Below are 72,089 nucleotides of genomic sequence, written 5' to 3'. Positions count from 1 at the left end.
CACATAAGGAAATTTTATGACCTTTTCTCAGATTGAAATATTGAACATAAGATTTCTTTAAAAAATGTTACTATGTCATAAATCCTATACTATAATTGATCGCTAAAAGTATATTTGAAGTATACCATTGAATAAAGCTTGCTTACAATAAAAAAGAATGTTAAATTGTCTCTTAAGAATCATGATGATATATTTGGAAACATAGGGAGAAGTTGTCATAAGATTACCTGAGCCCAAAATATCAAGTCGTTGAATTAAATAAGCCCACAATTAGCCTAAAAGGATCTAAAGATGATTCTTATAACTTCACTTACTATGGCTCAAAGATATTGAGTTCGAAGGAAAGGGTAGGCCCTTCATCAATCTTAGAATTTCTAAGGCATTCTTGATAAAGTCATTTACAAACCCTACACCATGACAAGTCAAGGACACAAATGACTAAAGGCATTGAAGGTTTTATTGTAGAGAAAGTATTGATGCCAGGATATATATCTTCCATATACTATTTAAGAATGATGACGTTATTCTTTGTACAATGAAATGAAGACCAAGATTTTATGAATACAGTACTACTGCTACAATGAATTAAGAAAGCGAATCATCATTGGAGTCTCGTGATTGATTGTTGACAATGTTGGAAATGTGAAGAGACTGACGACTCTAGGATTATGAAATTTGATTATGAAATTGAACATATAGGGTTTATAAACCCTAACAAGCAACAAAATATTGAATTGGTCATTTCCATTGAAGGTAGAAATCTTAATTCTTGCAAAGAAGATATATGACCTCATGATGACATTATTGATGAATATGATTCAAGAATGCTAATATCAAGAGGGAGCTAACATTCTTGTCAAAAGTTATTCTTCCATGGCCTCTTAGTGACAATTGTAGTTACGTATTAAAGGTTTCAAATGGCTTTGGAAATATAGGGAGAAGAAGTGGAAGAACGAAGCAAAGCTTGTGACAAAAGGATCTATCCTAGAATCAAAATTTGAAGATCTGAGCTTAAGAGGCAGTGGGAAGATAAGAAAATTTTAAATATTCCTGTCCATGACTCGAAATTAGAGAATAAAATATTCTCCAAGTAAGAGTGAGGTCATGATGTTTCTCTAGATTTCAAGATGTTATGTAATCAAATCACAAAAAAGAAGAAAAGATATATCAACAACTTGAAAATAAGCCTCATCGAGGGTCCATACCTCTTCATCATTCTTCCATTCCTCCTTTACTTTCATTATCCAATTAGGTTGGATAATATAAATGGAATAGAGCAATGCTTCCACGTCCTCATCCCTTCTTGAGAGTGCATCTCCAACAACATTTTTCTCCTTTTTTTGTAGATGATTTCAAATTCATAACCCAACATCTTTGTGACCCATTTTTGCGGCTCTTCTGAAGATAATATTTGTTCCAAGAAGTATTTAAGACTACCATGATCTGTTTTTACATAAAGTGTCTTCCCATTACGTAAGGGCACCATTTATTCAATGCATGTAGGATTGACAACATTTCCTTCTCATAAATAAATTTATGTAAATGCTTTCCCTTGATTAGACAACTTTCAAAAGCAACGGGTCTTCCTTGGATTAAAACAACACCAATCCCATTTCCCGAGGCATCACATTCCACATCAATGTTTTTTGTGAAGTATGGTGTAGCTAATATCAGAGATCTACACATTTCCTATCTAAGATTTTCAAAGGCCTTAGTTGCTTATGAGGTTCAAAAAAATGCATCTTTCTTCTTTAATGTTGTTAGAGGTGCTGCTATCTTCCATAATTCTTAACAAACTTGTGATAATACCATATCAACCCGAGAAATCCTCGAATATGCCTTACGTTTGTGGGATTTTCCCTTCCTTGATGGCTTTAATTTTGTTAGGGTCTACCTTAACACCCTCAAGGGATACAATATGACCCAAATATTCCACTTCCTGTACCCCAAAGAAACATTTGGAGAGTTTCGCATACAATTCTTTCTACTCTTATAATTTGAGCACCCTGTCAACATGTTGAATATGGTATTTCCAGACTTTCTATAGATTAGTATATCATAAAAAAATACGAATAAAATTTTTCTAAGGAAGGGTTTGGAATTGGGATTCATCAAAGCCTGAAATGTGGAAGGTGCATTAGTAAGACCACAAGACATGACCAAAAATCCATAATGACCTTCATGAGTTATAAATGTTGTTTTCATAATGTCTTATGTATTCATTCTAATTTGATGATATCCTGAATGAAGATCCAACTTAGTGAAGTAAATTACTCAATGTAGTTCATCCAACAATTCGTCAATGACAACAATGGGAAACCTATATTTAATAGTGAGATTGTAGAGCTCTCTATAATCTGAACACATATGCCATAATCCATCCTTCTTGTGCACCAATACTACTAGAGAAGAAAATGAACTATGACTAGGTTGAATTATACCCGCCTCTAGCATTTCTACAGCCATACATTTAGTTTCACTCTTCTGGGCATAGGGATATATGTAAGAACTAATGTTTGGAGGAAAAATTCCTAGAATCAATTGAATAGCATGATCATGATCACGAATAGGTAGGAGACCTTTGGGGGTCTCAAATACATTGGAATGATTGTTAAGGAAATTTTGGAGATCTAGAGAAATGGAAGACTTAGATGTTTGAACATCTAGTGAACATAATTGTGTAATTACCCCTCATTGTTCATTCTTCAAAAACTTTGTCATGCCATTATATCTTATTATCTTCCTAGGTTTCCATGCAATACCCCTTAATTCAATTTCCTTTCCCTTTGAGAAAAAGTTCAAGAAAATTTCTTGAAAATTAAAAGCTATCGTCCCCAAATATTGTAACCACTGGACTCCTAATACAACATCTGCACAACCCATTGGAATGGAAAGCATTGGACTATTCAATACATATTCCCCCATGGTTAGATTGATATTATGACACTTCCCTGAGCAATTTATAGTTCCTCCATTTGCAACCATCACTTGACACTCTGGTGTTGGATATAGAAAGCAATTCAAATCCTTGGCCACCTTACAATGAATAAAGTTATGAATACTACCTAAATCAATCAACACTATTACCTTTTTCTTCTTGATATATCCATCTATCTTGAGAGTTTGAGGAGTGGCAATTCCCTCCAATATATTACAAGATATGGTAAGATTCATTTCTTCTTCTTTTGATGTTTCTTGTTCCTTTTATTCCTCCTCTTCATAGTCTATGTAAAATAATTTCTTCTCAACACACTTATGACCTTTAGTGTATTTTTTATCACAACTGTAGCACAACGCTTTTGCTATTTTTTCCTCCAGTTGTTGTGGTGTCAATATTGTAGGTATTAGGAAGCTAGGAGTAACAATATTTCCATCTTTATAGTTGTGAGTGGTATACCTCCTTGTTGCCATAATTTTGCTTTTAACTTTTCTTTCCACCCTAAATGCATTCTCCAATGACTTAGGTTCTCAAAGATGAACCTAATGTTGAATATTATCCATTAAAGTCCTTAAGAATACATCAACAAAATGCTCGTTTGGAATATCAGTTACCTTGATATTCTTCGGAATTCCTCAATGTGCTCCCCAACTAAACCCTTTTGTCTGAGATTTATCATTTGGCTGAAAAACGTATTACTCTTTGTATCCTCATAATGTGCTATCAATTCCTTTATAAAAATTATCCAAGTGACTAGTGCTTTATGATAGTAAAGCCATCAATACCATATAAATTGATTGGGTTATAAATATAAAGACACAATGCATATTTTTTTGGGTGTGTTGCACATTGTGTATATCAAAGAACTGCTCCATCTGTAGTATCCATGTTACCAGATCCTTCTTGTCAAACTTCCTCATATCGATCTTTGGAATGTGGCTGGTCTTAAACCCAAATTTAGAGTCTCTAAAATCATGATTCACATTCCTTTTGTTATCATCATGAGTTTCATGGAATACCTTGTTGCCATTAGGAAGCATTTCTTGTAGCAACTTTGTCAAGCCTTCCTTCAAACCTTCCATTTATGCTTTTAAACCATCCTTTTAGCTTTCTATGTCCATTTTTATTTTTGCCGATAAACCATCCATGTTTCCTTTTCACCCATCCATGTTAACGTTCATCATTGCTTCCAATTCATTTTTTTTACTCTTTGCGAGAGCGATATTTGTTGCACTTGGTCTCGTAATTTTGATATATCATGTTGCATTTCTTCCTCTTTTTCATGCGTTATAGAAGAGATTTATGTTGGCTTACTAGGTGTATCAACTTTTTTGTTTCAAGGCATTTTATAATGAAATATTGATATATATGCTTCAGTATGTCCTTTGAATCACTTCAAACTGTTTTTCAAACAAAAGTTATGTAATTAAAAAACAAATACACACATTTTTCTTGCTTTTAGGAGCTTTATGTTGAAACTATTGTATCTATGTAATTTCAGCCTCCTAAGATCTGAAACTTTGTCCTGAGGTAGCTTCATCTGTCCTCTTTCCAACCCCATAAGTTAGACTGAAATTGGATTCTTCAAGATAAAGTTATACCAAATCTCCCACGATGACTTGATTATGGACTAGTTCAATATAACGAACTTATATACACTTCTGCGTGTCACTATTTTAACCTTTTACCCTGAAATTTCTCCTCAAGAAACCATATTTCGTGAAATTTTAGGAACTTTTCACAGAATTCAAATTTGATGCTCGAAGATAAAGTTATGATGATTTTCCCTAGGTCACCTGTTTGAGGCTGAATTCTAGAGCATTGAGAAACCCTAACTTCTTCAAACCATATCTCAGAAAATATAGCGAACCAAGGTCTAAAATGTTTACAAAAATTTCACCAAGACTTTGGCTCAACATGGTCAAAATTTTAGCTTCCAAAGCCTCTTAGAAAAAGAAATTATAGTGAAAATTCCAAGATGACCTATCTGAAGCAGTGAAACCCTAGGACCGAGATCTCTGATACCAAATGTTATGTAACCAATCACAAAACAAAATAAAATATAGATCAACGACTTGAAAATAAGCCTCTTTGAAGGGGAAACCTCCTTTACATCGTATACATGAATAATTCTTGGATGATTCAAATGAAAGGGCCTCCTTAGTATATATAGGAGTCTAAGGGGTCACACTATAACTAGGGCCTACATAAAACTATCAATGTAAAGACACAATAATAAAAAAAGTGGGTTTCTATGGGAACAACAATAAAAATATGGGGGATACATTATTATTATAGAGAGCTAACACAAGACTTTGAAGAAGTCTCATAATTTAAGAAGGCCCTTAAGGACTCATGTGGAGCAACTATGATATGTTGTACCAAAGAAGGGGCAGAGAGAAAAAATTATGTTAGCTTTAGAGGGAGTTTGAAATTATCACAATATAATATATCTCACATTAAGAGGGAGTTTTCCACTATATGTGATCTTGAATTGATGAAGCCTGATAAATTCTTCTTTGCAAAAGTTTGATGATAATCAACTAATTGTTTCTTTAATAAACTTGGGATAAATATTTTTCTTTGAAGTGAATACATTAAATCAGATGAAGCCAAAGTATGATAATTGAATACTCTTGTGGTACCACTAATTATTGTTTGAAGTATGTGGTAAGAAATGAGCTAAGGTTGCTGGGATACACTGACTTTGATTGGGTTGAAAGTGTCGTTGATGGAAAGAGTACATCTGGTGGATGTTTTTGATTGGGCTCAGCAATGGTTTCTTGGATGAGTAGGAAACATTTTTTTGTGGTAATTATTACTACTAAAGTTGAATATATGGAATCCTATGTAGTTTGTTGTGAAGTAGTTGGCTTCAGAAATTTCTTGCTGGAATGTTTGATTAGGCATTGGAATCAACCATGATATTTTGTGATAGTCAAAGTTGCATGATAGGTCAAAGAAAATTGGTATCAAGTACCACTATATTTGTGACATGGTGTAGAAGGGAGCGAGAACGCTTTAATATATCTCCATTGATGAGTAGACAACTAAAATTCTCACAAAGCCTATGTCATAGGTGAAGTTTGTATACTTTAGAGATAAGCTTGGACTAGTGGAGAAATCCTCTATTAGTGAGAGGGAGCATTGATGTGACATCAATAGGGGCATGTCTCAAACTATTTGTAACAACATGATTTTGATCTAGATTGTTGATGGGTGGATAACAACAATATGGCTTAAACTATTGGTGACAACAAGATCATGACCCAGAATATTGGTGAGATAGCATGAGGGATGAACATTCTTGAAAGGATTGGTCTCTGAGGCTCGGAAACTCATGGAGTAGGTGCCTCTTCAACATCATGCTTTGATGTGACATAAAAAGGGGCATGTATCTGACTGTTGGTAATAACAAGAGATTTTCTCAGACTTTTGATGGATGGACAATAGGGGCATGGCTTGGACTATTGGTGACAGTAAGAGCATGACCCAAATTGTTGGTGAGATAACATGAGGGATGGACATTATTGACAGGAATGGTCTCTAAGGCTCGAACACTTATGGAGCAGGTACCTCTTCAACATCATGGCCTAGAGAGAGGCCTTTGGATACATGGGTTTCCCTAGGGTTTGAGCATGGGGGATGACAACCCTAAACTAGTTAGAGTACCATGAGGCGAGGCACCCACTAGATCGTCATGACTGGTTGAGTAAGTTCTATTGGTTAGGACAACTAACCTAGTTTGTGGTATATATAATGAAGATGTTGATGTAGGTCAAGGGTATTGACCTATAAAGATATTATTAATGAGATTTACCTTTCTTTTTAGAAAGATCATGTATATAAAAAACATATACATAGTAATTACAAATACCTCCCTAGCTAAGAGGGATATTTGAAGAATGTAGCTATGGCTGGTCTTCATAATCCTTGATGTATTTATAATACTACGTAAAAATACAAAAGAAAAATGAATTTTAAATTGGAAGAAAGAAAATTAAAAGAAAGCCTAATCAACAAAACCACCTAAAGTTTAGATCCTTAAAAATATATCATATTTACCATAGAGAAAACAGAGACGAAGAGATGGTGCAAAATGGAGCTAGCATTTATCAATGTGAAAAAAAATTATTGGGAGTGGCTGCCAGGTCTTTTTCATAGGTGGGCTTGCAGGATGAACCAAGAACTCTAGGTTAAAGGTAGGTTTGGCTGCCTGGTAAAGAATCAGAAAAGTGTTGCCTACTTTGGCTCCGTATCCAAGAGGCTAGAGATTCAAGTCCAAAACAGTTGGAGGGGTCATAGAGGGCTCCCCGGTGCTCTGTGTTGTGGCCGTGATTGACGTCTCTGCGGTGGGCGACAACATCTCATCGTTCCGCTCATCGATCCCCTACCGCCTGCAACCTTGGGTATTGGAACCTTGCGGCGGCCTCTGCTCAAAGTTCGACTCCGACAACAATCAAGATTAACTCGAATGATGCTCAGGGGGCTCTCTTCTAGTTTGTAGGTGCAGGCGTGGGTGCCGGAAAACTGTTTCTATCTCCCTAGTTTGTCGTGTTTTTAGGCAATGAAATCTTCATTTTGTTCTACTTTCTGAGCCTTCTTTTGGCTCTGCCGGCCCAGGTGTCATTTTTTGTTTTCACTTTGACGGACCTGGCACCGGGTCTTGCTTTCTCTCGCACCATCTGACCCCCCTATGGATCACAAACCCCCTTTTGGCGTGCAGTTTCCAGGAAAACATGAGGAGAATGGCTCCCATAACCTGGGTTTGCCCTGTCGGTTTCAAATTTTTATTAAATCCCTTGTAGGGCATTCATTTTTAATTTGGGTAAATTTAGTAGATGGTTTGCAACCACTGAAACTTAGTATCATGCAACAAGCTGGATACCCTGTTCAAACACAGAATCTGATCTTCGAAGGAAGAGCTTTACAGGACAACGGGGGTTTGCAGGATTACCACATCCAACCAACATCCTCCATAACTCTCAATCTGAGACTAAGGGGCGGTGCAGGATCATCCAACAAAACTTTAAATGCCGGAAGCAACTATGGGGGCAGTTCTTCGAAAAACACAGAAGCCAAACTGAAGCAAATGAATGGAGGACTCTCATTCAAGAACAACCTGTAAGGGAAAAGAACAATCACATAACCAAAAAGCAGGTTGGTACATCCCCTAGCCCATACATTGTGGAGCTCCTGAACTCAATTCCAGAACTTACCATAGATAATTCAGAAACAGATGAGCACTGTGTTTCTTTTGAATCACAAGCAATTATTTGTTGTTTGAATTGTTTCTGACCAAAACCTGTGGAGTTATTTCATTGGATTTTGACCATTTGGTCTCTAAAATGTGAAATTCACCTCTCTTCAAAGGGGTTTTTCATTGTGAAATTCCCTACAACAGAGGCTAGGGACAATATTATACGAGATGGTCCATGGTTCCTTGATTTTGATGCAAACATCATGGTGGTCACCAGAATGCCAGTGTGGATTCGACTTCACAACCTTACTCTCCATTTCTGGGAAGAGCGAGTACTTAGAGGAATCAGGAACATCATTGGGAAATGTATCAAAACTAATACCCAAAGATTGGAAGAAAGGATCTACACACATGCCCGGATATGTGTGGAAGTAGATCTTAGCAAGGGATTATCGGACCGAATTCAATTGATCCATAAGCAGATGAGTTGGACTCAGACACTAGACTATGAGAACACAACCTTCAGATGTAGAATCTGCAAACAAACAGGACATCTACAAAATATGTGCCCTGAAGGCAAGAAAGACACCGGCAGAAAGAAGAAGAATGGGAAGCAGCCCAAAGGATGGAATTTCCCTCCACCCCACCAGGCCGAGGAGGAAGATGAAGTAGAGGAGGAACCTATACAAACCAGGAACAACCAGACAACACGGGTCCCAAAAAACCAAGGGGAAATTCCTCAGGACCTCAATGAAATGTAGGAAAACCAGGAACAAACAACAAATAATCTAGAAGATATGGAAACAAGTGGGTATAAACGTACCCATTCAACAGACAACTCAGACTCACAAAAAGATAATGCAAGACCTAGCTTTCAACTTGCACTTGTCTCTAATACGCCATCTCAAGGGGAATGTCGCAGGGTGGAAAAAAAGAAGGGGAGAAAAGTCTATCTTTTCTCCTTATTGTATATTAGTTTTTTTTTTTTCCGCATAGTTCTACAAATGTAACATGTAATTTTGTTTTAACTAATAAAATTATGCCTTTTTCCTTGGAAAAAACATATTTACCATAAGTTACTACCCACCATAATTTAAGCAAGTGGTTTCATTTAATATGAGATAAGAAACAAGATGTAAATAAATATACTTACCAAGAGTTACTGCCCACCAATATTTACGTGTTCTTCAACCATTTAACATATATGAGTAAAATTTTAAATGTGCAGACTTACAAGAATTAAATTTACAAGGAGATGTGATCTAATTTACAAAGAGACATATCTGTTGGGTGCCTTGAGTATAAAATACACTTGGAACTTTTCATTTTAAATATTCACTTATCACTCACATATCTTTCTCTCTTACACATGCGATTTCACATATCCTAAGTTTTCAATATTGTGATCTCTACTTTCCTTACATGGTTATTGGTTGAATTTCTGAATTGGTTGAAAACCCCCGTTTTTTGAGTGGTGCAATGAGTTTTTGGTCTGACCGACCATAAACCGGCCAGTTTATTTCCAGGCCAGTTATGGACCCCACATAATGCAATTTTGTGAGTTTTGATGTCGTTTTGAGGGAAATGTGGGGTTGTTTCCCTCCAAAAACAACCCCTATAAGAAAAGCATGCCTCCCCTCTCATTTTCCTCACACATATCAAACCTAGAACCATTAGCAATCAATGATAATGTTAAATTCTTAAAATAAAAGTGACAATTCCTTTATTTTTATTTTTCATCCTTTTACTTAAATTTTTAACATTACCATGAAATGATTCAGGATGTTTGAGAGTAGTTTCGACCTCATTGGATTTCATATGGAGAAACTAGAATTTTAGAGTTCACTCAAAATTCAATAGACTTAATGGTTTTCAGGATTTCATGGTTTGGGGGTTTCAATGTTTCCATTTGATTCTATCATGCATGAGGGTATGAGATTGGCATTTGATCAAGAGCATGAAGCCCTTTAAGAACCTTAATGGTGGTGGCATTGATTTTTAAACTTTGTTGATGTTGGTGGTATTGATTGTTGAACTCCTCACCATGGCCTTAACCATAATGCACCCTTCACTCAAAAGAAAATAATTGGTTAGGGATGTTAAGCTTTTTCTACCACATTATAAGTTTGAGGAGATGAACCCTTCACTTAAACCAAAATCACTAGTTAGGCATGTTAAACTTTTTCAATATCTATCATATTATAAGGTTGAGCAATCCAAGTCTGAAGACTTTGAGCGAGATGATATTTATGTATCTCTTGCTGATGATCCCATTTTTAGTAGCACTGAATCAGTGATGAGTTCCATGAGTGATCATGTTGATTGGTGATTTGTAGTTTTGATGTCTATTTCTACTGCTACTACTACCACTACTGCTAAGGCTGCAGAGGAGTTTTAAGAGTCCTCAAACACCCATCCAAATTATTTATGTAGCTCATGCTGATGATCCCTTGTCTAGTAGTGGTTATGAGTTTGATCATGATGAGAAGTGATCATGATGAACACTGATATGCAGAGTTGTCGTAGGCCAGTGACCCCATAGATTATAACAATTTTTTGGACTCTAGAGGCCATTTAGAGCCTAATTGATTATGTATTATGTTGTTGAAATGTATTGCACTTGGTGACAATTTGATATATTCACCTTTACCTAGTATATTAATGAAAAACATTTGCATATTTTATCTCTACTAGTTTGGAATCATGGTTTTAAATCTTAAAAATATTTTTTTTTTCATTAAATTATTTCATGTATTTTTGAAAGACCGTTCCATTGAGATCTTACTAGCCCTAGTTTGAAACCTAGTTTGATAAGTGGACTGGTTCGGTCACCGGTTCTGGGTTTTAAAACTACGATTCTTAAGTAATTACCATATTTCAAAAATAGTGTTTGTATCCATTGTACTCTATTTTTCAACAAGAAGAACTCAAGGCCCTTACCAGTGTTGGTTTATGGATGACCACACACTCTGGAACTAAAGCTCGAAGCAATTCTTGGAACAATTTTGAATCTAGCTAGAAGTCAAAGTCTTTTGTGAAGTGGAAGTGCTCCCTGATGTTGGTTTAAAGATGACCATAAATTGATGTAACATAAACCAAATTATTTTGCTAGTGTTGGTTTAAGGCAAGCCACCAAGAAAAAACATGTTCATGGAGCATCACTGTCTTTGACTACAACTCTGAATTTTCCTATGGCTAACTCTAGCTCTTGTTCAGGTTATGGCTCATGCTTGCTTGATAAATCTTTGAAGTTTGTAGTTGATCATCAATTCCCCCTGTCAGATACGAGGTGAGAAGATGAAGAATTCTCCACTGAAAGAGGCATCAATACTTGAGAACAAATTCTATGTCATGACCGATATATCTTCTTGGCTATTGAAGACCATTCCTAAGAAGTGACCAATCCAAGGTGAATCTTTATTCTTGTAGGAATTCCTCCACACCAACCCTTATGAATTAGGTGTCCAACAATCAAACTAAGTAAGTCTGTTCATTGAGGTTTCACATGTCGACTTGGGTGGGTGGGAAGGATTCCAACAACTACACCCAACCATCCAAGACCTCTCTCTCTCTCTCTCTCTTTCGTGTGCGCTGGTTTGTATGGTTTGTAATCTTTTTGTAATTCTCTCTGTCTCTCTTGTTGGCTTGTAATCTTTTTGTAACTCTCTCCCTCTCTTTCTCTCTTTTTTGTAATCTTTTTGTGATTTCTTAGACTACTTTTTGGTTAAAAAGGAGCCCAACAAGATATATTTATTTAAATAAATAAAAGCAAAAACTTCCCTTCTATAATTTCTTATTTTTAATTATTTAAGTAAATATAAAAGGATTTTATTTTAAATGAAAATTGAAATATTTTATTTATATTAAAATATTTTGCTTATAATTATACATTTCCTTTATATTAAACTAAACTAAACTAAAATAAACACTAAAATGTTTTAATTTAGAAATGTAATTACATTTTCCTTTCGTGTTAAGTTAAAATAAATATATAATTTTTTTATCCATGAGATGTAAATCAGATGATTATGTGGTATTTAGTGTTTAAGGTTCAAATTTTATGAAGAGAGATTGAGGATAGAACACACTTTGGGAGAATTAAAATGATCCCAAAAGATATCCAAACTTAACAATCTAGGTGATAAATATTATATCCCTAACTTAAACTCAACCTAGCCGAAATAAAATATTTATTTTATTCCCAAATAAAAGAAAAAATTTATTAAAAAAAATTAAAATATCCATATCCAAACTTCACTGAGTTACTTGACTAAATTTTACACCATCTTAGTGATAAATATTCTATCCCTAACGTAAACTCAACCTAATCTAAAAAGAATACACCTTATTCCCCAAATAAAAGAAAGAAAATATTTACTTTATACCAAAAACAAAATTCGTCGAATCCTTGGGAAAATAAACCAATTAAATTTTAAAATCAAAAGGGAAAAGAATTATGTTATTCCCAAAACCAGCATTTTTAAAGGAAAGAATATTTACTTTGATTCCAAATAATACTCATTAAGCTAAACGTACCAGACGTGTAAAACACAAGGCATCAACGAAATATGAGTGGATCATAGGCTCCCTGTCCTGCTCGACTCGTGGGTGCGGAAAGAAGATAAAAAGAAAAAGAAGCATACTCATTAAGCTAAAGGCTCCCTCGACTGTTAGAAAATACAGAGTTAACACAACAGAATATATTATTAATTCAACTCTAATTTTGCACACTCACTTTTTCCACATCCATTATAACGTGTCCCATTATATAATGATGGGATCACTAGATTCAATCAATATAACAACTTTGAAGATAGAATCTATGATTATGATACAACTCACTTACACTGGAAATCAATGACTTCTAGAACATCTCGTAACTCACATAAGACAATTTAACAAATCTATCACATTGTTAGACACTTCTATTTCTACATTATTCTAACATCTCCCTTAATGGAGAAATGGATTTTCAACAATGCATGTTGGTCTCAGTCTCAGCTAGGCTTACAAATATGACTTCATTTTAACTTTCTTTGCATCAACATATTGATGAAATTTCTTCTTTGACTTGCTGCTCCAAACTCTGACACTTTCAACCTGTTTAGTCTTCTTCTTACTCCAGATCATGAAGTATGGATATTGCTTCTTATTCCAACTAGGATGATACCAATCCATCTCAACTCCTTTCTCAACAAGTTCATTTTCATCATCACTAGTTTCCTGTTTACTTGGTTGTTGCCTCATCAATCCATAATAATGTTTTATTTCCTCTGGGCTCCAATATATTAAAATACCAGGAACTTCTTCAAATGTGTCCACCACTGGTTCCAGTTCCATATCATATGAATCATTCATTGATTTACCATTGTGCTCATTTTCAAGAGCCTTCACTATTCTGTCTGCTGCTTTGAGACCTGCATCAATTTGTTCAAAAGGTTTCTCAACCCATTCTTCAATAAACTTTATCTCGACATCATAATCAGTTTTGGCATCTTCAAAATTTCTTGTCCCTTTAATTGCAGCTACAATTTCCTCTTCATATTCTTCCACTTTATCAACAACAAACAATAGTTTATCAATCAAATTCTTTTCAAATATAACCTGCAATTCATTTTCATAAAACAAACATCCATCATCAAATTTTGCAAATTCCTCTTTAACATTAGTAACCATCGTTGTTGAATTCACCACCTCTACTTCAAAGAGGCTATTCACTTTCTTCAACTCATCTGCTACTGCTAAGTCCTCCAAAACTTTTCTCTTAGCAATCTCAGAATTTTTTTGTAGATTTGCTACTAAAGCTCTGTCTTCATCTTTGTAAGCTTTCTCACCCCATTGCATATTGTACTTCATTTCAAGAATATCCCAAAATATTTTTGCATTATGTATTTCACCATATTCATGCAAAATACTAGACAAGATATTATCGTCGAGTGCTGATATAATAAGAAACAATGCTACTGCACCTCTACTCTTATCTTGAGAATTTATAGAAGTTTCTTGAACAAATTCCCATAAATCTACTGAACCAAGCAAACCCTCCATTTTAATTGCCTAGAGCTCAAAATTTTTACCTGAGAAAGATGGCAAAACTGGCATTAATCGTTTCAATATTGCATCAGTTTCTTCAAATTCTTCATTGATTTGGCCCAATTCTGCATTTTGATCCTCATGTATAGGTTCTTCTGCTGGAAACATTCCAATTTTTTCTGCAACTTCTTCCCTTTGATTCTTTTGCCTCAATCGCTTCAGTTCTCTTTGGAACTGTTTAATTCTCCTTTGGTGACCCATGACTGATATGCATGCTCCTTTTCACTTTTACATTTTCTTTGCCCACAATCAGCTACAAATTCATGGGCAACTCACCAATCAATTATTTGCACTTTTTCACCACACTTCCACAACTCTGATTTACACAATATTGCCAGATCATACACATAAATTTTACCACATCTACAATACCCAAATAGTTTTGCTCCACCAGGCTTCCCCTTTGCTACTCTTCACCTTTTTTTAATCAAATACACCTTTTTATTTTAATTTACCTCATAGAAATACTTCCACCAAAAAAATACGAGAGATAACAATTTATTTTTAACTCTCTTCACCCAAATAAAAAATTGATAAACATACTTTTAACCAATTAAGAAAAAAATTCACCAAATTAACTCCTTATGTCTCCTTTAACCCATGCGCACAAAAAAACTCAATTTTACTCCATAAAAACAACTTGGAACGTTTGGCTTGGCTTCCTTTAAAAATCAAATCATACCTTTGAGCAACACCGAGGCAAGAATAGTGGTGAATAAATATTCACTTTCACATGAATTGTAATGCAGGACCTCCAATGAAAATGATTACTCTGAAGGTGCTTGTTTAAAAACAATGACGCAACCAATCGACTGATTCAATTCTTTCACACCCCAAAAAAAATCCTCGGCTTGCGCCAAATTTTGAAATGGGTGTCGTACAGAGCCGATACATCATGCTCTTCATCATTATTCAGCTGCTGGGCGGTTTGGGGTTGTTGTGCGATATTGCATTAGCGCAACTGGAATTGGGTGAGACCGTCACGAGTTCCAGTACTTCTCTCGATATCTTAATCGCCTCCATCACGAATTTAGCTGTATTCGTTACAAGCTTGATGAGACGACGACTTGATCTGGAAATTGGTGCCAGGGATGTGCTGGCTACCATCAGAGTCCCAGGACAGAAAATGAATGAGATATATGCTGGGTTTGGACTAACAACATGCGACAAAAATCGATTAGAGGAGGCTTCTGTTGTAATGCTGTCATTTGATGCGCCAGTATCTTCTATGGTGCATTTCATGAAGTACTTCTCCGAGGTCTATAAGGTGCACTCTATTCTCCTTCAATGTTTTCCTTTCAAATCTCGATCTGCTGAACTCCTTCCTGGGATCTGTAATTGCAAATATGAATGCAAATGCATTGTATTCTGGAATGTGGAAGAGATCATAAGTGTGCTTGCTCATCGGATGCCTGGAGGACTTAGACGACTGTCTGATTCCCTATGCCTATTGCCATGTCCAAAGTGCCTAAAAAATGGTTGCCATGGTTGCATCAAGGACCAGTTCAATTTGGAGGAGATTGATGAATTTGGAAGGAAGAAAGGAAAGCAGGCAGGGGATACATGAACAAAGAGCATTCTTGCATCTGCATTCCACAGCTGGTGACCAGATCTTTGGGAGGCACAGATATTGCCTTTTCAACAGATCCCTCTTTCACAGCGCCAAGGTTAACAGAAATGCTACTCAATGTTCTGCTCATTGGTTGGTTCAGAGTGGATGGCTTCTCCAGCGCTTTCGTGGCAAGATGGGCCATCAGAGATTCTGTTGCCCAAGGAGGTGGCTTTGCTGCCAATGCTTTTCTATCCAGAGCTACTTTTATAGGTTATGGTCGGTGCTCTAGCATGACCTTTAGAGGTACTGTTTCTGGCGTTAAAACCTTCTCATATATCATAGGGTGTGTCAACTTGATTTGTTTTATAAGTTGGGTTGTGCTGGTTTCTTTTCAAGGATGGTTTGATACACGTTCCAATCCACCTTCTAAACCTAGTGGGACTATCTATAAAGTTTCCAATAAGTGATTGTATCAAGGAGTGTCTTAACAATGCACTCACTCATCAACTATTCTATACCTAATGAGTTATTTGAAGAAATTATTATAGTAATAAGTAGTCACTTATTAAATTAGTTACTAGCGGTTTAATAACGTATGAGGGTCAAGTGTATCTATTCCTTGTAGTATATTTATAGGTGTATGTTAAAGGCGCCTTAATGAAGATGATATATTGTTGGTGTAGTTAGAGTGGGTTTAATAGTTAAAAACATGTGCTTTCTCCGTGGAGGTCACAAGTTCAAAATCGGTTGGGGGTAGAGGTTGTACACATTGAATGATTAATATTGGTCCTCTGTGATGAGGCTTAAGGAGTAAGAATCCGCTGGGCATGGGGACCTCTTTATGGGACTATACGATGGGAGTGTCTCTAGATGTCTCGATCCTTGCCAAGGCATAAGTTCCTGCTAGTACTTGCTTGCAAGTTGTTGATGCTAACTACATCCACATTTTGTGAAAGAAGTGAAAATGATAAGTTATTGAGCCAATATTTCATATTAGTAGAATTGGCTTAGAGTTTTATTTGTTTATTTATTCGAAATTGAAATAGTATCTCTTATTTGGATCCTAGTGAGTGAGTTTATGAAACTAGTGTGAGAAAGTTTGAAAAAAAAGAGATTAAATTATGTAAAAGTTGGTGTGACAATTTTTGTAGCAAAAGAGCTTCAATCAGGTAGAGATTTGTTGTGTAAGAGTTCCTCGAGTATAAATGTTGATCTAGGGGATAAACAATATGCTCAAAAATTAAAGTACTCAAAATATTTCGAAACTAGTGTCAAAATTATAGAGCTCGTCGTTCTAATTTCAACGACGCTTGAATCACTTCAATCCGACATTGTATGAGGAAGTTATCGCGTTCTGAACTTTTGACTAAACAAAAAAAGTTAAAGTGTAGGGTTGACTGTTGGGTAGCGGAAGCCCCACGCAACGGTTAGGAGGCTCGAAGCTGGACATTTTGGGTAAAGTTAGGGTAAAGACTCCGCTGAAAGCGCGAAGCGCGAATTATAATGGGTTGAGTCAAAGGGTAGTCCGCCCGAAAATAATGTAAAGAAATGTAAATAGAGTCGGCTCGCGCAAGGATCGCGGGCCAGGGAAGGGTATAAATAGAGCGAGGCTCTATGGGTAGAAGCAAGATAGTTTTTGATAATTAATCTGGAATATGGAATGTAATGGGTTCTTGAAGAAGATAGTCTGAAAGCGTCTGTAAGTTCGAGTCAAGGGTTGGGGTAGTAGATAGAGGCTCTGTAGCTGTGTGCGCAAAGGCCTGGAAAGTCCGCAGCTGTGTGCGCGAACCCCTGTAGCTGAGTGCGTAGGGCGGATCTGAATGTATTGAGGATAAGTGGAAATAAAAATAAGTTTCTTCTGAAATTATATACTCCTTCTGCACTGTCGTGAATATGACTTTCATAATATCTGTTTAATTTAAATTGCTTATTGCATGAATGAATGTAAATCTGGGTTCGTTTTAATGTGCGAATCAGTTGTGTTGGTTAAATGTTTGCTTAAAGATCCTGTTAAGTTGTAACTGCATCCTCCCATAGAATAGCGCACTAATAATTATAATCAATCTGGATCTGTGCGAATACCAAGCAGCACAGAGCTTTAAACCAATGCGCGAAACCTCTAGACCACACCAAGACATCCCTAGGGTGCGGAAACCTGGTTCCAGCACCCTCTCTTGCTACCTCGGGTGAGACTTCAGTCCGCGCTCTGCAGGCTGTTGCCGAAAGGGCCGGTAGCTGCGGATTTGTTTAGCTAAATAATTCTTCCGAACCTGGGTCAGGTCCATATAAGCCAACAAATGGTTCTGTTGCTGGGACCGGGATCTGCCTAAGGGGTGTCTAATGTGGGAACACTGGAATCCTACGAAGAAAGAGCTTGAATATTGGTGGGCTCTGAAGCTTCACGAGTTCGCGGTTCAGGAAAACAGAAACTCGCGGATATTGGAGTAACAATGGTTGGATTGCTATATATTCACGGATATACACAAGATCTTCTTCGTAACATTTCCAATAGAATTGTACGAGTGGATTGTGAAGTTAGCTGATAGCGTGGGGAGGTGCAGATTAGACCAGCTGATAGTGTGGACTCCAGAACTGGTGCATAGGCTGGAAGCCACCGAGGATAGACTTGTGTGCGTGGTGGACCACTGGTTAGATCGGATCATAGGGATTTATCACTGAATTCGCGATAGATACAACCATAAGTTATAGCGAAGCAGAAAGGCAATTTCTCCAAGGACTGTGGGGTAGGTACATCAAATCATTGAATACTTGGATTAAGATGTTGTTGTGCAAAAAACAGATCCTGCGCGTATATTGATGTCTGGAGTAACGCGGAGCGGAAAGGGTTATTGGAGAGTAGGAGAAGTAAAGAACAACTCTTTGATTTCTATGTCGCAGGAAAGCGAGGAGGATCTTGCCAAGTTCTCAACTGGAAGTGCGGTCTAGTTGATTAAAGAATGCTTCCCACTGATACCACCTTCATCTACACCGCCACCCGCTTCACCCACATCAAGTCCATCCACACCAACACCACCTCCACCCCCTCCACCACCAAAAGCTGGGATGGCAACTGTAGTCAAGTTACCGACATTTCAGGGTGTAGGGAATGAAGAGCCAAGTCGGTTCTGGTTTGTGATAAAATTTGTATGGGACGCGCAAGGCATAACAGATGAAAACATTAAAAAGGCCATGCTAGTTAGTGCACTACAGGACCGTGTGCTGACATGGTACATAAAATACTCAACCAACCATCCGAATGAGGGAATAGTGGCGATCCAGGATGCGCTTAATAAAGAGTTTGGCCGACCAAAGTCTGAAGCCCAGTCGGTCATTGGGTTCAAGGAGATAGCAATGTTTCCTGGTGAAACTCCGTGGGATCTGGACCAAAGGTTAAAGAGTACTATTCGTGAAGCTAACATGACTTTGACAGATGGGTAGCATTGTGCGTGGTTTGTGGTGTCATTAACACCCCATCTGAGGACGGCTTTGTCACAACATAAGATCTCAACCCAAGCCGAGGCACTGGAAATAGCAATGAGGTTACACGTGACCCCAATACTAGACCTAGGGTTGGGAGTTCAGCAAATCCACACACAACTTCAAAACTTGAGTCTGGAAGTGCAAATCTTGAAGCAAGGAAGAGTGTCCCGACCATAGGTACGCCCGGAGGTGGGCTGTATTAAATGTAAGAGCCAAGCGCACGATAAGGACCATTGTCTTGTCTTCGCGAACTATTTGGCGGGAGGAGGTCCGATGCCGTTAAAAGTAGAAGTACAAGCAGGACCAAGTGCCACACCTGCGCTCTGGTGCACGATTTTCCAGGAGGGAGGGAAGCATGCGACAGATAACTGCCACCTCTTACAAAAGTATACCCAGACCTCACAGCAGTTGTATTGTAACTTTTGTCGATTGGTAGGACACGATGAGCGAACATGTCGAAGTTATGACTTAATGCTAGAAAGAACCCTAGCTTACGGGTGCAGACTGAAGTACGGGGAGGATTTCAAGGATGCGGTTGGGGAAGAGGATTGGGGCCCGGACGGGGCTGCAGACAACTAATTTGTTATAATTGTGGTGGACAGGGACACTACGCTCGCGACTGCATGAACCCAACCAGGATCTCATGCCCCTACTGTGAGCAGTTTGATCACGAATTGGTAGACTGTCCAACCTTAATTGCCCAATTGAGCGAAAAAGGAGTACTCCAATCTCCACCAACCCAGAATGTCCAGATGATGCACACGGAACCTCGCGAAGAGGACCCCAGTATAAATATGGTACTAAGAAGCGGCGCAACTGTAGGAGGGAATGAAGACGGGAAGAGGTGCGACCTACCCATGCAGGAACATAACACTGAGCCAAAACAGGGGAAGACGGGGCCAAGAGAAGCTCAGTGGGGCTTTGTAAAAGCTTCTACCCCAGGAAGGAGGGATCAAATGGAGGCAGGAGTGGACCCCTCCATGATCACTACCTTTCTTGAAACCTGCATGAAATTGCTGTGCGATCGTGAGGCTGTTCAAGGATTGCAAGAACTGATCACCAGGTGCGCCGGATCTAGTGAACTCCAGGTCGTCCGGAAGATAGGAAGACATGCTATGCGCACCAGACGAGAGATGAGACTGACCGTGCAAATCGGTGACTATGAAATGGAACAAGTCATCCTGGATCTAGGCTCGGATGCAAACGTACTGCCTAAACAAACCTGGGAGCGTATGGGCAAGCCCACACTGCAATGGTCCCCAATTCAATTACGAATGGCCAACCAACAAAAGATCTTACCAATGGGCCGATTGCAAGGAGTAACGGTGGATATCGACGGCGTAAGTACCCAAACCGATTTCGAAGTTATAGAGATTGTTGATGACAACAATCCTTACCCTGCACTACTCGGAATTGATTGGGCCATAGACATGAAGGGGATCATTAACTTAAAAAGACGCAAGATGACATTCGAAAAGAAGTCACTACGGGTAGTAGTTCCGCTGGACCCAGCGGAAGGAGAACGCTACACCGAACCTGTACACGACGAGGAAAGTGACAATGAACTGGATTGCATTTATCAAATAACAACGCAAGACCTAGATCGAATGCAGTCCGCCGATAATAGAAGAACCTCATGGGAATGTGATAGCATCTGCACCATGGATTCCGAGGAGGAGGCAGAGCGATGGAAGAATCGACTACAGGTCGTTACGACACTCAACTGCAATATGGTGACCCGGTCGGTACGACGCGTAATGACAGAAGAAAGACCACAATCGGAGAAGAACGACGCGACAGCTGAAGCACAGCTCGCCTTGCTCAGTACATTATGTGTAATCCAGGAGCAGCCTAATGTGCCGAAAGACGGGTTGCGCGCACCTGGAGGGGAGCCGCAGAAGCTGGGATGTAGGCGACGATTTCAAGTCCAGATTAGAGGACGTGCGTGGCTGCCACGATGGCATAAAGTGGTAGTTCGAAAGATACGGATGCCCATCGGACGACTGACAATTCACCCGGACCTGCGTGGAACACAGGGTCACAAAGCTGGGAGGGACCATCCCTCTACAGCCCAACCAACCACTACAGGTGCAACTCACTCCACCAGTAACGACGTCAGTGATAGAGTTCAACGGTTTGGGAACCCATTCTGCATAGAAAACTATGACTCGATGAGTTAGAAGAAACTGGGGCTCAACTCTGCGCACGAAGTATGAAGCTGGACAGAGCAATTGCGGAATTGCAGTTAGAAGTTGCCTACCTAGATTACGGGAAGGAATTGCCAAAGGAAACTGATGTGGCTGGCTCTCCTACCCTGTTACAAGCATTGACCCTGCTAGCGTGGTTGCGACTGCACCTGAGAGAACAGGGATGTGCGTGCCATAATTCAGTAGTAGAATCGAAGGAACGTATAGGGTGCTCGCGACCCGGGCTAGTCGGGAAATGGAAGACCCGTACTAGGGGTTCGCCCACCTGACTATCCATAGGAGACCCAGTCCTAGCGCCCCATGCAGTTGAAAGAGGGTGCGGGATGATAAACCAGGCTGTTGTAGAGTTGCGCGACAGAACCACCACATACATACAAAAACCGCATCTGCGTCCCTGGGGATTCGCTGCCGCGAAGGAAAGATGGAAAGCGACCGTTGCAGGTACTATTCATGATATGATGACCCATTTAAAGCACTACGAAGCCGGCGGCGGGAAATTAAGGCAGAGGAATAACTGCCAAAATTGCATTTATGAACTATTGCAAGGGCAAGCAGTCAATTTTGAATGTCGAACCATATATAATTGGAGTTAGGATCATGCCACCACGTCTTACCACTCTGCAAGAAAACTGCCTTGCATCAATAGCATGATGAGTGATGAGCAATTCAAAAATAGTCCATGGTTTCAGGCATTGCCCAAGTATTACCAAGACGCAATCTTGAAGGCACAAGATCCTACTGTGGACAGGCTGCAAACAACCACGCCGCAGACCACCGAGCTCCCCAAATCTCCCCGGACGCCGCGACCAAGAAAGATCCCCAGAGCCCAGACCCAGTAAGAAGGTCACCCCGACACCTGCAATCTGGAAAATTCACAATGGAGGAGAAGGCTAAAACTGTTATAATTGAAAGTGAGGACGAAGATGAGGGTCCTCCCACATACGTCGAAGAAGTCCTCCCTGAAGAAGATCCCATACAGCCAGTACGACGACCCAAGTATGTGCCACCAAGCAAAGGGAAGGCCAAGGTACCTGCAAACCTGGATGAAGTCACCTCTGTAATCGTCACCCCGTCGCTACCAAAAGATGTGCCAATGGAAAACTCGGTGGTTGGCCATGTTGCGACAATGAAGTTCGAAGATTGGGACCTTGCAGATATAGTAAAATTTCCCCATCTGGCGATGGACGAACTAATGGACCAGAAGATAGAAGGGACGGTGACAACCCTACAGCCAAAGGAGTGGCTACAGGAGGTGGACAAAGCTAGATTGCTCTGTCTCTTGTCGATTCCTCACTTCCTCCGACCCCCTATCACCATGTTGGTCATAAAATAACTGCTCTGTTTAGTTCATGAGGACATATTATGGGTTGGTAAACCCGTCCGTATAACAACGAAACTTGTTCATCGGGTTTCGCACCTCCCCTGTGATGGGAGAGACCCTCGGGAGATTACTGATAAAGGTAATGATGTCGCAATGATAGAACGACTGAAAAAGAAGTACCAGCTCACCAAGGGACAACGAGGGTATATCATTAATAGTATCTCCGACAATGCAGTCTGCGTTGCCACCTAGTTGTTGGCAGGGAAAGTCATGAGGAAATGCCGTGGCACTGAGGTCCCCATCGTCGTTATCGCTCTTGCTGAGGAATGCGCAACCGGCGTACGGTTCAATTGGTCACAGTTCCTTTGTGAAGAGTTTCAGACCAATTGCCGCGAGGTGTAGGAGGAAGGCATGAGATTCCATTATGCATGGCTGCTCCTGTCCATCATGCTGGTCGCCACTGATTTACCCAAGGAAAGCCAGTTTCCAGTCTTGGATCCGGAATGGCCTGAAGTCGCTCGCTATGCTTCCCTTTGGGCGACAAGGGACGCGGGATGAATTCGCAATATCAAAATCTTTTGGGTATTAATGGATGCGACTGTGCGTCAGTGGATTAATCAGTTACCCCGCTTAACTGACGAGATCTATGAAAGCATGAAGCACATTGCCGAATTTAAAGCAGACATGCATCATGTCTACATCAGGGCGCGCAAGGACCCGACCCAGGCATGGAAATCACTCCGGTTTATTGCTATTAATGACGTTATTGACGGGATTGTGGATACTTGGCTAGCAGCCTGGCGCAGACCCTTGGCGGAAGAGCGTGACGAGGCTGCCATTCGGAAAAAAAAGGAGGAAGCCAAGCGCACCGCACAACAAAAGCGGAATGCACAGTTGGCCGTGCAAGTTAAAGCAGCTCGGGAGGCGGCACTCGCAGCAGCAGGAAAGACACAACCAGGCGAGGAGACATCGACAAAGAACAAAGGTAGTCAGAAGGAAACCACTCAGCCGGTTACGACAGGCACTACTACGGGGGCCCCTTTAAAGTGCTTAGCAACACCAGAGCGGCCGAAGCCATGGAAGAAGGTGAAGGCATCTAAGACAGACAACGAGGTGACCACCCTAACCAAGGGTGACCTGAATGACATCGAAAATGCCATTCGCGAGGCCACACGTGATGCAGTTGACGAAGCCATGTCCGAGCAGCAGATTGTGTTGGGGGAGCTCTGTACACAGTTACAGACATTAGGAATCCACGTCGCAAGTGAAAGTACTGCTACAAAGGGTTCCGGTATGGTAGCTACGGAACCATTACTGAAGACCCAAGTCGCCTATTCTGTTGCAATTCCAGCAGGCGCGTTGATCATCGACAACGCGGAGGACAGAGCTGTGTTGGGACGGCTTATAGGACTGGGACTCAACATAGCCACTTTGCCACGAGAAAGCTTGCAGCAGCTCCAGGACAGCGCCACGATAGAGCTCCGCAACCGGGAAGGCCGTACCGAACAAATCCTCCAGGAGTAGAAAATAAATCTCGAACAGTTGCGCCTCCAACGGGACGAAGCCATCACACAGAACCATCAAGTGCAACAGATTATCGCAGAAGCTTGCTCAAGTGCCCTTGAGCTGGAGATTACGACTGATCTCCCTATTGAGACCCAAATTCAGAAGCTGGCTACTGGGTTTCGTAATGCTAAGGAGGAGGCTGCGCGGATCCATCAGGAGCTTAGTGTGCATATTGCAGAGTTAAAATTGCAGACTCAGCCGACGACACCCCCTGAGATTATGGAGCAGTGCAAGAACATCATCACCACCGCCCGCACAATGCTTATAAGGACGCTAAAGGAATGTATGGACTTGTTCACACAGTCGATTGTCACACTCATGACACTTCAAGAGGATCCAACCCTTCAGCGCTTGGAAACCGAAGCTTGGGAGCTTCAAGAAGCCTATGATAGGATCAAAGGAACCGTGTCGACTATCATTATTACGCAACGCCTGGCTAAGATAAGGGAGGCCCAAGACCTAAAGATCCAAGTTGATGCAGCCCGACAGAAGGCAGCCGTGATTAAAGCCTGTCTCCAGCCATGGCTGGACGAGGCATTTGCAGTTTTGACCACCATAGAGCGCAGGGTATCTCATATGCAAAGCGAGTATGCCACCATTGAGACAACACCGCTAGAGACTGAGTTGACGGCCACACGCGTGGAAATGATGCAACGAATGACGGAAGAATTTGCTGCTAGAACAAGTGAAGCATAGAGGATGCTAACCGCCCTACGCGAGAAGATTACTGTGCCAGCCGAGTGACTCGGGACGAGTCACGATGATTGTGTTGGGGGACTATTGGGTAGCAGAAGCCCCGTGCAACGGTTAGGAGGCTCGAAGCCGGACATTTTGGGTAAAGTTAGGGTAAAGACTTCGCTGAAAGTGTGGAGCATGAATTATAATGGGTTGAATCAAAGGGTAGTCCGCCCAAAAATAATGTAAAGAAATGTAAATAGAGTCGGCCCGCGCAAGGATCGCGGGCCAGGGAAGGGTATAAATAGAGTGAGGCTCTATGGGTAGAAGCAAGAGAGTTTTGGATAATTAATTTGGAATATGGAATGTAATGGGTTCTTGAGGAAGATAGTCTGAAAGTGTCTGTAAGTCCGAGTCAAGGGTTGGGGTAGTAGATAGAGGCTCTGCAACTGTGTGCACAAAGGCCTGGAAAGTCCGCAACTGTGTGCGCGGACCCCTGCAGTTGAGTGCGCAGGGCGGATCTGAATGTATTGAGGATAAGTGGAAATAAAGATAAGTTTATTATGAAATTATGTACTCCTTCTGAGCTGTCACGATTCTGACTTTCATAATATTTGTTTAATTTAAACTGCTTATTGCATGAATGAATGTAAATCTAGGTTCATTTTAATGCGCGAATTAGTTGTGTTGGTTAAATGTTTGCTTAAAGATCTTGTTAAGTTGTAACTGCATCCTCCCATAGAATAGCGCACTAATAAATATAATCAATCTAGATCTGTGCGAATACCGAGCAGTGCGGAGCTTTAAACTAGTGCGCGAAACCTCTAGACCACACCAAGACATCCCTAGGGTGCAGAAACCTGGTTACAACACCCTCCCCTGCTACCTCGGGTGAGACTTCAGTCCGCGCTCTGCGGGCTGTTGCTGAAAGGGCCGGTAGTTGCGGGATTTGTTTGGCTAAATAATTCTTTCGAACCTGGGTCCGGCCCATATAAGCCAACATTGACTGTGCAATCTGTATGTTGACATGGCAGTCTGTATGCAGATGTGGTGCTGACATCATTACATGACTAGAAAGTATAGATGTTAGGAGAGAGCCAATCAGAAGTTGACATTTGGGCCAATCATGTGAGGACACATGACCCACTATTATTGGTTTAAAGGTTTTGGAGATGGGCCAATCACAGAGTGACACATGGCCCAATCCTAGGGAGTCAGGTGGCACTTTAGATGGCTTGCTTGAAAACCCAACGAGCCTCTGGTAGATTTGAACTCCAACGTGGCACTCTGGATGGTGCCAAAATTTGTTTGAACAACCGCCAAGCCTCCGAGAATTTCAACCTCCCAACCTCTGATTCACGAAACAGTCGTCCGACCAACCGGGCTATAACACCTCTTACTAAACCATGGGTGCAATATTATATTTAATTTCATATGCATTGGCGGTTGGGGTTAATGGGCATGCTGGTAAGCGCCCCCGACTAGATTGACCCATGGTTTGTGGCATATGTCATGACTGTCGACATAACAGGTGGGGGCGGGGTGCATGGCACATTACCCGCGCCCAAGGCCTAAAGGTTCAAGGCCATATGTATGACGTGGGGAAATGGGAGTGGGTGATTTGGGCAAGGGCAAAGGCCTATTAATTTTTTTCAATATATAACAAACCAATGCAATCAATGATGGGAGGTGCGGGTTGAACATATGACCTCCACCATACTATTCCTATACCCTACCAATTGGGATATTATCATTTTTATTACCAAATTTGTAGAGCGTTCTGGTTCTATTGCCAAGTTTACATGAAGCTTTGAAGAAAGAGGCACAACTTGCTCATCTTTTAGCCTTTTTGAGCTTAAGAAGAGCCTAGATAGGGGTTTTTGAGCATTTTGGACACAATGTCAGTGTTATTTTTGTAGGTTGAACCTTGTGTGTTTATGTATTGATCATTTGAGAATATAATAAAGTAGTCACCACCAAAAGCTGGACCCAGAGACATAGCCCAAGATGGGTGAACTCCGTTATCAATTTGATTTTGTTTGACGTTGCATGTTTGTCCACTTTTAACTATTAAAATTCTGCAAATTTACTTAAGTTTGTGTACTTTTGCAATCACAATCCATTTCCTAAAAGACAGGAACTATTTTGAAAATTATTTAATGAAACATTCACTTTTCATTTTGGATAAGCTTGGTATAAGAGCATGGTTTTTGTGAAGGTTTGACAAAATTCATAAGGTTTTTGAATGCTTACAAGGTCTAGATTGAGAAGAGGAGAAGGAGCACTTAAAGAATGTAACCCTCAAATTGGCTCAAGAATACCACATACTCCACAAGTCATGACACATGAAGAAGGAAAAGGACAAAAACTGATGTCTAAGGATAAGAAAGTTTTTAGAAAATCTTTCTTTGATATGATTGAGATGGTGAAAATGTTGTGTAGTGAAAGAACAACAGGTTGCAAGGAGAAAGTTCTAATCAACCAAAAGGTGATGGCGGTAATGGGAGAAAGCCTCCAACACCTCCTCCTCCTCCTTCACCTCCATCCTCACCTCCTTATTCACATAGACCTACTCCTCCTACATCTCCAAGAGGACATGTTAAGTTTGCTTTGCTTAAGCTTGATGTAAAGTTTGAATCTCCAATGTATAATGGGGAAGTAAATGCTGAAAAATTAGATAATTGGGTTCGTTAAATTGAAGCTTATTGTAGGATCCAAAAGATTGATGATGATGTCACAAAGATCCAACTTGCTTCTCTTCACTTGGAAGGTGTAGCTCTCATCTGGTGGGAGGCTAGAACCTAAGATCATTTGAAGAAAAGTGGTAAAATGATCTCTTCTTGGAATGATTTTATAGTTCCATTAAAGAGGAAATTTTATCCATTAGCTTATATGCAAAAAAAAATAATGGATTGGAAATTTTTTAGACAAGCTAAAGGTGAGAGTGTCCAAATTTACACACAAGAATTTAGAAAAAGAGCATTAATCTTGGGTGTTGATTTGACATCACAAGATACCCTCCTTAAATATATAGGTGGATTGCATAATTATTTGAGACACACTATACTTATGTTTAATCCAACCAATCTAGATGAAGTATGTGTTCAAGATACTCATTTAAAATCAAGAGGCAAGAATTTTCCTCAAGAGTCGAACAAGAAACCTTTTAAATCTAGAGACAAAGGAAAGGGTAAATTTAAAGGCAACGGTAAGAAGAATGTTACAGTCAAGAAAGAGGGAGAAAAACTTACATGTAGATAGTGTACAAAATATGGCCATGATGAAGACCATTGTTGGAAATTACATCTAGAATTGAGACCAAAGAAGTTCAATAACAAGGGGAAACAAAAGACCACTGCTACAACTCAACAAGATTTAGGTTTTGATTTAGGTGATTAAACCAAAATCACAATCATGGGGATGAAAGGTATAACTTCTAACACAAGTACTAGTTCGTAACAACCTCGAGTTAAAATTTTATGTAATAATTTAATAAAGAAAAAATAAGACCAAGGTCATGAGACACATATTCCAAGCTGAATGTTGGGAAAAACATCCTAGTGGATGCTCATTTGGTTTATTATGGCTAAGTGGGAATTGACAAAGTTAATGAAAAAGGATTTGAAAAGGCAAAGATGCATTATCTGTCATTTTATTTATGAAAATAATATAAAATCGGAGAAAAGGAAGGTGTAAGGTCACATGTTGCGTGTGAGGAGGAAATTGATGGAAAATAGAGGAAATTGAAGAAAATAGAAGCCTCAATGATAAAAAGGCTTCTTAGGATCAGTTCATAACCTTTTCACACTTTTGGGTTAGATTTGTCTCTCGATTCTCTCTCTCTCTCATTCTCTTGCACACTTGGAGCATTCTTGGAGAACTATAGCATTAGAGAAAGGAAGGAAAAAGAAGGACAAGGAAGCAAAGAAAATCAAGGATCAAGCAAGTAAGTGTTGGATCAAGCGGCTACAATGAGATTACTTTCCAGGTATTGAGTTGCATTTATGATTTCCTTGTTAGTTTTGGGCATTCATGGTACATGCATGTGCCTATTTGGTTCTCTTGTTGTAATTGGCATGGGTTTTTCTAGGTGTGACAATGGTTTCTTCCTTGCCTTTCCATTTCCAGATAGCCATGGTGTGATGGGGTTCTTAATTTGGTTGAGCTTGGATTTCCATTGTTTTGGAATCGGGTGAGGTGGTCTCAAGAAAATTCCCAAGGGCCTAGGAATCCCTTGACTAGCAATGACGAGATTGTGGTAAAGCCTAAGGGTGGAGACGAGAAAATTCCTCAAGGTATTAGTGAAGAAATTTAGAGGTATCCAGATTGTTTAGGGCCTAGTGATCCCTTGATCGGTTTTGGCGGGATTGCGGTACAACCAGGTAGTGTATGTTTTTTGTTTGGGCCTAGGAATCCCTTGATCAGTAATGGCAGGATTCCAATAAATCTTGGTTGTGTAGGTGAGGGTTTCAGGTCTAATATTCCCTTAACTAGTTTTGGCAGGATTTGGGTAAAGTATGAGGAATCCTTGGTTATTTCGTGGTGAGTCCTACATTCATTATTGGAATATGGCATGAGGGTTATTGGATAAAAGAAAGACTTGTTTCAACTCGATGTATGGTCGGGTGGTACATGGAAGTACCTGACTTGGTTAGCTTTTTCATATGTTAATAAGATCTCTTTACCTCTTATATTTTAAGAGTAAGTGTACTTGTTATTATGTGGATTTGATGGCTGTTCTATCATTATTAATATTATGGTTATATGTTGGTTATAAGCATGGTTTCACGACATATTCTAGTTATGGCTCTTAACATGTTTTGATTGGTAAATGAATGGTTATTCAATGCATGACCTAATAGATGTTATTTCAGATATTATGAGAGGGAATTATACCTTCTTGGTGATTCTCAGATAAGTATGAGACCCCTATGTTTAAATATGCATTTATGACCTGCAGATTGCATGTTCACAATGTGTTTGACGAAATTTCTATCATGGTTAGGCTTAGTTAGGTCAGGTTCTCGACTAAGTTTTTCGTTAATGGATTTTTCCTTTTGTCATTCATCATTTTGTAAATTATATGAAGTTCTCAGCAGAGGTTTGAATACTAGCCCTGAAAAAGTGGCTCAGATTCTGAGGTTGCATGCACAAAACTTTGGATTTTAGATTGCAGTCACTGGGAGGCAGGGTTATCCATGCCAATGGAGGGTTACAGTCAATGGATTTCTTTTTTATGCAAGTGAATGGGAGTATAGATCACTAAAAAACAAGTTAACTTAGGGTTATGGTACCCGAAGTGGTTGTTTGGCTCCTGGGGGTCCTGCAGCTCCGAAGGAAGGCCAGAAAAGTTTTAGGTTGCCGATTCCACTTCCTTAACTCTACTTAGGAGGTTGAGTCATGTCACAGTAAACATCAGCTCATGTTTACCCTGGAAGGCCAGTGAAAGTGGGTAAATGTGGGAGGGGTGGTTATAAATTGGTATCAGAGCACGGTTCAATGCTTGGACTAGATGGGTGGAATGTGTTGTCATGCATGCATGTTAGTTTTCTATGTGGTTGTTATGCATGCATTGTCATGGATATTGTTATCGTGCATGAGGTCATGGTATGCAGTTGTTATTTTCATGCATGATGTCGGTATATTGATGCGATTATGATTATACATGTATCATGCTAATCTAGATTGATTTTGCATACAAGGTAGCCTCCCCTGAGCCTCACTGAGGTATGTTAATTATGTTTATATTTTGGTTTAGCTGACATGGTATATTTGTAGGAATAAGAAGATCAAAGATGACTAGAAAAATGATGGATTACAGTTCACGAGACTCCCCTTATAGATAAGATGAGAAACCAAGAGATGTGTACTCTCCAGACATAACAACCACTTTGAGAAGTTTGAAGGCAGAGATAAGAAGTTGAAAGGAAGATAATGACAGGATCATTTAGACACAAGAGAGATTTTCCAATGCACAAGAGAAATAAGCAGAGGTCAATGCAGTCATCCTTTAGAGATTATCACACTTGCAGAGACATGGACATGCACAGATCAATTATGGATAGGAGGACAGGACTAATGGAGCATATGGTAGCACGTCTCATGGTGGACACAGGTCAGATAGGGATGGCATGGTTAGAGATGGAAGGTTCTTGGATACACCTGATAGGAGAGGTAGTGGGCAATGGGTTATACTCTAGTTTTGGCTCAGACATGCATCATGGTCATCATTGCTATCATCCTTACAGGAGGAGTGATAGGGGATATTTTCCAGACAAGTTCAAGAAAGGCAAGGAACTTACATTTGATGGAGATTTGAAGAAACAAAAATATGTAGAGGCATGATTTCTTGGGATGAAGAAATTATTTGAGTTTCATGATTACATAGAGAACATGAAGTCCATAATAGCTATTTTCAGTCTCAAAGGGAAAACATACATTTGGTGGGAAGATGTGAAGCGGGTCAGAGACATCAAGACAAAGGAGTTAAGTTGGCATGAATTCAAGAGACTTCTCCAGAAGAAATACTTATAAGAGAGGTAATATGACAGTAAAGCCAAGGATTTCTATGAGACGAAGATGGGATCAATGAAATATGAGGAGTACACAATTGAGTTCCTGGAGTTATTGAGGTATGTACCATATCTTAAGGATGAGAAGGCTAAAGTTCAGACATTTTTCAGTGGATTAGCATTAGCATTTAAGGATCGTATTGAGTATGATGAGACTCAGTTGCTGGAAAAAGTAATTGGGAAGTTGAAGCACTATTATGAGCAATGAAAGTGTAAGACTGAATTTAAGCAAGGTTGGAAAGGGAATCACAAGACTAAAGGTCAATGGCCACCGAAGTGAACAAGAACTCAAGATGCAGGTGAAAAAGAGAAAGGTGTTCCTTATAAGAAGTTTCATGTCGTTGAGAAGGGACATGGGTCTCATCTTGAAGAGCAACACAATAAAGGTGATGGTAGGAGACAATTGCAATGTTGGATAGGTGGAAAGGATCATCTCAATAAGGATTGTGCATCATATCATAGTGGTAGGCCTCAGATCTACAATGCACAGGAAGCACAAATGTTTGGGGATGTTGGATAGAGCATTCCTCAAACCTATGCATCATTGGATAACAGATAGGTGGATCACTAGGTATCTATTATTGAGATGGAAGGTAAGCTTAGTGATCATGTTATTTCTATTTTTATTGACCCTAGATATAATTATAGTTATGTTAACCCTGACTTGGTGGATAAGTGTGGTTTGAGAAAAGAAGTGCATGCAGAGTCTTGGTTAGTGAATTTGGATACATGTACTAAGAAATGAGTTCATCATTAGGTAAGATCTTGTGCATTTGAGTTGAATGGTATGCCTATATCAGTGCATCTGAATGTGCTTCCATTGGGTTCGTACATTATGCTTCTGGGTATAGATTGGTTGTATCTTCATAGGGCTAAGGTGGATTGTTATGGAAATTCTATTGAGTGCTTGGATGAAAATGGATAATAGAGAATCTTACAAGGTAAGAATAAGGCAACCTCATTTAGAATGGTTACAACTATGCAGATAAAGCGTAGTCACTGAAAGGGTGTGTATTATTTGTAGTGCATATTTCCAGTGATAAAGGTAAGCATGTTGAGGATATAGAAGTCTTGAAGAAGTACTCGGTCTTGCAACAGTTTCAGGATGTATTTCCCGTAGATATTTCAAATTTTCCGCCTCATAGGGAAGTGGAATTTTCTATTGAGTTGGTACCAGGAGTAGCACTAATATCAAAGGAACCTTACAGGATGAGCACTCCAGAGCTACTCAAAAAAGTTGCAATTGAAGGAAATGCTTGTCAAGGGATACATTACGCCAAGTGTGTCACCTTGGGGTGCATCAATATTGTTTGTGAAGAAGAAGGATGGTACTCTCAAGTTGTGTATTGATTACAAGTAGTGGAACAAGGTAAATGTCAAGAAAAAGAAATTGTTCCTGAGGATTGATGACTTGTTTTTATCAATTGAAGGGAGAAACAAGTTTTCAAAGATTGATTCGAGATTAGGATACCATCAGGTATGTATCAAAGAAGAGGATATATACAAGACTACTTTCTGGACTAGGTATGAGAATTATGAGTTTCTTTTGGTTCCTTTTGGTTTGATTAATACTCTAGCTACTTTCATGTGTTTGATGAATAGTGTGTTGCATCCTTATTTGGACAAATTGTGATTGTATTTATTGATGATATATTGATATATTCTAAGAATGTGGAAGAGCATGCCAAACAATTAGCATTAGTGTTCAGATTGCTAAGAGAGTATCAGTTGTATTCCACACTTAGTAAATGCAGTTTCTTTCAAACAGAGGTATTACTTGGGGCATGTTATCTCCAAGGAAGGCATAATAGTGGATACACAAATATAAGAGCTATCATGGAATGAGAAAGCCCTAGTAATGTGGATGGGGTTAGATCATTCATGGGGTTGACAATTTACTACAGTTGGTTCATCAGGAACTTCTCACGAATTGTGTATCCTATTACATCATTGTAGAGGAAAGGAAAGAAATTTGAATGGACAAAGGAATGCGAAACTAGTTTTCAGTAGTTGAAGCAATTACTTACACATGCTCTAGTTATAAAGATTGCAGATCCTGAAAAAGAGTTCATGGTGTGTACAAAATATTGCAAAAGAGGACTTGGTGGAGTCCTCATGCAGGAGGGACAAGTGGTATGCTACAAATCAAGGAAACTAAATGAACATGAGAAGAACTATGTGACACATGATCTTGAGTCGGCAACGATCATTAGAACAATATCATCGTCATCAGTGTAGCAGAACATGAACGAACAGTATAAGAAAATCATTCAAACATAGAGACACCAGGATTGGTCGGAGACCAGGAAAAAACCCACTATGGGGAAAACCCTTTCAAATTATTATTCTTATTATATTGTCATTAAATGATTCAGTAAAAGCGAGTACAATGATACATATTTTCATCCATACAAACATTCATCAAAAATCAACTAAACAATATCCATGAGATGAACCCAACAATGCTCATACTCAAAACCTTGTATCAGAAGCTTGAAAACAATTGTCATTGTCTGCAGTCAACTACCAAACACTACGGTCAATGAGCGAAAAATTTGGAGAAATGAAAACCCAATTTTTAAGTCCGAGGCGCATGGAGGAGGAGTCATTCATGCAAATGAGAGGTTCCAGTCACTCCCTTGAGTATGTAATCTAGTGACTACAACTGAAAGTATCCTTTGTCAAGACAACGACTCTAACCTAGAACCCTAGTTTCTAGTCGCATGGAGGACGAGTTGTGCATACGAATGAAAAGATTCAGTCACACTGATGATCTGACTAGTGAGCGAATGCAGTCGATATCTCTCTGCGTCATGCCTACGATTAAGGCCCAAAACTGTAAAACATAAATGTGAGCTTCACACCCTACAATTTCTCCTTCGTGGGAACCAATCTTCATGGACGTGCTTCAGACCTGTGTGAGCCGAAAAAAAGAAGAGAATAGAACAATGTTTCATGATGATGTCCAAATGAGGTAGAGGTCACTTGTATTTATAGCCTTCTAAGGGTACCAAATTTTCTTTAGGGTCGATCTGATCAAATATGCACATGTGCCCTTATGATTCAAAAATACACATTCCCTTGTCCAAATGTGATGATATTTAAGTTAATTTTGGTCCTCCTCAAAAGAGGAATTCAATGAAATCATCATATCGATCAAATAAGTTGTCTAAAGTGGAATTTAGCCCTAGCTTCCAATTTTAACACTCTCTCTCAACTAGGGATAATTCCATGTGCATCATGTCATGTGTATCCTATCATCACATCATATCCAATCTTATGTATATCATCATCACGTATCGTCACTGTTCATCTCGATTCATCTCTTGCTTATTCTTTCTTATCTCTTGATTGTCGCTACTCATATGCTAAACATTCTTGAATCTAAAAGAAGAAGAATTTGACATTGGAAGGGAGCCTAAGCTACCACCCTCTATTCATCAGGGAGCCACTTCTACCACCTGGAGTCACTACCAGCGGGGATCCCAATGCTACCACCCAAGAAACATCAGTGGGGAGACAAATCTATGACCCGCATAAACATTAGAGAGTCTAGCTCAATCCGTAACAACATTGGGGAGCTTAATCTCACCCCATAATCTCATGATGGAGCTAAACATCTACAACCCCATATCGAGAAATAGGTGATATAGGGGAGCACATCTCAACCCATTCGGTTGCCTATCGATATTCCCATTAATGACCCTCAAAAGTCATGTGGTAGAGCACCTACATCATAATCCGAGTTTGAGTTAGATACACAAATTACTTGTGGGTATGATGCCAACTGGGGTGTACTATGAAAATACTAATATAGGGGAGAAATATATCCAACCCTATGTGTAGCATATAGGGGATAAAAATTTGTGACTCTACTTTCCAAATATCCTCAACCCTAGGAGCCATCCATCTCAATTCCACACCCTGGGAGCTCAAACAAGAGGGAAGGGTTGGCTCAGTGTCACCGATTAACGATTCTCTCTCTAGATCAACAATCATATCATCTTGCTCATATTTGGTAATCATTAGTCTCAACGGAAGTTGTCTCTTGGTCACACGGGACATCAAATCAAATATCATATTAGAACAAAAAATATATATTTCACAGAAAGGATACCATAGTCAGCCTCCCTCTCATGGAGGTTCCAACCACAAGCCTAAGCTTGTTTCGTACATTAGAATTGTCTTAATATATGAAGGTATCTGAGTCCCAACTATATATGAAATTCTCTACCAACCTGATCCACTCATTAATATCGCAATGTATCCTTTTCATATTCAGAACTTTCCCAAACAACTTTGATTTTTCTTCTTGCTTCACATTTGGTCATGATAGCAACATCATTCTCAACCTCGGTGGTTTTTAAAGCTACAGACTTCTAATCCAAAACATCATGGAAAATATCATACTAAGGCAACACCCAAATGTGCTTATCTCATCAACAATGAAACAACATCAATACATCCATGCAATCACATAGCACAGGAATAATGTCTTCGACCAAAAAATGATCATCTTATGCCAATATCTTGAAGGGTGCTTGGTGGTAACTCAATGTGTATGAAGCAGCTCAATCATGAATTTACTTAGGTTCTATTCACAACATCTATATGGACAGGTGTTCAAATGGAACATAAATGCTTCAATCAACTATCGGTTGCCAACTCAAGCTCAACAATATCTCTTCACAACTTCTTGAAATTCAATTCGAGTATCTAAGGATTTACATGATTTCCACTTTCTAATAGCTTCACAATATATATATATTTTTTCCAAAATTCAGAAATTGATTCATCCTGCCATGATTCACTATTTCAAGGTCCAAAATCCAACTCCCTCTTACTTTGATCATGAGAGGCTCTTTTTCTGTCAAGAAAATATCATCAGTATATAAAAACCAAAATCAAAGTCATACCTTGGACCCATTTTGAAATAGAGGCCTGGATGTGTTAGAAAATTATATATTACAGAGCAATGGAACACATAAAATATATTGCAGAAATATAAACACAGAAAATAGATAAAACAAGAGAGACACAGATATACATGGTTCACCCAATTTGGGATACGTCCACGGGAAACATCCAGTCCTTCCTTTTATATTATCCAACAAACTAAAGAGATACAACCTACAACAGATCCGTTGTAATTCCCTCTTCGCTCTCACATAATCTCCTCTCTCTTTCTCACTCAGAATATAGATCTACATAGATGTAATACAATTCCCTCATATATAGTGAGGGTTTCCTTCTAGGGCAAAAGAACCCTAATCATAACTTCTACCGTCAAATCTCCGCCTAATGAACGACCCAGTTTGACTATGAAATTACAACATTTTACAAGGAAAATTTTCATCTAATTTTTAAATTCGGGTGCGCTACTCCCGATCCCCCGCCGAGGGGGGGCTCCTAAATATCATTTCTACCCCCCCTTGGACCCCCCTTGCACCGCAAATATTACGGCCGGCGTTGCCACCACATTACGAACTGGGGTCCAATGCGGTGATACCTCTGAATAAAGAAGATAATAAGGCTCCACACCCAACAATCTCCCACTTGGAGACTGATTATAGCAACTCCACCGCTGCTTCATTTACTAGACAATGATTCCACTTTGGACCTGGCTGTTTCTCATCTTCATCATCATACTTGAAGACCAATTGAAACCAAGCAAAATCTCAGTTTCTCCATGGTTACAACTTTTGTTAACATATCTGTAAGATTTTGGCTAGTGTGTATCTTTTCCAGCTTCAACTTTCCATCTTCCAACATTGACTGTATGAAATGATATATGTTTTGTCTTGGAATGAAATGCAGAGTTCTTTGCAAGATATATGGCACTCTGGCTGACACTGTATAACTTGCCCAACTCCTGCTTCTTACCCAATTCATCCAGAAACCTTTGTAACCAAATCATTTCTTTACTAGCCTCTGTAGCAGCAACATACTCTTCTTCTGTTGTTGAGAGTGCAACAACACTTTGTAGTTTTGAGACCGAACCGACAACTGTTCCACCTATGGTAAACACATACCCTGTGGTGCTTGTAGAGCCTTGAACCTGTACCTCCTTACACACCCTCTCAGCCTTCTTTTCCCATTCATTTCCTCCTTTTCCCACTCATTTCATCCACCAAGTTGATTAAATCATTGTATTTTAGGACTTTTTACATGATTTTCTAACTATGCTAAGTGACTGTTGTTTGGTTTAGAATTTTGGTTCAACGTGCTACGTTTCCGCAGCCAACACAGGTTTCCGCAGCTGATCCAAGTTTCTGCAGCCAACACAGGATTCCGCAGCTGTTTTATTAAACGATATGTTACAAGTGTCCTCCGAGAAGATGAGCCACATGGGCAAGTTCCAGGGGTCAAGGACATGGTACGTGTCCCTCCAGATCACCCAGAACAGCCATAAAAGCCCGTGGTCAACGAGGAGGCAAATACCGGTCAACAGAGGTGTTCAGCGGTGGCACGGCTCTGCGTTGCTCTGTTTTTGGGCACGTGAAGCTAGGTGGCATCATCCTCAGCCACGAAGACAATCTAGAAGCACGAATCAAACAACCATATTCCCCAGATTGAATGAACACGATGACAGTTACCTAGATCCGGGGACGCAGAAGATTCACGTGTTTTTAAACAGCTGGTTGAATAGCATAGATCTCGTTAAAGTAGTTTGCTTTTCTCCTTATAAATAAAGCGTCCTTGAACGCTGTAGAGTTAGTCGTTGATGTAATCATTTTGTATGTAATTTTGAACTCCCCACTGTACTTTACATTTGTTGTCAATACATGAGAAGACTGTTTTGCATTTAAGCGTATAACTGTTCCTTGAACCGGCTGAAGTAGGCAGAGGGCCCCTGTTTGCTGAAGTCCTGTACAGTAACCTTTAATTTCCTGCATTTCTTTTCTTGTTTCATGTATATTAGCTGTACAAATGTCTTTTAATTGTTGCGTTTTTATTTCTTTTCAACATGTATATTAGCTGTACATAAACTTTGATTTCTGTTGATTTACATTTCTGCACTTTTATGTTCATGACTGATCAGTGCGTTATGCAGGTTTCTTAGGCAAGCCCGGGACAGTTTTCCTTCTTTTCTTTTCATAACTAGTGGCATGCGTGATCATCTTGTCTATGTTGCTGACCTTCATTGTTTTGCAGTTTTGATTTTCCTTACTGTCATTTCTTTAACTTGCATATTTACTTTCTGCTCTTAGACATCAAGTTGTTCATCTATTGATGGTTCCTTTTCCATAATCAAATAACTTTATTAGGAGCCAAAATATCATTTAGTATAGCTTGATTTAGTTTGCTTAGAACTCACATTACTTGACTTATCCATAACTGTTTCTCACATGATAAATTCAGCTGAAAGGCAAAAGGTTAAGAGAAAGTTAAAGTATTGTGACTAGTCTCTTTTATGTAGTTTCACTTAGATTTCACATTGCTTAACATTTCATGTTATCTTTTCATAGAGAAGATTAAGTTGAAGAGTTGAAATAGTGTGAAATAGTTGTTCTTCCTTTTAGTTGGATTTAATATAGATTTCATTTTCATTTGCATTCAGCAGCAGAGATACTGGGCCGATGTCATTAGTCTTTTATTTGATGTCTTTATTTTCCTTTAAGAGTTGATTTTATTGCAGTTGTTGTTCAAGCTTTCTTGTAGAATACTCTTTAAGTTTTGAGAAATCATTTAGAGCTCACCACAATCATCCACATTTCACTTGCTTTATTACATTTCCATCACATCACAGTAGGAAAGATATATTCGAAAACAAACTTAAAAAAAACTAAAAACGACAAAAGACTAAGAAAACAGTTATCTAAGTACATATAGTACACATCACTTCATCAGCTTACGAGCCCCGGGTTGACATTTAAAAGTTGCAATTTAGACCTCACTAAATTGACCAAACAGTGCTCCTCCTGTTATCTCTATCACCCGCCATATCTGCATGAACATATCCTTGTAGAGTTATGTTTGAACCACCAAAGCATAATGTTTGATTTGTGGTACCTCTCAAATACCTGAGAATCCACTTCACTACCATCCCATGTTCTTTTCCTAGATTTTTCATGTACCTTCTTACAACTCCCACTGCATGTGCAATATCAGGTCTTGTGTAAACCATTGCATATATTAAGCTTCCAACTGCTGATGCATATGGAACTTTAGACATATAATCCATTTCTTCCTGAGTCTTGGGACACATTTCCTTACTTAGTTTGAAATGGCTAGCCAAAGGTATACTAACTGGTTTTGCATTATCCATATTAAACCTTTTCAACACCTTGTGTATGTACTCACTCCGAGACAATGTTAATTTTCGATTCTTCCTGTCTCTACTTATTCTCATACCAAGGTTTTTTTTGTAGTACTCATTAATATCGCAATGTGTCCTTTTCATATTCAGAACTTTCCCAAACAACTTTGATTTTTCATCTTGCTTCACAGTTGGTCATGATAGCAACATCGTTCTCAACCTCGGTGGTTCTTAAAGCTACAGACTTCTAATCCAAAACATCATGGAAAATCTCATACTAAGGCAACACCCAAATGTGCTTATCTCATCAACAATGATCCCGAACAACATCAATACATCCATGCAATCACATAGCACAGGAATAATGTCTTAGACCAAAAAATGATCATCGTATGCCAATATCTTGAAGGGTGCTTGGTGGAAACTCAATGTGTATGAAGTAACACAATCATGAATTTACTTAGGTTCTATTCACAACATGTATATGGACGGATGTTCAAATGGAACATCAATGCTTCAATCAACTATTGGTTGCCAACTCAAGGTCAACAATATCTCTTCACAACTTCTTGAAATTCAATTTGAGTGTCCAAGGATTTGCATGATTTCCACTTTCTGATAGCTTCGCGATATAGATTTTCTTTTCCAAAATTCAGAAATTGATTCATCCTACCATGATTCACTATTTCGAGGTTCAAAAGCCAACTCCCTCTTACTTTGATCATGAGAGGTTCTTTTTCTGTCAAGAACATATCATCAGTATATAAAAACCAAAATCAAAGTCATACCTTGGACCCATTTTGAAATAGAGGCTTGGATGTGTTAGAAAATTATATAATACAAAGCAATGGAACACATAAAATATATTACAGAAATATAAACAAAGAAAATAGATAAAACAAGAGAGACATAGATATACGTGGTTCACCCAATTTGGGCTACGTCCATGGGAAACATCCAGTCCTTCCTTTTATATTATCCAGCAAACTGAAGAGATACAACCTACAGCAGATCCGTTGTAATTCCCTCTTCACTCTAACATAATATACTCTCTCTTTATCACTTAGAATACAGATCTACATAGATGTAATACAATTCCCTCATATATAGCGAGGGGTTGCCTTCTAGAGCAAAAAAAACCCTAATCATAACTTTTAACGTCAAATCTCCGCCTAATGAATGACCCAGATTGACTATGAAATTACAACATTTTACAAGGAAATTTTACATATATTTTTAACTTCGGGGGCGCTGCTCCCGATCCCCCACCGGGGGGCTCATAAATATTGTTTCTGCCCCCCCTTGGACTCCCCTTGCAGCGCAAATATTACAGGCGACGTTGCCGGCACATTACGAACTGGGGTCCAATGCAGTGATACCTCTAAATAAATAAGGTAATCAGGCTCCACACCCAACAATCTCCCACTTGGAGACTGATTATAGCAACTCCACCGCTGCTTCATTTTCTGGACAATGATTCCACTTTGGACCTGGTTGTTTCTCATCTTCATCATCATACTTGAAGACTAATTGAAACCAAGCAAAATCTCAGCTTCTCCCTCGTTACAACTTTTGTTAACATATCTGCAAGATTTTGGCTAGTGTGTATCTTTTCCAGCTTCAACTGTCCATCTTCCAACATTGACTGCATGAAATGATACTTGATCTGTATATGTTTTGTCTTGGAATGAAATGTAGAGTTCTTTGCAAGATGTATGGCACTCTGGCTATCACTGTATAACTTGCCCAACTCTTGCTTCTTACCCAATCCATCTAGAAACCTTTGTAACCAAATCATTTCTTTACTAGCTTCTGTAGCAGCAACATACTCTGCTTCTGTTGTTGAGAGTGCAACAACACTTTGTAGTTTTGAGACCCAACTGACAATTGTTCCACCTACAGTGAACACATACCCTATGGTGCTCCTCCTGTTATCTCTATCACCCGCCATATTTGCATGAACATATCCCTGTAGAGCAATGTTTGAACCACCAAAGCATAATGCTTGATTTGTGGTACCTCTAAAATACTTGAGAATCCACTTCACTACCATCCAATGTTCTTTTCTTGGATTTTTCATGTACCCTCTTACAACTCCCACTACATGTGCAATATCAGGCCTTGTGTAGACCATTGCATATATTAAGCTTTCAACTGCTGATGCATATGGAACTTTAGACATATAATCCATTTCTTCCTGAGTCTTGGGACACATTTCCTTACTTAGTTTGAAATGGCTAGCCAAAGGTATACTAATTGGTTTTTCATTCTCCATATTAAACCTTTTCAACACCTTTTGTATGTACTCACTCTGAGACAATGTTAATTTACGAGAGATTTTGTGGCGTAAATCACAAGATCTATCATTTGTTGACGTGTTTCAAACCAACTAGTGTGGTTCATCGTCAGGACAAGTTGAAGAACTAGATCCAACTTTGCATGTTAAATAGCTTGAGCAGAGCCTCCAACGGCTAAATAATCTAAATTAACCGTTGGCCTAGTTAGCCATTGGAGGCTCTGCTCAAGCTATTTAACATGCAAAGCTGGATCTAGTTCTTTAACTTGTCTTGACGATGAACCACACTAGTTGGTTCGAAACGTGTCGACAAATGATAGATCTTGTGATTTACGCCGAAAAATCTCTCGTAAACCTCATATGGATCACAGAAGCCTCAATTCGACAATGTTAATTTTTTATTCTTCTTGTCTCTAGTTATTCTCATACCAAGGATTTTTTTTGTAGCACCCAAATCCGTCATTGCAAATGAGTTTGCCAATTTTATTTTGAGCACATTTATTTCATGCATGTTAGAACTTGCAATAAGCATGTCATCCACATACAATAATATAATATAGCTACCATCATTTTTCCTTTTGATATAAACACAATGATCAAAGTGACATCTAGTATAACCTTGTTCAGACATAAGCCTGTCAAATTTTAGATACCACTACCTTGGAGCATGTTTTAAGCCATACAAGCTCTTCTTCAACTTGCACACTAGTTTCTCCTTCCCTTTTACCTCATATCCTTGTGGTTGTTGCATATATATCTCTTCCTCCAAATCCCCGTGGAGAAAGGTTGTCTTTACATCTAACTGCTCAAGATGCAAATCTTCAGTTTCTACTAGACTTAAAATAGTTCTGATTGAAGTCATTTTAACAACAGGAAAAAATATATCATCAAAGTCTATACCCTTTTTCTGTGCAAACCCCTTCACCACAAGTCTAGCTTTATACCTTTTTCTACCTCCATCTTCTTCCTTCAACCTATAAACCCATTTATTTTGCAATGTCGTTTTACCTGCAAGGAACCTGACTAAGTCCCAAGTCTGGTTATGTGCTGAGGATTCCATCTCTTCTTTCATGGCTTGCTCCTACTTCTTCCTGGTTTCTACCTACACTGCTTCTTCATAACATTCTGGTTCACTAGAATCAGTCAACAATACATAATATAATGATGGAGAGTATCGTTCAAGGGGTCTACTTATCCTGGTAGATCTTCTAACACCACTTTCAGGTGTTTGAGGTGCTTGTTGCTATTGTGGTTGTTCTATTTGTTCTTGCTGTTGATCATTATGATTTTCAGGCACCTTCACTTTTTCTGTGATCTCATCAAGCACTGTGTATTCTCTGTTTTCCTTTTCCTGTTTATTTTCCTACAACTAATCCTTATACAAAACCTTTTCATTGAATATGACATCTTTGCTCCTAATGATTTTTTGTTTTTCATAATCATAAAAGTGGTAACTAAAATCATTAACACCATATCCAATAAAGGTACATTTCATTGATTTTTCCTCAATCTTTGTTCTATTTTCTTTATTGATGTGGACAAAGGCTTCACAACCAAAAGTATTTAAAAATGAGTAGTTTACCTTTTTACCTGGCCATGCCTCCTCTGGAATACCACCATCCAAGGAAATTGAAGGTCCTTTGTTTATTAGATAGACAACAGTATCTACAGCATTTGCCCAAAGTTGTAAAGGCAATCCTGCATGCAATCTCATGCACCTTGCACACTCCATGATTGTCCTATTCATCCTTTCTGACACACCATTTTCTTGTGGTGTTCCTAGAACTGTCTTCTCTCTGCGAATTCCATTCTCTGAACAGTACCTATCAAACTCTTTGCTACAATATTCACCTCCATTGTCTGATCTAAGACACTTCAACCTTTTTCCTATCTCATTTTCAACCAAAGCTTTCCATTTCTTGAAAGTATCAAATACATCAGATTTATTTCGAATACAATAAATCCAGGTTTCTAGTTGCATCATGAATAAAAGTAACATAATAACGAGACCCACTGCGAGATGATACTTGATCAGGTCCCCATATATCTGTATGCACAAGCTCCAATTTTTCACTCTTCTTTCTTTCCCAACACTGAGGAATCTGAATCTCTTCTATTTCCCATAAACACAATTCTCACAGAATTTTAAATCAATAAGCTTCAAACCTGGCAACAAATTTCTTGAGTGAAGAATCTGCATCCCCTTCTCACTCATGTGCCCGAGCCTATGATGCCACAATGTTGTATCTTCTCTTGTATAGGTTAAAGAATTAACAGAATTTTAAATACCATTGCATAAATACAATGTACCAACCTTTTCTCCTTTTGCTATTACCAGGGCTCCTTTAGTGACCTTATAGGTTTTATCTGTAAAAGTAGTTACACAGCCTTAACCTCCCAACTACCCTGTTGAAATTAGATTTTTCTTCAGATATGGAACAAGCCTTACCTCCTTCAAAAGCCATTGATTTCCATTCTGCTGTTTTATGAAAACTGTACCCGTTCCAATGATTTTATAGGGTTTATCATCACCCAATCGAAGCTATCCAAAATCTCCTTGAACATAATCATGAAAATGTTTCCTATCAGGTGTGGCATGGAATGAGGCCCCTGAATCTACCACCCAAGCATCAATAATCTTTTCTAATGAAAGAATAAAAGCATCTTGCAACACATCACCTGTCACATTCGATTCATGATTGTTTTCTTACTACACGTCTCCTTCTTTTCCTTTCCGGGACTTGCAGTATTTCTTCAGGTGTCCTTTCTTCCCACATTTCTAGCACACTATCCCCGATCTGGACTTGGATCTGCCTTTCCTTGACTTACTATGATATCCTGGGCTCTTTCCTCTTTCCATTTTTCTTCCCCTAGTCTCTGCAGTCAAAGCATTACCTGATGTCTCATCAAAGCTTTTCCGTCGCATTTCCTTGCTAAGGATTGCACCGACAACATCATCAAACTTTAAAGTACTAGATCCAGAGACAGAGTTACTAATGGCCATAACTAAACCATTCCAACTTTCTGGTAATGACCATAGAAATAACAGAGCCCTAACTTCATCATCAAAAGTTACCCCACAAAACTTAACTGACTGGTAATTGTATTAAATTCATTTAAATGATCAGAAATAGATCCACCTTCTGACATATTCATATTAAATAAACGCGTAATAATAAATATCGTATTTTAGTCCGAGGTTTTTTCATATAGTTTGGACAATGCCTTCATTAAACCCTCTGTTGTCGTTTCTGTTGAATTATTAAAGGCTACCGACGCTACTAGGCACAATCGTATTGTTCCAAGTGCCTTTCTGTCGAGAATATCCCATTCTGTGTCTATCATACTCGTTGGCTTCTTTGTCTTTCCTCTCAATGGTAGGTACAGATCTTTCTGGTACAAATAATCTTCCATCTACATCTTCCACAACTCGTAGTTTTGGCCGTTAAATTTTTCAACCCTAAACCTACCATCTTCTACCATTACTCCCACTCGAACCAGGAACCCTTCTCTCCTGCGAGTTTATCAACCAAATAGACCTTCAACTCTGATACCAGTTGTTAGAAAATTATATATTATAGAGCAATGGAACACATAAAATATATTGCAGAAATATAAACACAGAAAACACATAAAACAAGAGAGACACAGATATACGTGGTTCACCCAATTTGGGCTACATCCACAGGAAACAACCAGTCCTTCCTTTTATATTATCCAGCAAACTGAAGAGATACAACCTACAGCAGATTCGATGTAATTACCTCTTCGCTCTCACACAATCTCCACTCTCTTTCTCACTCAGAAAACAGATCTACATAGACGCAATACAATTCCCTCATATATAGCAAGGGGTTGCCTTCTAGGGCAAAAAACCCTAATCATAACTTCTACTGTCAGATCTCTGCCTAATGAACGGCCCAGATTGACTACGAAATTACAATATTTTACAAGGAAATTTTACATCTATTTTTAGCTTCAAGGGCGCTGCCCCCAATTCCCTACCAGGGGGAGGCTCCTAAAGATCGCTTCCACCCCCCTTAGATCCCCCTTACAACGTAAATATTACGAGCGGCATTGCACCACATTACGAACTGGGGTCCAATGCGATGATACCTCTGAATAAAGAATATAATCAGGCTCCACACCCAACAAGATGGGCACATCTTCTTAGCTTCATCAAATGATTGAACATATCAGGCTTCGAGAGCTTGCTTCATACAATGATTTCTGCAAACATAACACTTTACCAAACCAATATGCTCAACTTTACATAGATCAATATTGTGAAATTAAATCAACTAATTTATCTTATCAAACTTTTAGATGGCAGATCAAAAACTAATATCAAAATCATCAATATCATTGTAACATGTTCTTTTGGACCAGGTGACAGGTAGAGCTTACATCCAAATATCAAGTTATCGCTTTATATATTTCCATGTCAACAAAATTTCATTTTCCAAGCAACGTCAAACCAAACTTCATCAAGTCATCCTCATGATCATAATATAAACCATTTCTGTCACAAGATGCAAATTCATACACCAAGGATAAATCATGTAGGTTCCATTGTGAGATCACTTCATACTGAATCACAATTGTTTATACTTCAACCATTGTGCCAAGGATAATGAGGTCAATACAAAACCAATATTGAATACCAATATTAGTCACTGAAGGTTCCTATGCTCAAATAACATTTTCAATAAGGAAACTCATCATATATCATGTAAAAACCCTAATTGTTTTATCACAGTGAGATCTATAGCCCAAAACATATTTCAACATCAAATCAAAGTTTTAAATCATTATCAAGCATCATGTATGTTATCACTGGGCTAGAAAGAATTAGGTTGCTCCAACCTTTAACCTAGTGTAACAGTTTCAGACCACTTGAATTGGAAGTTAGTCCTTCCAATCTGAGAGGTCTCTCTCAAATATTTATCAAATCTTCTTGAAACAATTGAAACAGTCAAATGACTAACTCTGATCTCTTTTTGTGATTTTGTAGGTGAAGAAAAATATGATGACTACTACCGTTGGCCATGGAGTAAAATTACAGAAATGGAAAACAACAAATTTTAATGGAAGCTAAGGCATCTATAGATTTTAAAATGTCACAAATGAACATCTACAGACAGACATAGTAAATGAAGGAAATTGGAGCAGTTTGATAAGATTTCCAAGTAATCAAGATACTATGTAAAACTGGAAACAACACGATAAAAATCCATAAAAGCCATGGCATGAATCTCAGGTACATAAACAAGGCAGCTGCAAATTTTCTATTAAAGGATCAAAATATTACAAAGGTAAGTTATTCAAATTCTTCATCAACCCTTCTCAAAGTCGAAAACCTACTTATTTATAGAGAAAATATCTCTTTACATATCTTGCCAACTGGGCCAAATTCGATCCACTAATCTAGAGACCTATTTCTACTTTTCTTCTAACTAACACTGTGGTCTTCCCCCAATTGTTCACACAACTTGGTTAGGGCATGTAATGCTTGTGATATTTTGTTCATTTTGTCTTTAATGGATGTCTGGAATTCACTAAATTTTTTCTTGAGGGCTTCAACTTTTTACGACGCCATAACTTGAGTCGAGTACCAGAAATATGCTAGCTCGAGTCAAATTTTGAGTTTATTTAAGAGTAGTATGGTTGGAAAGAGGGCAAGCTCAAGAGTCCAGTGATGTGGGTCACTTGCAGCCACGTCAGGAAAAATTGGGGACCGCATGAAAATTAGGGGCTTACATGTGAATGGTACCACTGTGATCAGCTTGTCGTCCTGAATATTATGGGATAGGCCTCTTACAATTGTCCCATGATGTCCCCAAACTTTTTTTCTCACCCGGAATGGAGTTTTACTCCCAGCTAATCAATACTGCGGTGGTCAAAATCTAAAATGTGCGCTACTGCCAAATATCTTGAGAAAATTGGGGTTGGACTATAATAGCAGAAACCCCATAGCCTTGGCACTATAAAATGTGTTGTTACCATATGATTTGGACTATGGTGGCCAAAACCCTCACTACACAAAGAGTCTGATTTGTGCTATGAAAAACCCCAACTATTGAAGCTGATTTGTATGGCAACAACAAAACCCCAATTGTTGGATCTAATTTGTATAGTGGTAGTCGAACCCCAATTGTTGAATTTGATTTAGAAAAAAAGGTAGGGGGTGATATTGAGGAAACTATGGTCATAACGGAATTTCAGGTGATCTAGATCGTAATATACGCAAGGGTCCAACAATTGTACTTGACCCAATCTTTCATAGCGTTAACTAAGAAGGATCGACCGTGCCCTTAGTCGTACTACCTGACTACCCTATTGTATGTGTGAGTAATCTCTTCGAGTGTTGTTCTCAGTGTAATATAGTAGCAAGATGGTCAATGGCTTACCTAAGGTTAGGTTTCAAGTTACCCTAGGGGGTCTTCCGATATACCCAAGGGTATGAGGAAGTGCAACCCGTGTGCGGTTTTGTCTAATTTGCTACTACTCGAAGGGGTACCCACAGGGGTTACAAGGGAGTCCAACAAGCATGACCACCTCTTGTAGTTCCTACATGCATGCCTCCCAAAATCCACATGTTTATGTTCTTAACAACATATGCCATGGTTTAAAGATGTCGGAAAACGTCTATAGCCTATTTTTTGTTGTTGTTGCCAAAATTGGAGGTACAACTAACCCCAGAAAGTGCTTTTATACCACTTGTTATGCACTTGTCTTGCGATAAAACCAAGATTTCAAAAATACGAAACAATATAGACGAACATAGAAATATGACATGAATTGAGACATGTTGCAAAATAGATTTTATTATTCAGAAGAAGAATACAATGTTCACTTTCCTCTTTGAGGGGGAAACCTACACTAGAGCAGAGCTCGATTAAAAATAAATTCGATGATTATTCCCTTTCTATATAAGACTATTTATAACTTTATGACATCCAAAACCCTAATTACTAATGGTCCTTTGCATACTATAACCACTTTATTTATTAACTATGGCTTGTTTATAACTAATTGTGGTCACTTTTCTATAATGCAGGTCAACCACTTACAATTATTATTAATGTGGATAACACGCTTACATGTTTTATTGAATCAACTAACTATGACTCTGACTAGGCCCCTCAGACTTATTACATAAGTAAAGGGGTTAGGATTAGACTCTAACAACTGCCAACATGCAAGTGGTATCCCTGATGAAAAGTCCCAGTTAGACTTCACAACATTTGGTGTGGGAGCCCTTCCGAAAATAAGGCATTTCTGCCATATGTTATTAGATATTTTCCTTAGCTATGATGGTGGTGTGGCCACCAACAACCCCCCTCCTTATTTAGTATTAGCAATAATACTAGGTAAGAGGGGACCCTTAGAAAAAATTCAAAAAATCAATTAAGGCTCATGTATTTTACTCCTTAAAGAAACATCGCATCGCGCAAAGAAGGATAGGACATTTCCTTATGAGTAAAAATGATAAACTGTGAGATTGTGACGCGAACTCCATCGCATCGCATGCATTAATAGACACTCACATTGGAAAACCTTAAAAAATCGCCGATATGCGATATCGCATACCGCAAAATTGCAGGAAAGACACATAACGATTATAACGATACTGCGACCCGCGATACTGCGATACCGCGATCCGCGATCTTGCGATAGCACGATCAAGCAACCTTGCGATAGCACAACACGATGAAATTGCGATAATGCGATACAGCGAAATGCGATACTGCGATACAGATCGCAGAAACATTCCATCGCAAATTTTCCCGGCTCAATATTCAAGAAAAGTTTTTCATAAACCAAGAACTGGATACGCGCTTTAATGATAATTAATGAATTATATGACAGTTGTTAATGAAAGATGGTTTTGTGTTTTTCGAAGAGTCAGGTTACGTCAGGTGGCATGTTTTTGTACATCCGTAGAGTTTAAAGCTTTCCTGTCGATTTTTATTGTCATTACTCTTTCCTCACTTGTGAACTGCAGGAGCGAAAAACAGAAGTTACACAAAACGATGTGCAGGAAGCTATGAGGAAAAAGGGTAACGCTCCAATGATCAAAGACAGAGAAAAGACGCCCGCATGCAACAGAGCCGCAGATTCACAGAACGCTGCTGAGCCATCCATTACAGATCTTTCATTTACAACCATGGTTGAATGAGTATTGAATGATGTTGATATCAACAGGCAGTTTAATGACTCAAGGTCAAGAGCTCACGAAAGCATTATTTTTGCAAATTTTGAAGCTTTATACCCAGTGAAGAAAAAGGCGCAAAAGGCGAAAAACGCATCAGAGAAGCCCGGATCAAAGAACGGAGGCAGTTTCCGATGCGCGATTAGCGCCATCGCTGAGAAAATTGCTCAAAAAGCAAAGCCTCTAACTGCTCAGTCATTTGTAAGCTCGAAAAATGCAAGAAAGCAATGGTAAAGAACAAACTGGAAACAGAAAGCTAGAGAAAAAGGCAGAAGCAATTCAAGGGTTAACCAAGTTGAACTTGGATTATTACTGAGTATACGCAGTAATTCCACATAGTCAGAGGATGACTCTCGAGTATATCATCGATTTTGCTGAAAAAATGGTGCCAGCTCTTACCATTTCTGTTTTCTTAGCTCAACCAAAAGCGGAAGACAGTCAGCCGACTCTACCCAGGCAAAATACTGAATGCTTGCAACATTAAGGAGCAAATGCAGAAATAGTTAGATATTAGAGTTAATTTTTAGAAATAGTTTTGCTTAGAAAAAGGGCGGTCATTTAAACCGTATCCTGAATCTGTGTAATTAAGTTATTTAGTTAGTAGTATTTAAACCCTTCTCATGCATTTAGAGAAGGGTCCAGAAATTTATCAAAAACTTGTCCTCAGAACATGCACTTTTGCACCCTCAGAGGAGGTTTTGGTGAATGAATGGATCAAGATTTGTTGATGTTTGCATTTGATATCTGCTACTGATGTTGCACTTCTGTACTCTTAGTGGATGTTAGAGCAAGGAGAGATAAATCATTGTTGCTTGAAGCTTATGAGTAGGACTAGTCATAAATGGTACTTTTATCTCTTGACCATTTCTGCTTATATGTTAAAATGATATACAGTTTTTAGTTGTTTACATATTACTGCGTGAATGCCTGAGTTATCATTTGGAACTTTTGTATGGTGATAGCTATTTACTTATGCTTAATGTATGAATAGCTCATTATGCGATATGTTGTTCACAACTGTTTCGTCTAACTTTTTATGCGAAGTGGTTCATCTTTATTGATTTCCTTTCTTATAATCGCTGAATGATCTTTATTACCAGTTGTTATTTGAAATCTCTTTAGATCACATAATAGAATAATTACATCCCGGGTTAGTATAGACTTAGATGTTACTGCTTTTAGATTACAATAGCATAGAATTAGATTAAAGATAGAATTAGAATATCTTAAATAGGAACTATTAGATCAACAACATCAAATTCTACACACACACACTCATAGATTGGGAAATTGGTCCCATTATCCCCAGTCGGACCCACTATACCAAACGGATAAGGAGCTACCAACCAAGGTCCGGACCAGGCGGGTATCCCCCTTGTTTTCGACCCAATTTCGGGGCTTCAACAGATGGTCAACACAAGAGGGGAATGTACATGCACTTTCAGAAGAAAAAGTGAGTATGCCTTGTGGAATTCTGAGCTGCAAAATGTATCAAGGTTCTTCTACTGAAGGGGAGATAAAAGTGATCCTTTAAAAGAAAAGTAATAGTACTAATCTAGCAAAGAGACACAAGCATATACATATAAATTAATTTTTGATAAACTAGAGAAAGGGTTCACATATCAGCAATGATTGTTAAAACACATACAACACACCTTCAACAAGGTAAGTACGAAATACACCAAAATATTTCAATTTCCTTAGTACATGTGAAAACAACATACAACATAGACATTCAAAGAATAATATTACAATATTTATGACATACGCATGAAAGTGTGTTGGCTCAATGAGCTTCGAAAATTATGCAAAAGTTATAAGATACATCAATATAGTGAACACCACTATCTCCAATAGTGGAGTGTTAGAGGAACCACTTGCTCCTCCAAAAGAACTATCTTCCTCTCTAATGCGTGGTAGGAGGAGCCAAGGTGAAAATTCCTTTGCATGAACTACGAGGGTGTATATATAACAAATGGGGTGACCATTCACCTCCCTTATGACTCTTGAACTACCCTCATGATTGTTTGACTTCTCTACAACCTTTTGAATCCATGAAGTTTCACATTCTATAGATCATTGTTGGACTTCCACTTTACATTACATTTCTCATATATTGAAAATTACATAATCTACAAATGATGTGGAAATTGATGACTCATATACATCTTGACATGACACCTTAAGAATACATGACTTGACATTGATGACATGGATTGCATAATTATATGGGAATTCCAAGCCATTCTTACTACTGCTATATTTGTGTCTTCTTGAAAGATGGTACATGTTCATATTCCTCCTCCATAAGGCTTGAAGATAGCCAGTCTTCGTCTCCAATTGTTGTCACAATTTGGTGTCCCTTCTCCTTCTTAGTTCAAATATCATCTTGTCTTTGCAGCTACGAAGGTGTCTTCCAGTGGGGTCTCTCCCTTCATCTCCTTCATCATCATCCTATCATAACAATATATAATACCTGGAAATAAAATCCACTCATGACAAGATGACATCATTCTGAAAACCACTAGTCTAACACGCTTCATGACAACCACTAATTGAGTTGGAACCGAGTGCTGGGTTGCGATATTGGCACAAGGATTCCACAAGTATGCAACTCAGGAGGTCAGGGGCGAGGAGTGAGTCTTGAGACTACATAGTGCACAGTTCAGGCAGGCCAGGGAAAAGTGACTACATATTTGAGGGGCTCAAGGAGGCAGGATTGATGCTTGAGGATGGAGGTTGCCCATTGCATAATTATGGAGGGACAAAGGCCCAGGGCTTGCACAATTACGTAGTTGAAGGGGTTAGACTAGAGGATTGATGCCTGAGAATACACAATGCATAGAAGAAGGTGACTGGGATGCAGGGTTGTGTAGTTCTGGAGCTTAAGAGTCAGAGTTGAGCATTGAGACTGCACAGTTCATAATTCTAGTAGGAAAGATATGTGCATTGCACAGTTCCCTGAGGTAAGATCTGAGCTTGAGGGATGATACTATACAATGCACAGTTCAGGAAGACTGAGTGAGGTCAGGTGCTCACAAAGGAGCTTTTCCAGATTTGGCTAAGTGAGAAATCAATGAAGTCAATGTGAATAAGTACAAAACTTTAACATTATCACCCACTTAGAGCAATTGGTGACAAAAAATTGATCACTCATAACACATGAACAACATAATTCCCCAATGTGACGACAATGTGACAACTTTCCCCAAGTGCAACACTAAAGCTACACTTTGCAACAATAGTGACGACACTCATGTGACAGTGATTGAAACTTTGGGGATGAGTATAATACATGTCTAAATGATAAATAAAACTCATTAAAACTAAAGTTACCCCTTGAAATGAACAAAAACTATGTTTATGTGATATGTGATGCGTGTCATGCCAAAAGATGAAACTTTGGTTTTATTCCAGAAGGGACTTGAACACTTAGAGAAAACACATGGAATGACTCTTAATACTAGAAATGATAGCATGTAAAGTCAAAGTAGGCTCTGAAATTTCAATGTAGGCCAAAATTTCGGAGGGTGTTGTAGTAGTGACAACAAGCTATTAATATCATTTATATTAAACACATTGTGTATCTAATAAGATAGTGGATGTTGAGATGCCAAGATTGACTAAGTTAATGTATTTCTCTATTTCGAGGAACACTATTACTAATATTAATATCAATAATAATATTATTAATATTGACAATATTAATATCAATACTAGTAATAATAATCATGATATTGAGGAACATCTTCTACAGAATCCTAAGACTCCATAGTAAAGTTACTCTTAAATGATGCCTCTATAAAAAATTTAGGTCTATTATAAACATGGTAGTTTGTTGCAAGTTCCATCCCATTTCTTTCTCTTATGTTTCTCTTAGTTATTTTGGTATTGTTGTGAAGAGTTTGGTGTGGTATGTTATCATATGTTATGCCTTTTTTTATTTCTTCTCCTTGGATGGTCATCATCTTGGATCAGTGGTAATTGTTCAGAGGACTCTATATCAGTTGTTCAACTAGTAAGAGGCCTCTATGTTGCTAACCAAGCTCCTTCTCTTAGCTTAATGAGCTTAGTCTCTTTAAGTTTTATTGTTGTTATGGCAAGTAGTCTAGTGTATATATATATTTTGTTATGTGGTGAAGGTTTTGTTGGATTGATGGTATTAGAGTGCACATTTCATGCCTCAATTACAAGGTCCTTTCAGCTCACCTTTCAGGCTAATCTTTCCTTAGCGGACTGCCATTTTCATCTAGTCTCTAGCTCATTAGAAGGGCTTAAGAATATGACTAGATCTAGCCCTTTATGAAATTAGGAGATGATCTAAGTAACATTCAACAAAAATTAGCCTCTTTAGTGCCAATATCAACCAGTTGTCAACAAGTATAATGATGATCAAGTAATTATTGGTAGAACAACAAGAGAGATTTTTGCTTAGAGGATGAGCTGGAATATCTCATAAGAAAATTAGAGGATTTGGCTTAGAGTAGAAGCAAGAAATAAGAATAATATCATATGCAATTGAAACTAGGAAGCTAAATAATTGAAAACAACCAAGGGAAGTGTCTCCTTCCAATCAGTAAAATACAACCTTTTGATGGATTGCAAATTTTGGTTTCTTTTAGGATCTTTTCTTGCATGTGCACCTATGGAGAGTTATCAAATGGAGAACATTTGTAAGTAAATGGTATAAGATTGAAATATTATTTATCTCTAATTCTTGTCTATTAGAGAAACACTATTAGATGTAATATCTTATATTCATTATATCGTTTGCATAGTGACTTTAAATTAATACAAATATTTTGGGTTAAGCTCAAAATAAAAAAGTGCATAAACTATGATAGGTGGTATACAATATATCATTTACTTTACATACTCTATAGCCTTTACATTTGTACTTTCTAGTAAAATAATATTGTCATGCTTATACATTTCTTCTTTTAACATCTTTAACTCTTTACTTAGGCTATTTTTTTTTTCAAGTTTCCACATTATATTTTCAAATGTTGATTGTTTGGAATATAATATTTTTCATGTAAAAAAAAAAGATTACTTGATTATAGTCAGCCATGAACATAACCTTTTTTCATTTGACTCTAGAATTAATTTCCTATACTTGGTAGCCTCTTTCTATGATATTTTGAGTTGCCTAAGAAACTCCTCAACTTCCGTTGTTGACATAATAGTAGGTTCAATGCCCTTTCTAGCTTCATGAAGATATGATATGAGACTTATTAATTCTCTCTTCAACAATCATTCCCTAGTTATTTCAAAGATGTTATAATCTCATGTTTCCTTCTCTATTGAACGGAGTTTAGTTTTAACATGAATTTAAAGCTCAATTGAACTACAAAATCTAGTATTTGAATTGATACTTCAACGATATGTTTAGTAGATGGTTTCATTTCCTAAATTTGTGGTATCTTCACCCTTGTTTATTTCTCCTATAAAATCTAACGTATCTTTGAAATCCTAACCCTCTATGGTATTTGAGCTTTCTGTTGGCATTATGGCTAAAGTGTTGTCCTTGATGGCAACTCTTACAGGTGATGGATCACTGTACATCCGTTCAGTAGCAGAGATTGATGATTAGCTCACAAATAATGAAGAAAACAAGAGGTACGTAGGTACACCATACAAAAGCTGCGGACCCGCAGGCATGTCATAGATAAAGTGCGTACATACCAGCAGGTACACCATGTAAAAGGTGCGGAACCCAGTTCACTCACTTCAAGGCAGAGAAGCGCGCTCACGTGGGGTTTCTTATGTTTGGCCCGTGGTATAGGATCTAATTTAGCCCCGGTTTGGATCCCTTGTATTGGTTATCTATGGTATTGATCCATGATTTTAGGAAGAGCCTGCCTATATAAAGCAAAGGAGATCATTTGGCTAGATGTGTGTGAAATTAGAAGATCTTAAGAGAAGCTAGATCTGAAATTCTTGTAATCGGTTTGTGAGAGAGAGTTGAATCAATATCAAGGAGAAACATGAGAATTACAAGTCGGATCTACTAATGGGTTGATATCTCCTCGGCGCATGTTCAGATCTGTAGATCTGACAGTCTGGGTTATTCTTGAAGTCTTGAAATTATCTATACCCGCAGGAACGCAAGTACAGTAAAGGAAAAGTGCGTAGGTACGCAGGCCCAGAAGCGTTGCAGGTGCGTAGGTTCGCAGGCCCAGAATTGCAGAAGGTGTGGAGGGGCGCAGGCATCCCATTGGACACAGAGCGGAGGTGCATAGGAAGTCCGTGAGACACAGTGCGTGGGTGCGCAGGAAGGCAGTTGGAAACAGTGCGGATGTACGCATGTGTTCTATGGGTGAAGCTGCAGACTTTTCATGAAATCTATTTAGTTGCCCCTGTTTATTATTGTTGTGTTCTGGGTTTTGAAGTGATGTCTGGTATTATGTTCTGATAACAGTAGTGATTGATTGAATGATTATGATTAGCTTCCATATTGATAGATGAATGGATCAGGTTCATAATGACTTATCCTTATATGATCTGGTGGACTAGATCTGGTTGATAACTCTCATTGTATATGTATTGATCTGGTGATTGGGTGATTCAGAAGGTTGGTTGATTATGAGCTTCAATGTTGTTGTTGGGTCCAGTCTGAAAATTGATGAAACGTGGTACCTGGAGGAGAGAAGATTGTAGGCCAGCACCTACGTACTAGTATCTAAGCTAGTACAAGACCTAAAGGAAATCTTTGGAGCATTGTAGTAGGTAGCAGCCTGCGTACTAGTAAATGGATTGGCTAGTACAAAAGCAAAGGGGGTTGTAGCTCCCGTACTGGTATAAGATTGCACCATTACAAAATATTGTAAAAGGATTTTCTTATTAAGAAGAAGATTGAGATGACTTGCAGCAGGTGGTTTTCTCCCGCATTGGGTTTCCACCTTATATCATGGTGTTCATGTGTGTGCCTTATGTGTGATGATCTATTCTATGTTACTGCATCTGTTAACTGATAATATGGTTGATAATGTTCTAATGCACTCATTGAAGATCAATTAACTTAATCATAAGAAGTTGTGGAAGTAGCATATATGAATCTGATTATGGAAATGAATTTTTTTTATTAATGTGATAATACTGATTCACCCCCTCCTCTCAGTATTATTTCCAACAATTGGTATCAAAGCCAGGTTCTTTGGTAGAAGCTTGATCGCTTGAAGGAGATCCGTGGAACAATGGGAAAGAAGCTTAAGAAGAAAGCTCATAAGAAGAAGAAGACATCTCAGAAGAACTATGACAGTGGGAGAATCGATTGGGGATTAGGTATAAGAAGCTCTTCAGATTCAGAATCAGTTCAGAATGAAGATGACCATTCAGGTATGAATTTGCTATCCTCTGATGTTCCAGCTATCTTTCCTTTTGGAAAAGATGAAAGTGATAGTGAGACTACTGAATTTGCTCTTATGGGTGAGCAAGAAAGATATCAAATAGAGGTAGAATTTAACAGGCTGACAAACAAAATTAGTGAACAAGAAAAACTTCTGAACATAAAGAGTGGTGCCCTCAAAGAAGCTGTTACTAGACAAAAAGCTCATCGAGAGTTATGCAAGGAAAAGTATCAAAAGTTGCAGGTTGAAGCAACATCTCTAAGAAATGAAGTCATTGAAAAGAACACAACAATCAAGGAGCTCAGAGATCGATCCAGTTATTATGAAAGTCTTGAAGCCACGATCCTCTCACTAAAGGAAGATCTTGAAGAATCAAAGAAGCAGAATGAAGATCTACACCAAGCAATTGAAAAACAAGACAACGAAGTCATCAGCTTAAAATCCCAGCTGGAATGTGCCTTCAGAGTTCGTCAAATGCAGCAGGATCTGAATGAAGAACAAGAAAAGGAGATTCTCAAACTAAGGGAACAAATGGAAGAAGGAAGGAAAGCTGAAGAAGATTTGAAAAAGCAATCTCTTGAAAAGGAAGAACAACTTCAGGTTGAGGTAAATATCTTGAAAGGTAAATTAGAAGAAAAGGATAAGCTTTTACGATTTCAAGATAGTTCTAAAGTCTTGGATGATATTCTTAGTAGTCAAAGGTCTCCTGCTATAAAGACTGGTCTTGGTTTCCATGAATCTGTTGAAGGTGAATCTAGTTCACAAGGTGAGGCAAGGAACTCTAAAGAGAAATCTAAAGTGATCAACGAAGAAATGAAAGATCAATCTCATCATCAACCAAGGAAAGAGATTCCTCAAAGAAAATCCTTTACTCCTCCTATGAATAATGTTGAATGTTATGTATGTCATAATCTTGGACATGTTGCAGCTAGATGTAGAAGAAGAAGGGTTCAAGACCATTATGCAGAAAGATCATCACATTCAAGGTACTTTAATGGATATTGCTTTGCTTGCAATATGTATGGTCACAAAGCTGCTGATTGCTACAAAAGGAATATGAAACATGTAAGATGTTATGCATGTAACAAGCTTGGACATATAGCAAAGGAATGCAGGAACAAAGCACGGACATCACACCAAAAGGAGAAAACATCATCACGCTTGAAGATATGGAAGAAAAAGGAAGTTCAGTCAGAAAGTGGCGGCACAGCACAACATACAGACATACCAGAATCAGAGGGAGCTGAAAGTACAAAACTTCAGTGTCCTGAATCTCATATGCAAACTCCATAAAGGAAAGTCGCGTATATACGCGAGTTGGATACTGCACAATCGCGTATATGATTGTTTGAAGAAAGGCAGTAGGGAAAGTGAAGTTGGAAGTGAATCTATGAAGTATGATCTCTCGAGCACAAGATCAGATCTGGGAATCTGACTGTCAGTGGCACAGAGGAGGAATGTTAATTGGGTTCTAATCAGAGGTACGCAGACCATTCACTGTGAAAGTGCGGGCGTACGCAGCAGAGCGGAAGTTCCGGTGCGGAGGAACGCAGGTGATACACAGAGAATGTGCGAGGGTACGCAGCGAAGCAAAAGTGCCAGTGCGGAGGTACGCAGCGCGATAGAGGTTCAGGTGCGGAAGAACAGTAAAGGTACGCGGCGTGGCAGAGGCTCAGGTGCGGAGGCACAGTGAAAGTACGCGGCGCTACAGAAGCCGCAGGTGCGTAGATACGCGGCGCGATTGATGGCACAGGTGCGTGGGTACGCGCTGTAGTAGAAGGCTCTCTGCGTGAATACGCAGAAACACAGAAAGTCAAGTGCGGGGATACGCAGAAGAGCGGAAGGTGAAGTGCGGAGCCACGCAGGCCATATAATGAGAAACTGCGGATCTGTCTTAAGGCATTTATTGGCTGACTTTTCTTGTTGATAAGATCTGACAGATGGCACAAGTTTAGGGGGAGCATATGCTCTTAATGCATTGTTGGCATTATGGTCCTTGGTGACGATGCTTATGATTCATCTTGCTATGGTTATGAGTTGTTCACATGGTTCTTGGATCAGATTTGTGGTTGATTCTCTAATGGTGCTTGCATGGAGTCTTTATTGTTCTTGGCACATATATGGATGAGGATTGTTGGCTGGATTCATGGTTGACTATTCAAAGTTGCATTAATGCAGATATTCCAAATTGATGATACTTGGTTCATAATGGCTATGAATGAGTTGATGCAGACATACCTTGATGATTCATGCACTAATGCAAGTTGCTGATCTAGTTGCTGTTGACAGATACTATGGAGCAGATCATACAGTGTTGTTGCTGATGTTTATCTTAGGTGATTGGTCTCTGTTATAAATGTCATATCACGACTCATGATGTAATAGTATGTCTCTATCTATTGTAGTCATCTCTTCAGGTCATGTAACGACCTATGTTGGTTTCCCCACTATGCCTGGGATGAAGATGTAATGTATTTAGTTCCTGATGTATCCCCACTTGGTTGGGTGATGGATGTATGTATTGAGTCTTTTGGTGATAGGAAGGTCAGTTATGATCTTCTTGAACATCTTTTTGCAGACCTTTCTTACAGTCAGGGGGAGCTTGAGCATGAACAACACTATATAGCAGAGCAGACATTTCAGCTTGTTCTCAGAAAGAGCATTATCAAATTGGTGCACCATGGCATATACAAAGGGGGAGCTCATTCAGAGACTTCAGCAGATCTGGTTTATAGTCAAGGGGAGCATGTTCTTAGGGGGAGCAAAACCCTTTGCCCTTGATGTCAAAGGGGGAGAGTGATTTGGTGTTGTTGCCATCAAGTCCAAAGGGGGAGATTGTTGGCATTATGATGCATGTGTTGTACTTGATGGCAACCCACTCATAGAAGAACATCTCACTTATATACATTCAGATGAATCTACAGAAGAGATATCAGATGTGACATAATACATAGATGCAGGACAGTTCAAAGGAATCAAATGGCAAGTTCTTAGTAAGCTTTTCCATCAAGTCCAAAGGGGGAGATTGTTGGCATTATGGCTAAAGTGTTGTCCTTGATGGCAACTCTTACAGGTGATGGATCACTGTACATCCGTTCAGTAGCAGAGATTGATGATTAGCTCACAAATAATGAAGAAAACAAGAGGTACGCAGGTACACCGTACAAAAGCTGCGGACCTGCAGGCATGTCATAGATAAAGTGCGTACATACCCGTAGGTACACCATGTAAAAGGTGCGGAACCCAGTTCACTCACTTCAAGGCAGAGAAGCGCACTCACGTGGGGTTTCTTATGTTTGGCCCGTGGTATTTAGCCCGCCGTTCTTGATTCTATGGTTTTGGCCCGTGGTATAGGATCTAATTTAGCCCCAGTTTGGATCCCTTGTATTGGTTATCTATGGTATTGATCCATGATTTTAGGAAGAGCCTGCCTATATAAAGCAAAGGAGATCATTTGGCTAGATGTGTGTGAAATTAGAAGATCTTAAGAGAAGCTAGATCTGAAATTCTTGTAATCGGTTTGTGAGAGAGAGTTGAATCAATATCAAGGAGAAACATGAGAATTACAAGTCGGATCTACTAATGGGTTGATATCTCCTCGGCGCATGTTCAGATCTGTAGATCTGACAGTCTGGGTTATTCTTGAAGTCTTGAAATTATCTATACCCACAGGAACGCAAGTACAGTAAAGGAAAAGTGCGTAGGTACGCAGGCCCAGAAGCGTTGCAGGTGCGCAGGTTCGCAGGCCCAGAATTGCAGAAGGTGCGGAGGGGCGCAGGCATCCCATTGGACACAGAGCGGAGGTGCGCAGGAAGTCCGTGAGACACAGTGCGTGGGTGCGCAGGAAGGCAGTTGGAAACAGTGCGGATGTACGCAGGTGTTCTATGGGTGAAGCTGCGGACTTTTCATGAAATCTATTTAGCTGCCCCTGTTTATTATTGTTGTGTTCTGGGTTTTGAAGTGATGTCTGGTATTATGTTCTGATAACAGTAGTGATTGATTGAATGATTATGATTAGCTTCCGTATTGATAGATGAATGGATCATATTCATAATGACTTATCCTTATATGATCTGGTGGACTAGATCTGGTTGATAACTCTCATTGTATATGTATTGATCTGGTGATTGGGTGATTTAGAAGGTTGGTTGATTATGAGCTTCAATGTTGTTGTTGGGTCCAGTCTGAAAATTGATGAAACGTGGTACCTGGAGGAGAGAAAATTGTAGGCCAGCACCTACGTACTAGTATCTAAGCTAGTACAAGACCTAAAGGAAATCTTTGGAGCATTGTAGCAGGTAGCAGCCTGCGTACTAGTAAATGGATCGGCTAGTACAAAAGCAAAGGGGGTTGTAGCTCCCGTACTGGTATAAGACTGCACCAGTACAAAATATTGTAAAAGGATTTTCTTATTAAGAAGAAGATTGAGATGACTTGCAGCAGGTGGTTTTCTCTCGCATTGGGTTTCCACCTTATATCATGGTGTTCATGTGTGTGCCTTATGTGTGATGATCTATTCTATGTTACTGCATCTGTTAACTGATAATATGGTTGATAATGTTCTAATGCACTCATTGAAGATCAATTAACTTAATCATAAGAAGTTGTGGAAGTAGCATATATGAATCTGATTATGGAAATGAAAAAGTTTTATTAATGTGATAATACTGATTCACACCCCCCCCCCCTCTTAGTATTATTTCCAACACTTTCAACTCTAGAATCTCTTCTATAGCTAATACTATTTCTCCTTTAGGTAATTTAGGCACCATGTTCTTCCTAAATGAATTCACTTAAAGGATTTCCTCTTAGACGATTATAAAAAATTCTTAGGAACATTTGGAAACATTATAGAAGTGGTGACAATGTCTATAAGAAACATGGAAATATATATATATATATATATTTCCATGTTTCTTATAGACATTTTCACCACTTCTATAATATTGGTGGTTTTTTAAACTCATAAATTATCTACTAAACAACCATAAATTGTCATTTTTTTGAAGTATTTTCAATTTCTAAAAACTCTTTAGAAATATATTTAACATATAGTGTCACATGCAAATATTTATGTGAATGTATCCCAAGCTCTTATATTTATTGAAAACTCCTTTAACATAGTTTGCCAAAAAAGTTAAATCACCTACAATAAAGAAATTGCCCCTATATTATCAAGTTCCTTGGGAACTTCCTTAACCTAAGGAATCCAATAACATTTAATTTTCCTAGACTCCAAATCTTGTACAAATTTGGAATTTCTTACCAAAAATCACACTTCCACAATTTAAAATGGGTTATGGTTTGAATATTATAAATCTGATTTTAATTTTAACTAAGTGATGGCATTGTAATAATGTTAGAGTTCTCAACATTGACATGCCATTTATGTCTCTAGGTAATAATTTCCATATTTGTGTGTGATAAGGTAAGGAAATCCATTTGAGTCATCCTCCATAATATACCATCATTAATAGTTTCTCCATTAATTTCTAGTTGTACATTTTGAGATGGATTAAACCAATGATAGCGTTAATGCAAGCTATTTTTGAATTTATTATGATTAAGCGTGTTCAAATTAGTTGTGCAATTATAGGTCACAAGCTATTATAAAAATGCAATATTTCAAACAACATGAGGTAGATAATAGAAATCTTTGCATGCGCTACTATCTAGTTTCCTTATAAATCTTAGCTAAACATGCTAAGATTAAGGATCCTAAGGCTTAAAAAATTGTTAAAATACTGACATGGTTTATTAATGGAGATGTATATTTAATTCAATCATCCCAATTATTCCAAATAAAATACACTTTCATCAATGATTTTAAATATCTCCCCCTTAAAAATAACAATTTAAGGGAAACCATAATCATCATTAATTTATATTTTTTCCTTTTCAAATATGTGATCTTAACCATTAATAATACGCATATTTGTGAGCTTTCTATGAATAATGAAAAATAAATCAATTTGTTTTTTATCAATAAAATATTATTGCATCCGTAACAATAACTTTCATTCACAGGTTTTAAAGCATTACCCACATGGAAATATAAATTTTCTTCTTCCTAGCAAATTGGGATTTTCAAATCACATAGAACATCATGGACCTTATGATATACGATTTTAAATTCAAAGTCTCTAATCATCGATCTAATAAAATGATCTACTAAAAGGTTCATGTAATCCATCTCATAAGAAATAGGTCACTATTGTAGAGCATATGTTCATATTCTTGCATCTTCCTTACCAACAATCCATCTCCTTCCTACACCTTAATTTCCTTGTCAACATCATCAATTCAATCTTATATTTTTGGCTTAGTCATGCATAGGACACTCACTTGTAGATTAACATGCACCTTGCCAAGTGCCTTGTAATTTTGTTATAGAAAATTGTAGAGGTTGATGACCTTTCGCATACTTTTGAGAACCTATCCCCACTACTATAAAAGGTTTTTGCTTAGCATTACCATCTCTACTAATACATATTATTAAGGCTTGAAAGTGGGACATCAACCCGGTGGTGAATGTCATATTAACCACTAGATCACGATGTAATGGAGAATCACTAGGATATTAATGATTATTGGTTAAATATTAATTAGCACCCATGTTTACCATTATTCTTGTAGTTAAATTCAAACAAAAGAATTATGATTTCTCATGTAAAAGATCCAAGTTCACATAATATAATAAAAATTATATTTTTTTTTAATTACCATCGTTATAACCCCATCAAGGTGCAACCATAGGGGGCTGAGGTGGTTGTTACGCAACGAGCTGAGGATACAAGCCACTACATCCACCAATGTGTCCCTCGTGTAGTTTATTAATATCCTATATTGGAATTCTCACTCACCCATGCATGGCATATCACATTAATTGCATTTGTGTGGAGGATGTCTCTAGAACTTCCATGGAGGTCACTTTAGTTGAGCTTCTTATATTTTGGAAAATGCTCCTTGGATGTTTCTGTAGATTACCATGTTTTCATCGTATAATTTCGGTGTATAATTGGAGGTGGATCATCACCCTTCAGTGTATAATTGAGGTGGAGCATCACCCTTGGGCCTTTCTCTTATCCTGGTCTACCTTGGAATTAGGGAAGTACCTATCTATTTCTTTTCTTTTTTTGGCTTCATCCGGTTCTTGGTAGGCATTTTCTCCATAACTCGTTATTGGTTCATTTTCTCCATAAATCTTCCAATCGGAAAGGTATTTAATCTATATATGTACTAGCCATAGAGATGAATAGTCCTCGTTGGTGAAGGAGTAGAGGGAATAGGAGCGAGATCTTATCATACTAAAGCGAGAAGCCAATTTAGGAGAGGTATCTATGTTGATTCAAAAGCCAAGCTGCTTTTCATTATTCACATCTGTGGTATTAATGATATGCATCCAAAGACATGGAAGATCTTACACCTATTGTGTTTGAGGTATATCTTCAATGGCGTCTTCGTGAAAGTGAACAAAGCAACTATGAATATGTTGCAGCGGGTTGAACCATGTGTGACTTATGGATATCCTAATTTGAAGAGTATTAGAGAGCTGATTTACAAAATAGCTTATGGAAAGGTAAACAAGCAGAGGATTCGTCTGACTGACAATGTCTTTATTGAACAAGCTTTCACTGACAATGTCTTTATTGAACAAGCTTTGGTTTAGTATGGAATCATCTGTATTGAATATTTCATTCATGAGATCTAATTTCACAAAAGTAAATAACTTTTTATTCTTAAGCTTATCTCGATTGCTGATTCTTGGAATATTTGGTAATCGGACCAACACTGATTTGGTCAAAAATTTGACCGAGCCAGTGTCCATTGTCCATCCCATTGCAAAATATTCGAGAATCGGTAATCCACATAAAGATGCCCACTTTTTATGAACATTTAAGCTCAATGTTCCATCTGGTGGGTTGAAAAAGAAAAGGAACCACTGTATTGAGGGTGGAGATGCTGGAAATTGTGAGATTAAGATTAATGAACTGATTTGGAGGATGAATTAGTAACATGACAAAGCGATGAGACACAAAGCATTGGACACTAAGTCAGATCACATTACGTTTTGATATATTGAGTGATTCTGGTGTTTCTATGTGGGGAATTCACGTCCTTCACGTCCTTCGTTGCTGTTGAACCCAGAATCGCAGAAATTAATCCAAAAAATTACAACCGATGAATCCATGGAAATTTTGCTCAAGAACATAATAACAAATAGATTTGCAACTAACCAAAGACGAATGTAGGGACTGAATAGAATAGCAAGGCTCCGGCAGTTATTAATGCTTTTTGCTTTGCAATGAATAAAGGAGACAAACTCTTCTGGAATTTGTTAATTAACCTTGGGCCAATTTGTTGATGTTTTTGTTTTTCCAAATCCATTTCTGGCCCCCTAAATTGGGGAACTCTCCATGTCCAAACCTACCAGAATCATCAGACTGAATCCGACTGTTAATAGGTCACCATGATCTCGTCGACTGCCGCACTTAGTCACTGCTGCAAACACGTCAATATAAATGTGATAGTAGTTTACATATATTGTTATATGTCCATAAATACACAACAAACATAATCCGTGAGGGTTTAATACACATGACGCAAAGAATTACTAAGCTCCACCTTGTTATAATTAATTTATTTCAAATTGTTTTTAGTGAGATTGTTATAATTAATTTATTTTGAATTTTTTTATTGAGATTGTTTTGGAGGTTTTTCTGGTGGGTTTTTTTCTGGTTTAATTTTTTTAAAATTTGGAGAAATTTCTTGAAATCACAAGCTTAATTAGTAACCTTTGCACAAAAAAGTGCCCTAGAATTTATCAAGTTGTTGAATCTATATATAGAGTCAAAAAACCAATTTAACAACACAAATCAAGATTTCACCTCAAATGTTTAGTCCAAATACAAACACCAGAAAACCTAAAAATCACACTAAAAACAACTCCAATTTATTTTTATTTGAAACAAAATCTAAAATACTTATTTACTTCCCTTAAATTATTAAAAAAGTTTTGATCCTGGTCCAATAGTCAAAAGTAGCTGTTGGTCAAGTTAGCCGTTGGTGGTCAAGTTAGCCGTTGGAGGTTCTGCTAGTGTATTTAACTTGCTAAGCTGGATCTGTTTCTTCAACTTGTCCTGACGATTAACCACACTGGTTGGTTCGAAACACATCGACAAATGATATTTCATGTGATCTTCGCCCAAAAATCTTTTGTATACTTATTTACTATCACAAAAAAATAACATAAAAATCATTGTGACTGCACATACAATAAAGTCTCAACCAATAATAAACTAAACTAGGTTGCCCATTTCCATCACCGTAAATTGAGGGAAACGATTGAAATTGAATAAAGGCCTAACAATCTCAATAGAACTAACATAAAAATCATTGTGACTGCACATACAATAAAGTCTCAACCAATAATAAACTAAACTAGGTTGCCCATTTCCATCACGGTAAATTGAGGGAAACGATTGAAATTGAATAAAGGCCTAACAATCTCAATAGAGATTATGGTTGGAAGATCAGTCGTCACTGGATCCTGCCCTTTCTTCTTAGTCTTGTCGAGGTTTCTCCTTATTCCCCAGTTCCTTCTCCTTAGAGCTATCTTTTCCTTCCTCCTAGGGTTCTCCTTTTAGTTCAGTGTTTTACTATTGCCTTGTTTTTGTCCTCCTTGTTTTAAAAAATTGACGTTCATTTTAATTTTTATTACTATTTCCTTATCAATAATTTTATGAATATTATTATTCCTATTTGTCACTAAGTTTCTACGTTTACCATATAAATAAAATAAAAATATAGATCAACTTTAACCAATACTCATAATTTATTCCATTAAATCATAATTAAAATAAATAAATAAATGAATAAATAATTAAATAAATAAAATTATATTTTCTAATATATAAACCCCCTTTACTCATCCTTTCCAATTCAATTGATTAAATAAATTAGAATTAGGTAATTTAGTGTATAAATAAAATAAAATAATATAACATTCTATTATATAAAAACCTCATTTTTTACTTATCTCTAGTGGTTATATGATTAAATAAATTACAAAAGAGTTAAATTGAATCATTTATTAACTTAGGAAAAATATATTAATATGATAAAATTGAATAATTAATATATTACAAGTAGTTAATTATTCTATTACCTTTGATTTATTACTATTTTAATATTATTTTTAATCTAGCCATTTTAGATAGTCGTTGGTGGTCAACCTAGTCATTTGGATGATCTGCTCTCCCTATATAATTGGCAGCCATGATTTGACTCCTCAACTTGTCTTGACGATGAACCACACTAATTGGTTTGAAACGCGTCGACAACCTAGTCAACCTAGCCGTTTGGATGATCTGCTCTCCCTATATAATTGACAGCCATGATTTGACTCCTCAACTTGTCTTGACGATGAACCACACTAATTGATTTGAAACGCGTGGACAAAGGTTTTCTACATATGATTTACGCCAAAAATCTTTTTAATAAATAAACTAAACTAATTAAATAAATTTAAATAATAATAAAATTCTAACTTTTTTGAATCAAACATAAAGTAATACCGATATTAAATACATAATACCATATTACCATATGTACGATAAATTTAAATATTATTAAATAATAATAAAATTCAATAACTACAACTTTTTTGGTTCAAGGATAAAGTAATATCGATATTAAATACATATTACCATATTTACGGCAGGTACACTAATGTTTGCAATGTCGCACAATGCCATGCCTTTCATCATATAATTTTTTTATAGAATGAAATAAAGTGTACACCATGGGAGATCGAAAAACTATGGCTATTTAGATTTTACCAATATTTCCAATTTTGCAAGAAAATAATTTATAAATAAATTGTAAATTATCAATTCTAAACCTTTTAATTAAATATTATAAAATTAATTTTTTTAATAAAAAATTATTAAAAAATAAAAAATTTAAATTTATAAACATTTAAATTTAACCATATTTATATATATTAAATTGAAATTTCTAAAAATGACACATTTTTTCAAAGATTTAATGTGATATTCTTTTAAATTAAATCTTATAAATTGAAATCTATTTTGAGGAGAGATAATAAGCTATAAGATATGAATAGGATATTAAAAGAAATCTTATAAATTGAAATCTATTTTGAGGAGAGATAATAAGCTATAAGATATGAATAGGATATGAGAATGATGTAAAAACAAGTCATTACGTTAAAAGAAATTTAAGAAATATTTCGAAATAAAATATTTTTATTTTTATAAATTATAAATTTTAATAATAATTAAAATATTTGGAATGTATAATAATAAAATGGTATTAAAATATAAAAGTAATTATATTATTAATTTATTATTATTATTTTATATTAAGGATTTTTCTAATAATATATAAATAAAAATCTATAAGAAATTTATGAAAGAGTTTATGGATTTTGTTGGGTGTGGAGCTTGATTATCTTTTTTATTCAGAGGTATCGTCGCATTGGACCTCAATTCGTAATGTGGTGGCAACACTGTCCGTAAAATGTGCGCTGCTAGGGGGGTCCAAAGGGGGGGGGGGCGATGTCAATTATTTGGAACCCCCCCTTGGCAAGGGATCAGGGGCAGTGCCCCCGAAGTTAAAATAGATGTAAAATTGCCTTGTAAAATGTTGTGATTTCATAGTCAATCTGGGTTGTTCATTAGGTGGAGATCTGATGGTAGAAATTATGTTTAAATTAGGGTTTTTTTTTCCCTAGAAGGCAACCCCTCGCTATATATGAGGGAATTGTATTGCGTCTATGTAGACGTGTATTCTGAGTGAGAAAGAGAGAAGAGATTGTGTGAGAGCGAAGATGGAATTAAAATGGATCTGCTGTAGGTTGTATCTCTTCATTTTGCTGGAAATATAAAAGGAATGACTCATTGTTTCTCCGTGGACTTAGCCCAAATTGCGTGAACTGCGTATATCTGTGTCTCTCTTGTTTTATGTGTTTTATGTGTTTATATGTATGCAATATGTTTATGTGTTCTATTTCTCTGTAATACATAATTTTCTAACAACTGGTATCAGAGCTGAAGGTTTATTTGGCTGATAAACTCGCAGGAGAGAAGGGTTCCTTGTTCGAGTGGGAACAATGGCATAAGATGGTAGGTTTAGGGTCGAAAAATTTAACGGCCAAAACTACCAGCCGTGGAAGATGCAGATGGAAGATTATCGGTATCAGAAAGATCTGTACCTACCATTGAGCGGAAAGACAAAGAATCTGACGAGTATGAAGCATTTATTTAATATGCAGATGTCAGAAGGTGGATCTATTGCTGATCATTTAAATGAATTTAATACAGTTACCATTCAATTAAACTCTGTAGGAGTTACTTTTAATGATGAAGTTAGAGCTCTGTTATTGCTATGCTCATTGCCAAAAAGTTGGAATGGTTTAGTTATGGCCATTAGTAACTCTGTCTCTGGATCTAGTACTTTAAAGTTTGATGATGTTGTCGGTGCAATCCTTAGTGAGGAAATGCGATGGAAAAGTTCGAGTGAGACATCAAGTAATGCTTTGACTGCAGAGACTAGGGGAAGAAAAATGGAAAGAGGAAAGAGCCAGGATATCGCAGTAAGTCAAGGAAAAACAGATCCAAGTCCAGATCGGGGATAGTGTGCTGGAAATTCGGGAAGAAAGGACACCTGAAGAAAGACTGCAAGTCTCGAAAGGGAAAAGAAGGAGACGCGTAGCAAGAAAACAATCATGAAGTGTATGTGACAGGTGATGTGTTGCAAGATGCCTTGATTCTTTCATTAGAAAATATTATTGATGCCTGGGTGGTAGATTCAAGGGCCTCATTCCATGCCATCCCTGATAGGAAACATTTTCATGATTATGTTCAAGGACATTTTGGACAGGTTTGATTGGGTGATAATAAACTCTGTAAAATCATTAGAATGGGTACAATTTTCATAAAATAGCAGAATGGAAATCAATGGCTATTGAAGGAGGTAAGGCATGTTTCAAATCTGAAGAAAAATATGATTTCAACAGGGCAGTTGGGAGGTGAAGGCTGTGTAATTACTTTTACAGATAAAACCTGGAAGGTCACTAAAGGAGCCCTGGTAATAGCAAAAGGAGAAAAGGTTGGTACATTGTATTTATGCAATGGTATTTTTAATTCTATTAATGCTTTAACCTCTACGGGAGCAGATACAACATTGTGGAATCATAGGCTCAGTTACATCAGTGAGAAGGGGATGTAGATTCTTCACTCAAGAAATTTGTTGCCAAGTTTAAAGCATGTTGATTTAAAATTATGTGAGAATTATGTTTATGGAAAATAGAAGAGAGTCAGATTCCTCAGAGTTGGGAAAGAAAAGAAGAGCAAAAAATTAGAGCTTGTGCATACAGATGTATGGGGATCTGCTCAGGTATCATCTCTCAGTGGCTCTCGTTATTATGTTACTTTTATTGATTATGAAACTAGAAAAACCTGGATTTATTGTATTTAGAATAAATCTGATGTGTTTGATACTTTCAAGAAATGGAGAGCTTTGGTTGAAAATGAGATAGGAAAAAGGTTGAAGCATCTCAGATCAGACAATGGAGGTAAATATTGCAACAAAAAGTTTAATAGGTATTGTTCAGAGAATGGAATTCGCATAGAGAAGACAGTTTCAGGAACACCACAAGAAAATGGTGTGTCAGAAAGGATGAACATGACAATCATGGAGTGTGCAAGGTGCATGACATTGCATGCATGATTGCCTTTACAATTTGGGGAAGATGTTGTAGATACTGTTGTTTATCTAATAAATAGAGGGCCTTCATGTTCCTTGGATGGTGGTATTCCAGAGGAGGCATGGATAGGTAAAATGGTAAACTACTCATTTTTAAAGACTTTTGGTTGTGAAGCCTTTATCCACATTAACAAAGAAAATAGAACAAAGATTGAGGCAAAATAAAAAAAATGTACCTTTATTGGATATGGTGTTAATGATTTTGTTTATCGCTTTTATGATTATGAAAAACAGAAAATCATTAGGAGCAGAGATGTCATATTCAATGAATAGGTTTTGTATAAGGATCAGATGCAGGAAAAGAAACTGGAAAAAAACAGAGAATACATAGTGCTTGATGAGATAAAAAAAAAAGTGAAGGTGACTGAAAATGATAATGATCAACAGTCAGAACAACAACAACAACCACAACAGCAACAAGCACCTCAAACGCCTGAAAGTGGTGTTAGAAGATATACCAGGATAAGTAGACCCCCTAAACGATACTCTCCTTCATTATATTATGTATTATTGACTGATTTTGGTGAGCCAGAATGTTATGAAGAAGCAGTGCATGTAAAAACTAGGAAGAAGT

At 38.0% G+C, this 72,089-nt stretch overlaps 1 pseudogene; it reads left to right on the top strand.

The window, feature by feature from the left end:
- The first annotated feature begins 31,068 nt into the window (after nt 1-31,068).
- On the top strand, nt 31,069-65,736 carry LOC149190152 (large ribosomal subunit protein uL30y-like; annotated as a pseudogene).
- Nucleotides 65,737-72,089: the final 6,353 nt, after the last annotated feature.

Source organism: Pinus tabuliformis, chromosome 3_1 (assembly GCF_031772625.1).
Source record: "Pinus tabuliformis cultivar Carrire ecotype Pingquan chromosome 3_1, CPIR1, whole genome shotgun sequence".
Taxonomy (NCBI): domain Eukaryota; kingdom Viridiplantae; phylum Streptophyta; class Pinopsida; order Pinales; family Pinaceae; genus Pinus; species Pinus tabuliformis.
This window is presented reverse-complemented; position numbering and strand designations above follow the sequence as displayed.